Here is a 72,089-nt window from a genome sequence, read left to right on the forward strand (position 1 = left end):
GCTTTCGAACGGGAAGAAAGGCTCTTTAGACAAGGCTTCCAAGACAATTGAGAGATCCCAGACCGGGAATGAAGGTTTCCTGGGGGGCCTTGGTTTTAGGCAGGCTTTCTGAAACTGTATAACAAGGGGGTTATGAGCTTACTTGACTCCTGTCAAGGCGGAAATGGCTGACACTTGAACCTTTAAGGTGCTGGACCCAAGGCCTTTCTCTAGGCCTGACTGCAGAAACTCCAGAACTTGTGACACTGATGGAGAAGAAGAGTCCCAACCTTGCTGATGTGCGAAGGTGTCAAACTTTTCCCAGATCTTCCTGTAGGTGTTGTTGGTGGTAGGCCTTCTGGCCTGGAGTAATGTATCTACTACCCTCTGGGAACAGCCCTGGTCTAGGAATCCCCAGGTCGTTAGATGTAACTTCTCCAGATTCGGGTGAAGTAGCTGATCCTGAGAAAGTAAATCTGCTGATACTGGGAGAGGAAGTGGGTCTGCTGTGTTCAACTGTAGGAAGGTATTGAACCATGCCCTCCTCGGCCAAAAGAGAATCGCAGCCACTACCAGTGTTGCCGAATTCTTGAGCCTCAGAAGGAACCTCGCTATGAGGGGAGTCGGGGGGGGGGGGGGGGGGGAGATGTAGCCGAGGCGAAAGTTCCAGGGATGGTGGAGGCAATCCGTTCCCTCCGCTGAAGGAAAGGGAATCCTGCATAAGAATCTCTGGCACTTTGTGTTTGCTGGTGTTGCTGCAAGGTCTATGTCCGGTGGGCCCCAGGTCTAAAATATGAGGGTGAAAGCTTGGGGACTCAGAGACCACTCGTTGTTGGAAATAAAGCTTCTGCTGAGTGAATCTGCTAGGAGATTCTGAATGCCCAGAATGTAAGCTGCCCTCAGATCGAGCAGGTTCAGCTGTGCCCATTCCATCACCGGGCGGACCTCCTGCATCATGGAGATGCTCCTGGTGCCCTCCCGCCTGTTGATGTAGGCTACTGCCACTCAGTTGTCCATTCTCAGGAGAACTTGCTTCCCCCTCAATTAAGGGCTGAAAGCCAGGAGGGCCTGAAAAGCTGCCTTCATTTCCAGCACATTTGTCCTGAGCCCTGAAAGGCCAGTGGCCTTGAGCCGCGTAATGTTGATAGTGCGCTCCCCAACCCTCCAAGCTGGCGTCTGAAGTCACTATTTCTTGACGGGGCGTGACTATTTGTTTGCATCTCCTCAGGTTGCAAGGCCGCGTCCACCACTGTAGTGATAGCTTGACCTCTTCTGAAATGGATATCGGTAGGGACATGAACGAGCTGTCCCACTGGTGCAAAAAGGAGGTTTGAAGGGGTCTCGAGTTCCATTGCACCCACTGGACCATTGGGATGGTCGCTGACAGAGAGCCCAGGACACTGAGGCATTCTCTGGCTGGTAAAGATGCTGCTGAGATTGATTTTCTCACTTTCTGGATCAATGTAGGGATCTTCTTAGGTGGCAGCTCTACTGTATTCGCTCGGGTATCTAGTTCGGCCCCTAGAAAGACCATCTTTTGGGTGGGCTGGATGTTGCTTTTCTCCCACTTTATTAGCCATTCCAAGCTTTGTAGCGTGGAGACTAGAATTTCCTGGTGCTGTACAAGGGACTCCTGGCTGTTTGAGAGAAGGAGGATGTCATCCAGGTAGTGGTGGACTCTTAGACTCTTAGATTTCTCTCAAGGAGGCTATCACTGGCAATAGGACCTTCGTAAAAGTTCTTGGGGCAGTCGAGATTCCAAATGGGAGACTTTGAAATTGGAAGTGGCAATGGTTTACTGAGAAGCGAAGGAATCTCTGGAAAGCGGCATGAATCGGGATATGCAGGTAGGCATCCTGGAGGTCTATGGAAAGCATCCAGTCTCCCAGATTATTGGCTTGGAGGATCGACTGCAGGCTTTCCATCTTGAATGACTCTACCCAGATGGATCGATTGAGGTTTTTTAGGTCCAAAACCGGGCGCAGATCCCCTGATTTTTTTTTCTTGACCAGGAATAACGGGGAATAAAGCCCCTTGCCTCTCTGTGTTGGTGGAACCTCCACTATCGCCCGTTTTTGGAGAAAGACCTGGATGTATTTGACTAATAACATCTTTTTTTCCTGAGATGGAGGAAGATTGGTTAGGCAAAACTGATCCTTTGGGGGACGACTTTTGAACGACCACCTGTGCCCGAATCGGAAGGTGGCCACCGTCCAAGGGTCCCTTTATAATTTCTGCCCAGACCAGCCTGAGTTTTGAGAATCTGGCTCCCACCATTGCTGGCTGGACGGACGCACCTTCAAAAGGATTTTTGGTCAGTGGAAGCGGGAGTCTTGGGCCTCTGGATTTTCATGAAGGACGTCTGAGGATTTTTCCAGCTCCCTCTATATTCCTTCCCAGGTATGTAGGCTTTTGCATCTCTGTATCTCTCCGGGAGATTTCGTCTAAAGGGAGGAGGTCGCTGTTGCTTCGGTCTTTTATCCGAGGGGATGAGCCCTGCCTTACCGCTGGTGACTTTTGAGATGGCTGAGTCCAACTTTGCCCCGAAGAGGTTCTCCCCATAAAACGGGATTTCGGCACCAGTTGGACTTGGAGGCTGGATCCGCCGCCCTGGGCTTTAATATAGCGCCCTTCTGGCCATTACAGAGGCCAGCATGGTCTTAGATGCAGACCTAATTGCATCAACGGAGGCCTCGGCCACAAAGTCCCCCGCGATGCTCAGTTCTTGCAGAGCTTTTACTATCTTCTCCTGGTCTGCGCCCTCAGAGACAAGTTTTTCGGTGCTTGCGGACCAGCTGGAAATGGCTTTACCCACTGCTGCAAGCGCTACAGCCGGTCTGCAAGCGCCACCTGCCGATAGGTAGGCCCTTTTAAGGTCTGTGTCGATTTTTTCTATCGAGCACATCCCGAACGTTACCGTGTCCTCTATAGGAAGTGTAACATGTCTGGCTAGGCGCATCAAAGATGCGTTCACCACAGGGGGGGAAACCAGGGGAGTTACTTTAGGCTGTTTGAGCGGGTACAGCTTGGCAAGTCTGTTATTTAGACTGGATTTTTTCTCGGGTCTCTGCCATTCCTCCCTGATTAGATCGTCCAGCTCCTTAATGAATGGGAAAGTCTCTGGGTCCCTCTTGAGTTTCGGGAAATATTTCCTGTGTTTTTGCTGGACCTCCTGGGGTTCCTCCCAGTTTATTGCCTCTTTGACTGACTTAACAAAAGGCTCTATTAGAGAAAAGTCAGAGCCAGCCGATGCTTCCAATCCCTCGTTATCAGACTGGGAATCCTGCTCTCTTGATGTACTTGCGGGAGAAGGAGAGGCACTATGGGTTGAAAATCCCGTTTCTGGAATTAAGGCCTGTGGGGCTGAAACTCCAACGGATTCCCTGTAATCCGGGTCTTTTTCTTTGGTGGCTTCCTCGAGGCACCTGCGACAGGCCAGTTTGTCTGGGAGGGCAACAGTGCCGCATACGCAGCAGGCGTCTCCGGAGGGACGAGAGTGATGCGCTGGAGACCGATGTCTGTGCGCAGGGGATCTTCTATGGTAGGAGCGGTTATGTCTTGAATAAGATCTGGATCGACTCCTTCTGCAACTCCCCCTGTGGCCTGAGCGAATTCTCCTGCGATTTGAGCGGCTCTGTCTGTGGCCAGAGCGGCTTCTTCTGTGCAAGGTCTCTCTGTATCTTGAATTAGACGTTCCTGAGGACCTGATACAGCTGACCAATTTAGGCAGCGTTAGTGGTATCCTGCTCTCTTTTTCAGTCTTCACTACTTACTCAGATCCAGCAGGCATGTCCTCCCCCCTTACCTATTAGGCTGGCGGTGATCTGCTGGGGCAGTGGTCTCCATAGAGAAGGAATGGTGGAACCTATAGATACAAAAGGATGAGACATGCAAGAATAGTGGGAAGGTAGGAGAAAAACTAGTCAGAGGACAGCCACTTACCTCTGTAGGGAGTTTTTTTTTCTATAACATCTAGCATAGAATACAGCAGAGGCAGTAGAAACAGTCACTGGGGCTTTTTAAAATTGCCGCCATGATCGCCGCCCGTTCGCGCATGCGCAGTAATGCCGCGCGGCACCCGGCGCCATCTTGGAAATTGGCAACAGGCAGGGAATGCCCTGAGACTGCCTACTGCGCATGCGCGGAAGCACAGAGACGCTCAGCGCGCATTGGGGAACCTCCTGAGGGACAACAGAGCCCAGGAACACCAGGAAAAGAAAGTGGAGGTGAGGGAGACCGCTGCACACAACTAAGCCTGTTTAAGGCTTATATTTTTAAGGCCACTGCATTACTAAGCCTGTTTAAGGCTTATATTTTAGGGCTGCTGCAATATAACTAAGCTTGTTTAAGGCTTATATTAAGGCCGGTAAAAAAGAATGCCCCTGAGATCACCAGAGTGGGGCTCCTTCTATCTAGCTTGTTTAGAGGCTGTACATGAAAGGACTTCCACCCAGGAGAGGCTACAACCTGGCTGGGGCGAAGCGGTAAGGGGGTGCTGATCCATGCGGTCCTGACAGGTGAGGAAAAATAAGAGAATACTGGGGCGGGTGCCTTCTCGTCAATTTATAGCTATGTGGTCCTATCAGGTTGTGGGGGCGGAGTCACAACCCAAAGTGTATGCTGCCATGATACGACAGGAAATTAATGTTAATAACAATTATATTCAGTGTACAAAATAGGCATGAAACTTAGCTGCCCTAAATCAGAAGTTAGGCTAGCGAGAATACATGCTGGAAAATGACGCCTAACATGTCTCGGACTATGTCGTCCTTCCTCAGAGGCTTTGTGTCATTTAGTACAATCGTATTTTGTTTTATAAATGTAAATATAATGGGTATTAGTACAAAGCAGTAACAATATAGTTCAATATAGATTTTTCATTAGAATCATGCTTTCACAAAAATTAACATGCTAAAACATATATATGATGGCTGTATAGCAATGGATCTCAAAACTTACACGAACGAGCAGATCAATGCCGAACAAACAAGGAGATGGAAATTTGTCTATACTCTTCCCGGGTCAACCAGGCAGCCAGATCCAATAATGACAACCAGGGGAAAGATATTGACCGTCAGCGGTAAGGCACGTAAAACAGAGCAGTTAAATCCACCGCAAGAACACCCAGCTGATAAGGGTGGATGAATCAACCACCGCTAGCCGGCCACCAATTAGTATATAATACAGTTTGGTTGGTATATACGGTATCTCACAAAAGTGAGTACACCCCTCACATTTTTGTAAATATTTTATTCTATCTTTTCATGTGACAACACTGAAGAAATGACACTTTGCTATAATGCAAAGTAGTGAGTGTACAGCTTGTATAACTAGTGTAAATTTGCTGCCCCCCTCAAAATAACTCAAACACACAGCCATTAATGTCTAAACCACTGGCAACAAAAGTGAGTACACCCCTTAGCGAAAATGTCCAAATTGGGCACAAAGTGTCAATATTTTGTGTGGCCACCATTATTTTCCAGCACTGCCTTAACCCTCTTGGGCTTGGAGTTCACCAGAGCTTCACAGGTTGCCACTGGAGTCCTCTTCCACTCCTCCATGATGACATCACAGAGCTGGTGGTTGTTAGAGATCTTGTGCTTCTTCACCTTCCGTTTGAGTATGCCCCATAGATGCTCAATAGGGTTTACGTCTGGAGACAAGCTTGGCCAGTCCATCACCTTTACCCTCAGCTTCTTTAGCAAGGCAGTGGTCATCTTGGAGGAGTGTTTGGGGTGGTTATCATGTTTTTGAATACTGCCCTGTGGCCCAGTCTCCAAAAGGAGGGGGTCATGCTCTGCTTCAGTATGTTACAGTACATGTTGGCATTCATGGTTCCCTCAATGAACTGTAGCTCCCCAGTGCCGGCAGCACTCATGCAGCCCCGGACCATGACACTCCCACCACCATGATTGACTTTTGGCAAGACACACTTTTCTTTTTGTACTCCTTACCTGGTTGCTGCCACACACGCTTGACACTGGAGGAACCCTGATTGCGCATGCCTGTCTTATACTATTTGAGTTGTGTTTTTAAATCGGGTCTTTTTGGAGTCTCTTATCAATAGATTGACACTTATGATCCTGACACAGGGGTGAGTCTCTTCTAATACCGTTCATTTACATTTAGGTTTCCTTTATTGCACAATGAGAGCTGTTCTATGTAGTCAGAGAGTGGAAAGTTCTAAAATAGACTTTCAGAGATGCCAAAAATAGACTGCTACACTACAAGCTGTTTAGCTGGACCGTTTGCTACAATGGAGGCCAGTTCTGTGTTCCTGACTCTTACTAATATCTATGTGGCAATATTTGCCCTGTTCTGTTTTAAACTTTTAATCAAGGTGTCCTTGTGTGTGCTCACGCATTTTTACATTGTGCGAGGCAATCGGAAGGAGGCTGCCAGAATAGCAGAGGAGTTCTATGGAATAGTACAAGGTAACATGATTCTGTATAATAAGATTAAAATGATATAAACCATAATGCCTTCCATAGCAGTTTGCCATAAGCTGTCTAGTAAATATACATACATTGTTAACATCATTAACGGTGTGCTATGCTTCCTTGTGAGAGTTCATAACACATACATTAATATGGCTAATGGTGAGTCTAGGTAAAACATAAGCTGTTTTTTTTTTTTCTTCGGTATCCAATTTTTTTTTTTATGTGTGGAGGGGACTCATTGGTGTATTATATTATACAGACCAGACATTTTGTGTAAATTAGAGTTTTCTCTATTAGATTTATTTTCTATTTATCCACTGAAAGTATATGTGTTTATACTGCTGGTACCTAGCCTAGATGAAGCAGCAATGTAAGGATGTGGGCCTGCAGTCTAGCAAAAGCTTGTTTACCAAGATGTCACATCCTGTATGATCATGTTGCAAAGGCAAAGGACTATTGAACGTATCTTGTCACCCTTGGTAGGGCACAATTATTTGGTCTTCTGTATAAAAGTAGAAAAACGAGGAGTTATTTTCATCCCAGCTAATTGCACGCTGTCTTTACTGGCTCTTGCACACGGGCAACTCGTCTTATCAGTCCACAAAATATTCGCTTAAAAGTTTTAGGGATAATCAAGTTTTTTGTTTTTTTTTTTGGCAAATGTGAAATGTGAGCCTTTGTGTTCTTTTTGGTCAGCAGTGACTTTCGCCTTGGAACTCTCCCATGGATGCAATTTTTGCCCAGTCTTTGTTATTGTTGAATCATGATCACTGTTCTTAACTGTTGCAAGTGAGGCCTGCAGTTCTTTAGATGTTGTTCTGGTTTCTTTTATGACCTCCTGGATGAGTTGTCCTGTTCTTGGGAGTAATTTTGGTAGGCCGGCTACTCCTGGGAAGGTTCACCACTGTTCCAAGTTTTCTCCATTTGTGGATAATCGCTCTCATGGTGGTTTGTGGTATGGCTTTGTAACCCTTTCCAGATCGATACATTTCAATGACTTTGTTTCTCATCTATTCTTGAATTTCTTTAGATCACGGCATGATGTGCTACTTTTTGAAATCTTTTAGTGTTCTTTACTTTGTCAGATAGCTTCTATTTAAGTGATTTATTCATTCAGCAGGTCTGGCAGTAATAAGGCCTGGGTGTGGCAAGTGAAATTTAACTCCGCTTTCCAAAAAATTTAGTTAATCAGCGAATTCATGATTAAGCAAGGGGAGGGCAATTACCTTTTTACATAGGGCCAGGCAGGTTTGGACAGCTTTTTTTTCCCTCTAATAAATGAAATCATCTTTTTACAAATTGCATTTTGTAATTACTCAGTTTATATTTGTGTAATATTAAAGTTTGATGATCTGAATAATATAAGTGTGACAAATATGCAAAAAAATTAAAAAGTCAAGAAGGGGGCAAATACTATTTCATGGCACTGAATATCCCCTGTTATGAATTATTTAGAGTGACACTAAACACTAACCACTTGCTTCCCAGCCTATTCTGGCACTTCTCTCTGATATCTCACGTGTAGTGTGCAGTCCACCGTTTTACGTATGCATGTGGGACCAATGCGTGCGTTTATCTTTTTGCACAAGCATGGGGGTATTGGAGCCCTTAAAAGAAAAAATATAAATATATGAGGGGTTGGCAATCAGTGCAACAACATTTGGTCAGTCCAATCCATTAATTGTACAAGAAAAAAGACCTAATGCACAAGGCACGGTGTAACCCCTCAGGAGTAAAAAAAGTAAATCTTTATTATACATAGTAATGATGAATACAATAACATACAGGTATCAAAATAGATCAAGAATTATTAAAATACATATTAGACAAAAGACTTAGCTGCCCTGGAAACAAATAGTGGGCTAGCATAGGAGATGCCATATATGACGCCTGACATGTTTCGGACAGGAGTGTCCTTCTTCAGAGGCTTAGTGTCACATACATGGATATGTAGTTCTTCTATAATAGAGATAAATCAAACATTAGTATATGAAATAATGTAGGATACGGATTTGTTACTTGCTAATAAGATAACCTATGAGGCCATAGAATATTGATACTAGGCCATCATTTGTAAAGTCAGAGTAATATACCAAATGTACTTACAAAAGCGGCTCAACCAGCAATAGACACAGCAAAGAGATCAAAGGCGTGTATTGTAGCCAGCCTGGTGGGTTCAAAAAGGGGGCCAAAGTAAGGATGGAACAATAGTCACTGAATATGATGGACCGGCAAAGGCAGGAAGGCAAATAAGCTGCAGGAGCACCCAGTCAGTGCTGAAATTAGATCAGCAGTGGCCGATAGGCCATGTCAACTTGTAGTCCAGGATAATGCACTAAGCCAGTGCGCCCTCTTTTCTTTTTCTATTCTCACAGTACTGTCAGGGCAACCCCAGTCCTAGAGGGCAGCAAGGCATCTATGAGATTATCCACGATTTGACGAGGTACCTGTGACACTACACAGTCAAATGTCCCAGGTTCTCCATGAATCAGCCAACCAAAAATAATATGAGGGATCTGCTCTATGATGCCTTCTGCCAACTCTGGAGTCTCACTTATTCTATTACAAAATGGGTTCCCATTGTTCCTGTTCCTTTTTTCATGATATAAAATACTGTGAAATGTAGGGGAGGGGGACTCCGCTGTAGTGTAAATGTAATTTGTGCAAAACTGGTAAGTCTCTGAAGCTTCAGTCACACCTATAGCTATGCACTAGCGCACACGCATACCTGGCATGCATCAATGTATATCAATCGATGTCCATCGATTGACTTCAACAGGGTCGGTTGTATAAAAAAAAAAATGCATTTGTATTCAGCCACCCTTAGTCAATAGTTTGTAGAACCACCTTTTGTTGCAATTACAGCTGCAAGTCTTTTTGGGATGTCTCTACCAGCTTTGCTTAGAGAGTGACATTTTTGCCCATTCTTCTTTGCAAAATAACTCAAGCTCTGTCAGATTAGATGAAGAGCATCTGTGAACAGCAATTTTCAAGTCTTGCCACAGATTCAGGATTTTCTTTTACTTTCACTTTCAATGATAATGCTAAACAGGACAAATAGAGAGTGTAAATCTCCTTAATGGGGGCACAGACCACAGAAAAAATGAGGGGATCCAAACCCTCTCTCCATTCTATCCAAAACTAAAGAAAAGTGTTGCCTTTAGTTATACTTTAATAACATTTGTAGTGGGCCTGACTGTCGCATCAGATGTTTAATCGGCCATCTCAAGTAAAACTCTTATTTCTATAATGGGTACATGTGACCTGATCCTTCAACTTTTCTAGGGAGGCCTCATTCACACTGACTCTGCTGTGTTTAACTTCTCTAAACACATGGGAAGTGATCCGGGAAGTATAACAACTTTTATGTCTTCCAGATCACTTTTTCCTTTGCTTAGATGTTCCTGATTTTAGCCGCACTTAGATGCATTTACATGTGTTTACTGCATGTGGTTGGGCTTTTTAGGTTTGATCAGATCCTGGCTGCGCATAATTCAGTGTTCTCTAAGGCCCGGTTGGTTCACACCTATGCATTTTTTAGTGCATTTTCAGTTTTGCAGAAACACACTACAGCCCATTTAACATGGTTTCCTATGGATGTAGTTCACATCTGTGCATTTTATGGAAAGGGCCAGGGACTTTTTTCTGGTTTTTGGTTCCATAGACTAGAAGTCGACCGATATATCGGCCGATATATCGGCCGATATTTGTCATTTTTTAATTAATCGGCATCTGCCGATTGTGCTGATAACAAAGGCCGATTATAACTTCTGCGCGACTTCCAAATGACTTCTGTAACAGAAGTCAATGCAAGTTGCCCGAAGTCTTCCATGGGACGACTTGTTTCCCCTCTCTGGGCAGCCTGCCAAGTTTGAGAAAAGAAGCTAAACAGATACAATGGTTAAACTTATCAATGGACTGAACTCTGTGTGTAGGAGTTCTCAGTTTTACCATTTAACCACTTCAATACAGGGCACTTAGACACCTTCCTGCCCAGACCAAGCACTCGGGCTTTCACACTGAGACTGCAGGGCAGGCACTTTACAGGCGCTATTTTGAGCCCAAAAGCGCCTGAAAAATGCCCTAGTGTGAAAGGGGTCTAACTGTTAGATTTTATGAGATGAAGGGGAAAAAAAAAAAAAATCAGCTTAACATATCGGCCCAAAAAAATCTACATCATATATCGGCCATCGGCCGCCGCGATTTGCTAAATATTGGCATCGGCCAGAGAAAAACCTATATCGGTTGACCTCTACCGTAGACTTCAATCGATCAAAAGCGTGTATTGAAAAGCGAAAAATGCACCTGCAATATGCAAACTGCACTCTGCACAAGTGCAAATCGGGCCTAAATGCAGCTAAACCTACAACACCTAACCCAGGTAAAGACTCAATGTGAATGGCACCAGTAAAAATCATTATATGCATTTAGAAATGTCCTCTAAGGCCTGGTTTACACTGGTGGGTTGCAGTTTGCATATTTCAGGTGCAGTTTGCGTTTTTCTAAACACGTTTTGAGGTCTATGGAACCAAAAACAAGAAAAAAGTCCCTGGCTCTTTCCATAAAATGCACAGATGTGAACATGACCCATAGGAAACCATGTTAAATGGACTGTAGTGTGTTTCTTTAAAACGTAAAATGCACTAAAAAATACATAGGTGTGAACAAGGCCTAAAGTTAATATAAACACAGCTTTGACAGTGCCCATCTTTATGCAGATTTTTTATTTTACATTATTGAAATTGTAGCAAGATCTGTATACGGATGTGTATATATTCAATCATATGTAATGCATAAGAGTATGGCAACTAGTCGAATAAGTTTTTGCATAATAACATGAAATCCTACAGAGCTATTCCTAAACCTAAACCGTATTTGTAATGTTGATGCTTCTGGCTCTGGTCTGGAGATTTGATACCAGCACTGCTGTAGGGTGGCCACTGATCCCAGTCATGTGATGTTGTTTAGTCATCACACTGAGCCTGCGGCAGCACTAGCGATGTGATGTCTGCACACACACAAATGGTTCTTCATGCTGTTACAGAGGCCTCAGAAAGGCACGGACTAACTTCACTACCATGGGCATTGAGAAATGCACTTTATGGCGATCATATCTGTCACCCCTTCCAGGGAGGTATGTTCTCAAATTCTTTACTAGCCTTTTTTAGTAGAATTATGAATACAGAGCAGTTAAACAGCTGCTGATCATTGGACAAAATCCGTCAAATCCACACCATGAAATTGTATTTACTACACCCAGCAATATTGATTTGTATTTTAATGCCGCTGGTTATGCAGAGCACACTATATAATTAAATCGGGATATACCAGTCAAAATGAAGCATTAGCTAAACCTCCTCCCCATATTCTGGTCTAGGAAATAAAACATGAAGCATGTGGTCACAGTTAGTAAACTTTAACAGGTCTTTTAGCATGTAGTGTAAAAAGGATGGATAGCATTCACTTTGGATGCTTATAAATGGTATATGAACTATTGATATGATGGAAAAGGGGTGGAATGACCAGCACACCTTTAAAATGTAAAAGCAGAATTACCTGTAACAGCAATCAAAGTGTAAACAAAAAATAAAAATAAATAAATCCTGATCACCTCCTGAGTAGTGCAGTGTCACTATCATGACGGCAAACTACTCTGATGAAAGTATGTTAAAAAAAAAAAGTTAAAGAAAAAAATGTTTAAAAAGAAAAACATACTGTCACCAGTCAGTATCCCTGATCACTGCCAAATCAGTCATATGATGACACTGTACTGCACTGGTGACAGTATGTGAAAAAAAAATTGTAAACAAAGAAAAAATGTTAATTTCCCCAAAAATGTGGACAAAAAATTACAACTTCAATTAATTTTACCAGGCCATGTTTCCAAATGCCTCAGACTGTCTACTTTCAAAAAAGTGGTCATTTGGGGAGCTTTTTTGTACTGTCCTGGTATTTTAGGGCCTCAAGAAATTAGATCAAGTACATCAAGATTGATCAATTTTCAAATATACATATAGTTTTCATTAAATGTTTTATATATATATATAATTAGTTTGGTTTACATGCAAGTTACAACATCTACAATCAATATAAACTTATTAGGATTTTGTTTTACCAAAGACATGTAGCAGAATACATTTTGGCCTAAATTAATGAAGACATTCGATTTTATTGGATATGTTTTAGAGCAGAATATAGGAAATATATATATTTTTTCAAAAAATAAACAACACAGTTGTGATCAATTACAACCAAAAAAAAACTCCATTTGTGTGAAATAAATAATATAAATGTAATTTGTGCACAGTGGTTGCAAGACCACACAATTGCCAGTTAAACTAGCAGAATAACAACCTGGTCATGAAGGGGGTAAAACCTACCTGAGGTTAAGTGGTTAATGATATTTTAACTTTACACTGTTTTCTCTTTTGCTAGTCAGATTTAAAAACGTTTTTCCCCGAGGGCAGAATTGACCAACAAGCAGTTCTTTGTTCAGACTCCACAAATGCGGCCCATGGTGATTTAAATTATGATTGTATTGATGCCATGAACATGTCGTGCCAAGATATTTAAAGGCAATACATTTTATTTTTTGTATCATTCATGTTAAGTTTGTATCAATCAGGGTGTCAGGGATCACCAGAGATTTAATGGCCAAGGATTCGAATTTTGAACAAAACAATTACATTACAATGTCTTTATTTGTTTCTGTGGACTTGAAAATATCTTTCCAATTTTTACTGTAAGATATTAAAGAAAACTGACCAGTGTAAACTCACATGTCTTATATGGCTATAAAGATCTGATGTGATTTTTTTTCACTAAAAATATTTCCTTAGGTTCTTGGGCAGACCGATCTCCTCTACATGATGCTGCATTTCATGGAAGACTTCTTACTGTGAAAACGCTAATAGCTCAGGTATGTACAGACAAACAATGCAGTCTACAGATTGTGTTGATTATACAATAATGTGAACCTAACAGCTCCGTTACCCAATAACACGGAGAGAATAAACTTATGACCCAAAGTCCTGTTTTTGTGGCTGTATAATGGCACTAACAGTAATAACATTTTTAGGAACCAATAAGGATCATTCAGATTTGTTAATAATAGAGACGGGTTGTATGAATACCAGTAGATATGATAGAGAAAGTAAGATTATGAATGATGCAAAAGAGAAAAAAAGCCAAGCATACATGAACTTCCAGGCAGAGCCCACAAAGAAACATCTTTTTGCAAAGTAAGCTGTAGCAATCATTGGATGAAACATTGGAAATAAGAAGCATACACATAAATGAACTCATAACTAGTTTATTGGGCTTGCAAAGGTTAATTATTAGAAGGGATTACCCAATGTAATATTAATTAAACGGCAAACAACATAATAAGCTTAGCTCTAGCAGCTAAGGCCTACCTAAACCACCATATATCATAAATCTTATCCATTCAGCTCTAAGCTGAATAACCATCCCTTTCTTTTTTTTTTTTTTAATGTAAATTTTATTAAGACTCCTTTCACACTGAGTTTTAGTGCCTGAAAAGCGCCTGCCATTAGTTTCAGTGTGACTTTTCACACTGGGGTGGTGCACTTGCAGGATGTTAGAAAAAGTCCTGCAAGCAGCATCTTTGAGGTGGGTTGGGAGCCCATTGAAATGAATGGGCAGGACTTCCAAAGCACTTCAGAAGCACCGCAACATGGACACTTTCAACCCCTTTGGCCGCTAGCGGGGGTTAAAAGCGTCCCGATATCACCCGAAAAGCCCCACTAAAGGGGCACTTTACCGCTAACTTACGGCGGCCACTGTGTGAAAGGGGTCCTAAAGTGGCGTTACACCCAGAAATGGAACTTCCACTGATCGGATTCCCCCCCTCCGGTGTCACATTTGGCACCTTTCAGGGGGAAGGGGGAGCAGATACCTGTCAAATCCAGGTATTTGCTCCCACTTCCAGTGAACTACGCCATGTCCGGCCCCTCCTACTTCCCCCCCCCGCAGTTTTATGGAAGACGCACAGGTCCCAGAAGACACCAGGGACCATTCAGAACGTGCAACACGACTAACGCATGCACAGTAGGGAACCAGGAGTGAAGCCGAAAGTCTTCACTGCCTGGTTTCCCTACCAGGAATGGTGGCGGTAGCACCTGTGAGTCGATCCGAAGATCGGCTTCAAGTGCCGACATCGCGGGCTCCCTGGACAGGTAAGTGTCCATATATTAAAAGTCAGCAGCTGCACTATTTGTAGCTGCTGACTTTAAATTTTTTTTTCCCCAGGCGGAACTCCACTTTAAGGAAGATTTTCATACATCTAAGTAGAAAACATCACAGTACATTAGAGTAGTGAAGCCAAAATGATTAAACATACAGCTGACAGTGAGCAAAATTGTACACCAGAATAACGTTAACAAGGACAACAGAATGGGCCACAATGGGAGCCAGTCTGAGGAAGTACCACATCATATTGAGTGAATTATCAGCAGCTGTGTAACTGATGCGGAAAAGTGAGCAAGCAGACATTCATAAACAAAAAAAACACACAAAATAAAGTCAAACAAAAAGATAAATCAGTTTAGGAGCACTCAAGCAAGGTTGAGCCGCAGAGCTGTAGGTATAAATGGCAAGTCAAATAAGATCATAGACACTAAAAGTATCAATGCAAATGTGAAATATTTCACATATATCATGTATCATATATCAAACATAATAGATCATGTATCACATGTCATATATCGTATATCAGGGCCTCATAAAGAGAGAGAGAAATTATGAAAAGTGCTCAGACCCCCACCATTGGAAGTATTGCAGAAGCTGGTGAAGGGTTTTGTGGAGCCACTGAACCCCCTGAAGTATAGTGGATCCAAGTGGCCCAAACAGTGTAGAACTTGTTTTAATGACCTTTACATGTAGCCATCTATCCCTTCGCCTCCATTATGTTGTTCACCAGGCGTATCCACTCCACTCCGCACGGCAGGGAATCTGAGTCTTTTTCCAATAGTTTGGAATCGGATGCCGTGCTGCGTTTAGAAGGTGAGGCAAAACACATTTGCGATAATGGCTAAGAGGGTGAGTCAGGCTTGTCAATATCAAGGATCAATCTGATCCTACCAATAGGCCCTTCGCTTGGGGCATTCTCACCAAATATGCAACCATCCCTTTCTTAATAAAACCGCAACAGTAATTTAACATGAAAATTATTAAGACGGGACAGAGGGGAGCTGGATGATGCTCTTACTCAAATAGTCAGCAGTGATCCTTTGGCAGACTATTTAAAGGGGAATCCACGTGCTGTCTGCAGAGAAAGCTAAAAGTTTATTGATCAGAGATCCTGTCTCCTGAATGGATGACCACAATTCAATGGAGTGGCAGTTGCTGTACACGATTACCACCTTAGACACCTGCTGCTGCAAAGTACAGAACAAGTGGTCATTAGCCTCCCTTTCCCCGAATGAATTAAATCTATTTACTTATTTATTTATTTGTAACATCCTTCAATTCCAGCATGTCATCCTATGTAGTCACGTCACTACAATTCCTGTTCTGCTTCGCGTTATTGAACTGTTGTATAACACTAGTCAGACAGCATAACAATAATTCAGAAGTCAAGAAACGTGAGGCATCAGATCTGTATGTATTCTTTATCCTGAATAACTTTGTAAAACTACAAAATAAGCATAAACAAAACATGTGTCAGTATATTAAACATTATACAGCAGCCTCACTCTATCAGAGTACTCACAGACAATTCCAACATTAGTCCAGGAATATATCAAGAGCTCTTCTGCATGCAATCTGTTAGATCCAGGAGCAGTCATGAAATGAAGGAAATAAAGTTCCAGGTTAAAGGTTACTGCCTTTAACTCTGAGGAGAATACTACTTCCTGTTAAGCTCTGGTAAAATAATAACTAACTCTGACAACTAGATGGCAGCAACGTCAAACTAACATTACAGTATAACCCTTTCATGACTAAGCCTATTTTTGAAATTTGGAGGTTTACAAGTTAAAATCCATATTTTTTGCTAGAAAATTACTTAGAACCCCCAAACATTATATATATATATTTTTTAGTAGAGAATCTAGAGAATAAAATGGAGATTGTTGCAATATTTTATATCACACGGTATTTGTGCAGCGGTGTTTTAAACACAATTTTTTGGGAAAAGGGACACTTTCATGAATTTTAAAAAATCCAAACAGTAAAGTTACCCCAATTTTTTTGTATAATGTGAAAGATGATGTTACGCCGAGTAAATAGATACCAAACATGTCATGCTTTATAATTGCACGCACTCATGGAATGGCGACAAACTGTGGTACCTAAGAATTTCCATAGGCGACGCTTTAAATAATTTTTTACGGTTACCAGGTTAGAGTTAGAGGAGGTCTAGTGCTAGAATTATTGCTCTCGCTCTGATGATCGCGGCGATACCTCACATGTGTGATTTGAACACTGTTTACATATGCGGGCGCGACTTCCGTATGCGTTTTCTTTGCTGCGCGAGCTCGCAGGGACGGGGGGCACTATAAAAAATGTTTTTTCTTATTTATTTTATTTATTTTTATTTTTATAAATTGTGTTAAAAAAATAAATAAAAATTTGATGACTTTTATTGCTGTCACAAGGAATGTAAACATCCCTTGTGACAGTAATAGGTGGTGACAGGTACTCTTTATGGAGGGATCGGGGGTCTAAAAGACCCCAAATCCCTCCTTTGCACTTTAAAGTATTAAGATCGCCGAAAATGGCTATTCTGATTACTGTGTGTTTTTTTTTAAACTGGCGCTATTGGCAGCCGAGTAAACGGGAAGTGACGTCATGACGTCGCTTCCGCGTTTACAATTGGAAGGCTGGAACGAAGCCGCCCACGGCTTCCTTCCAGCCCGCCCCCAGCCGCCGGAGGCAGCCGATTGGTCACCGGGCCTTCTGATGGCACGGGAAGCCCGGTAAGAGCGGCGATTAGTCGCATCGGTTGTTATACTCGGATAGCCGATCGCCTGCTGTAAACAACGGTACCGGGATGATGCCTGCAGCTGCGGGCATCATCCTGGTATAACCCCGGAAAGCCGAGTACGCACATCTGCGTACGCTCGGCGGGAAGGGGATAATCTGTAACAGCACATTGCACACATTACTATGAACAATATGGGCAGAACAATTCCCATTCATTATTTGCCATCTCAACTGTTATTCTCAGAAATGACAGCCAGTGAAATCGAATAATCACAGTCACATGACTGAAAATAGAGATGGTTGTGGAAATGAAATTGTGATTTATAGCAAAGTGAAATATGAAGTAACTTGTCAGCAGAAAAGCCTCTTCTTAAATAACCACAATATAAGGAAGCTTCAACCCATGCAATGACAGAGGAAGAAAGAGAGCTAGTTCTCGGGTTTAGGCTTTGAGCTTCTCCTGAAGAAGTATTGCTCCTGTAGCTGGTGCTTGCTCTTCTAACCCTGGTACTACCGCAATGCCTAATAGCAGCTGTTCCCAAACATGGTTTTGTGGAACCCTAGAGGTGGCTGGAGGTTCCTTGATCAATGAACCATTTCTGTCTCTCAATCAACACTAACATCAATGATCTTGTAAGGGGGGGGGGGGGGGGGGGGGCAGTCTTCCTACTGATCAACATTGAAAGGTGGTCCTTCTCCCACTTACCACTAATGTAAGGGACCACCGCAATGAGCATCAATGTAAAGAAGCAATTTTGCACCCAACACCAATACAATTTTTAAATTGTACATCATTATTATTATTTGATTTAATTTCATAAGTATTACTCAGAATAATTGTGTCTTCTAGAAGAGAAGGGTGTTATAATATGATCTTCTGTACATGTCACGTTACACCAAATAAATTGCATTCTTTATTTTTATTAATCATGATATTTACAACTTACCAGTCATGCTAATCCATTGTAAAATGTAGATGTACTAATTTAACAGGGGATCCTTGAGACATGAAAATAATTTTAAGGGTTCCTCTATGTTAAATATGTGGGGGAAGGCTGCCTAATAGTCTAATGACGTGAATTAAAGCTGAAGTCTAGAATTTCAGATTAGTTTACAATTTTACACTTTTACTGAGCACTGGGAGAACATCTACTGTACATCTGGCACTTTGATACTGGACCTTTTGTGTCTCAGCTCCCATAGCTGCAGAGTCATGTGCAGCCGCTCTGTCCGCCCCTCCTGAACTCTTGCCCATTCACAAAACGCTTTGTTGGATATAAACCCATGCACAAAATACAAAGCCTTCTGTGAATGGACAGTGGAGGGGAGGGGTGGGCAGAACTGCTGTTGTATTGGAATGCATTATTTCCACTGTCAGAGCGCAAGGAGTATAGTGATCACTATACTCCCAGTGCTTTTAAACAGCCAGTTAAAAATAAAACAGAAAAGTCCACAAGGTGGCTTGCACCTCATTGGACTTAACCCATAGTAAGCCAGCACATTTTATAAAGTGACTGATTTCCTGGAGTTCGGCTTTAAAGACCATGGGATTGATTTACTAAACCTGGAGAGTGCAAAATTTGGTGCAGCTCTGCATAGAAACCAATCAGCTTCCAGGTTTCATGGCTAAAGCTTAATTGAACAAGCTGAAATTAAAAGCTGATTGGCCACTATGCACAGCTGCACCAGATTCAGAGTGCTCCAGTTTTAATAAATCTCCCCCCGTTTTTGCAATATCTTATGCAGTTATTGGTCTGTAAACTTTGATAGAATGTTGATAACAGTTTACATATTTTTACTGTAGGGTTTTAATGTGAACATTCTGACCACAGACAGAGTTTCTCCTGTTCATGAAGCATGCCTTGGTGGCCATGTCTCTTGTGCCAAAGTATTACTAGAGAATGGAGCTCGGGTAAGTCTCTGATCACTATGACATTTGTAGTTTCTTTCTTGTGCTTAAAGGGGCTGCATAAATAAAATATGGAACAATTTTAGGTAAACTTCTAAGGGTTATTGTATTGAGTTGTGTTAATATGATGATTTTAGAGCTTGCACCTTTAAAAACTAGCCAGACTGAGCAGTGGCTCCCACCACATGTCTATGATCCAAGCTTATGGCATGATTTGTTAAAGTGATTGCAAACAATCACATTATAAAACAGCCCATTCAGTTTAAAATAGAAATAAAAGGCAATACATTTGTGTATAGATATAAAAAAAAAAACATTATTAATACTTTTTTTCCCCCCTTTTTTAAAAGTGATCACATTCCCTCTGTTCTCTCTGTTCTCAGCTATGTAAGAGCGGAGGGAGGAGAAGTAACAGCACACTGATCACTGACAACAATGTGTTCTCCTGCTTAGCAAATGGTACAGCAGGCACATGTCAGGAATGTGAAATTTGGGTTTTCATACTTTTTTTTTTTTTTTTAATTTTAAGTGTGAAGGTTTAATACTAAAGTTCTTCACAGGATGGTAGCAAATATACTTCACATAAATGTACTGTACGACTGCACAGCTCCAGTCACCTCTGGTTATACTTGAAGGAATAATTTGAGTAGCTGCAGGTGGTGCAATGAACATAATTGCTTATTTTGGTGACATGGATGGATATAGGAAAATCCAGTCTCCTAGCTGCCTTTGTGACCTGAAGTAACTTCTGTTCCAGAAATTATTAAAATAGCATTACTGGCATTTATGTTTGTGGCTTTGCTACAGAATGTACACTATGTAATCTAAGCAAATTTCAGTTCCCACAGACAACAGATGCTTATTACACAGAAAATTACAGCAACCTAGTAAAGTAAAGGCAGAAAAAGAGTTGTCCATCAAGTCTGTTTTTTTTTTTTTTTTTTTTTTTTTATACACGTTTTGTATTTTATTTTTTTGTGTCAACTTTTTATGTCTGAATATAGATCTATGTTTATCCCAAGCATGTTTGAAGCCATTTACTGTTGACCGTCTCACTACCTCTGCTGGAAGTTTATTCCAAGCATCAACTACACTTTCAGTAAAATAATACTTTCTAATATTAGTTTTAAACTTTCCTCCAGTTAGTTTGAGGTCATGTTAGTGAACACTAACTAAAACACAGTGCCCACAGTGCCCACAGTACCTATCAGTGCCATCTGTCCCGTGTTCTTGATTTCGGTTTCATATTGAAAATACTGCCCTCCGGAACCTTTTTCACGCTCTTGATGTATTTAAAGGTTTCAGCCATGTCTCTCCTTTCCCTTCTTTCCTCCAGACTGTACATATCAAGTTCCTGAAGTTGCTCTCAATATGTTTTATCCTCCAGACCTTTCACCATTTTTGTTACCTATTTCTGGATTAGTTGAATCTTATTAACCACTTACGGAACGCTGCACGCCCCTATACGTCTTAACTTTGAAGAGGAATATTGTTGTTATGGCAGCATCTAGCTGCCATAACCCCGGTATCCTCTTCTTCGGCCGGCAGATCATCTTCTGATAATAGTGGTCTCTGCCGCAGATTCGCCGTAAGATCACTTTTATCGGCGGCGGGAGAGCGCTCCCGCCGTGCTCCGGTGCCCCCTGCCCCTTATTGGAGCCGTTGGCAGCGGCGGAGGCGATCGGATCTCCTCCCTTGCTGGGTATGGGGACGAGTGAGGGGAAGATGGCCCCCACCCGTCAAAACGTCACTTCCGCCCATAGCTCTTAAAGGACCATTTTTTAATTGTATTTTAGTGTAAATATGAGATCTGAGGTCTTTTGACCCCAGATCTCATATTTAACCACTTGCCTGCTGGACACTTAAACCCCCCTCCTGCCCAGACTAATTTTCAGCTTTCAGTGCTCTCACACGTTGAATGACAATTACTCAGTCATGTAATACTGTACCCAAATTAATTTGTTGTCCTTTTTTCATACAAATAGAGCTTTCTTTTGGTGGTATTTGATCACCTCCTGGGTTTTTTATTTTTTGCGCTATAAATGAAAAAAAGACCGAAAATTTTGAAAAAAACACACATTTTTCTTAGTTTCTGTGATAAAATTTTGCAAATCATAAATTTTGCCCACAATTTATACTGCTACATATCTTTGGTAAAACTAACCCAAATTAGTGGATATTATTTTGGTCTTTGTGAAAGTTAGAGAGTCTACAAGCTCTGGTGCAAATCATAAAAAATTGATCACATCTGATGTACTGGTGGTCTCATTTCTTGCGACCCGAACAAGCCAGGAAAGTACAAATACCCCCCAAATGACCCCTTTTTTTGAAAGTAGACATTCCAAGGTATTTAGTAAGATGCATGGTGAGGTTTGTGATGTTGTCATTTTTTCCCACAATTCTTTGCAAAATGAAGATTTTTTTTTTTTCCACAAAATTTTCATTGTATTAGGTTATTTCGCTCACATGGCATGTGTATACCACAAATGACGTCCCAAAATACATTCTGCTACTCCTCCTGAGTATTACGATACCACATGTGTGGGACTTTTTCACAGCCTAGCCACATAGAGAGGCCCAACATGCAGGGAGCGCCATCTAGGAGCATAAATTACACATCTAACTTGTTGACTACCTATTACACTTTTGAAGGCCCTGGAGCACCAGGACAATGACACGTGACACTGACGTGGCACTGATGACAGATGGCACTGATGACACATGACACTGATGTGGCACTAATGACAGATCGCACTAATATGTGGCACTGATGACAGATGGCACTAATACGTGGCACTGATGACAGAGGTTTGTGGGGAAAAAAGGACATCAATTTTGTGTGGGTACAGTGTCGCATGTCTACGCAATTGTCAGTTAAAGTGGCGCAGTGCCGTATCGCTAAAAATGGCCTGGTCATTAAGGGGAAAATTTTCCGGTCTCTAAGTGGTTAAATGTTGGAAGTGTTCATTCAATAGTCTGTTTTCCCCTTGTAGCAAAGAGATATATGCCAACACCACAAAAAATAAAACAATTTAAAAAAATACATGCTTGCACTATGATTATGTGTTTGATGCATGAAATTCTCAGATATGAGAACTGCCTGTTTTATCCATAGTAACACAGCATACTATTAAATGAAAGGGAGGGGTTAATTAGCTGCTATAGGCATAAAGGCAAAGGTGTGTATTAAATATCAATCACAGGTGTTTATGGTATGTACTATCATTTTCATGTCCCACCTTAGAAGGCAATAATAAGACAGACAAAGATGGGAATTAACTAAGCTTCCTGCACCATTATAATAGTCAGAAGTGATGTGCTCCACAATAACTAAGTATATAGATCTGTTTCAGGTCTATCAGAACCACCTGTGCCAGTTTCTATTTCAGAGTGAAATAGAAGCTAGTGCAGGCCCACCCCTTATTAATAGAGGGAATACGGCAGTTTTCAACATAGAAAACTGCCACGGATTCTTGCCAGTTATCCTGATAGGGAATGTGTTTTGTCGGCAGACAGCTGACATCCCTCTCTCTGCTTGTGCAGCGATTACACTACACAAGCAAAGCCTGCAAGGTTAATAACCTTCCTCTTCCCTTCTGCTCTAAGCTGAGCAGGGAGGCAGAATTGCAGAAATAGAATATCAGAGTATACAGCTCTAGCACTCATGTTCTTTGTGCTGCCTGTCACAGATATTGCAGAACAGAGAATTGATCGCTCCTAATGAACAAAGGGTCTTGCACCCTTTTTGTTAATTTTGGAAGAATGTCCACTCCATTTTTTTTATATGTAGAAGAGCGATGCGAGCATGGTGCTTGCATCACTCTTTGTAAATTCCTCCCATAGAGTTATACATAACCCTGACTGTTTATTATCTTCTGTCCAGGTCAATGTGGTGACAGTGGATGGAATCACTCCTCTGTATAACGCATGTATCAGTGGGAGCGTTGCTTGTGTCAGTATGCTATTGGATTATGGTGCTAACCCAGAGCTGGAAACTCAACTGGCTTCTCCTCTTCATGAAGCAGTCATAAGAGGTAACATGTTTAACTGTCACAAACAGTGGCTATAGAAAAGAATCGCCCCTCTTTAAAATAATCACATTTTGTTGCTTTGCAGCCTGAAATTAAGACTGACACAGTTTTGGTTTTATCTAGCTGTATGTACTTATAACAGCTAAGTGAAAAATATATGGCCAAGATGTCAGAAAAAAAAATAATAATTCAAAAACAGAATCACTGAGTTGGAAAAAGGATCGCCCCCTGGTGTCAGTATTTTGTTGAACCACCGTTTTGCTTTAAAGGATTAGTTCACTTTTTAAAAATAGCAAATGCACATTTTTTTGCAGGTAAAAAATGTGCATTTTTTTTTTTTTTTTTGCAGGAACCTGTAAAGCATTGCACCAGCGATCAGCAGATCGCTGATGCCATGCAGGCCTCCTGCAGATCTGTCAGTGTGTCTGCTTGCTCATACCTCGTATGAGCAAGCTGATGCATTCTGACAGGAAGAATCAGTGGACTACAATAGTGCTCACAGAGCCATGAAAATGTATTTAAAACTACAGGCCGTCATCTGCAAAGGATGTCGGGACTTGTAGTTCATTCATACACAGATCTCTGTGCATGAATGATGCGGCTGTGGGGCAGAGCCCCATACGGCCACACTGATTTCAAAAAGTGACAGTTAGTACTGGGAACTTCTCCCCGTACTGCTGCCACTGAGAGTATGAGCAGTGGACGGCGGCTGCAGCAGTGGGAACATCAGCAAGAAAATTTACCTTTTTCTCCTTCAACCACTATGTGGCCATTTTTGCTTGTGCTTTGGGTCATTGTTATGCTGGAATGTAAACCTTCTTCCCATTGACAACTTTCTGGCAGAGGGGAGTGATTTTCCACAAGAATGTGACGGTATTTTGCCATATCTATTTTTCATTCTATCTTGGCAAGTGCTCCAGTCACTGCTGCAGAGAAACACCCCCATAACAGGATATTGCCACATCCATGCTTTACTCCAGGAATGGTGTTATGGTTTGGTGTTGAGGCCAAATAATTACATTTTAGTCTCCTCTGACCATAACACCTTTTTCCATGTGGCCTCAGAATCTTTAAGGTGCACTTTGGCAAAGCTCAGTCATGACTGCATGTGGCCTTTCTTGAGGAGTAGCTTTTTACTTGAAACCCTCCCATACAAGCCACATTTGTGGAGAATTTGTGATATTGTTGTCACATGCACACAATGACTACTCCCTGTCATAAATTCCTGCAAATGCTTCAGAGTTGCTGTAGGCCTCTTGGTAGCTACTTTGAATAGTTGCCTCCTGGATCTTTCATCCAGTTTGGAGCGATATCCTGTTCCAGGGAGGGTCTGTGTTCTACCAAATACCTTTCACTGTAAATAGGTTAGTTGTTAGTGTAGGCAATTGGCTTGGCTGAAAGCCAGGCCTGGCTTATGAATCTGGGTCAGGGTTAAGTGACTCAAGGAATGGATGCTTCAGCAAGCAGCCTCTTTAGTGCCTCCCCCTGTTCTCTGGAACCTCCCCCTGTTCTCTGGAACATTGGAGAATGTTCTAGACATAATGGGTGGAGGTTAGGAGGAGCTGCTTGGCATATTTATGAGGGCCTCAGCCAATCCCCAGCAAATGGGCTGGCAGGAGGCAGTCTCACCTGAAAAATAGGCACGAGTCATGCCAGCAGGGGAGTCGGGTGGAAAATGGAGATGGCTTGCTGAGGAGGCTGTTGGTGGCCCTAGAGGGTGCCCCCTAGTCTGGGAGGGGGGTGACTTCGGGCCTGGGGCTCGGGTGCTGGAGGCACAAGAGCAAGGAGAGGACAGCAGAAGCAGGTCAGCACGTCTGGGAGATCTCCTGAGAGTCAGCCAGGTGGGTGTCAAGTCTCCAGTTGAATGCTTAAGACCAACAGTTGTGGCCCACATAAGCCTTATATTAGTGTTGTAGGACTACCAAGGGCAAAGTAAAACCATTCATACAAATCCTGCTGCTCACAGTACTTCACCCTTTTTTTTTTTTTACCATTGTTGTATTAGTTACCAGGTCCCTAAGCAGTAGTTATACAATAATGATGGAAAATCTTAGGCGTACAACCCTCAGGAAATGTTAGTATGTCCTAGTACTGTATATTCCTTGCTTTCAGGTACCACTGTAGACCTGGATTCCATGGAACCCTAGGGTTTCTACAGAGCAGCCTTTCTCAACCTTTTTTTAACATGGAGAAACCCTTGAAATAACTTTCAGGTCTCTGGGAACCCCTGCTAATTGGTATAGTTGCAGATGACCATACAGTAGCATGTACAGTAAATCTACCGTTTAGACATGTGCGGTTTGTCTCATTCCGAATGAATATTCGGACAAATTTTTAATTATTCAGAGTTTCGGATATATCTGTATACCCGAATAACAGTATAAATTAAGTTTTCCGAATGCTCCGAATAACAAAACGTAATTCGTCCAAATTTCTGAAGTTCTAATTGAAATTTGAATCGAATTCCATTCGAATTTGAACTGTAAACATATTTCTAAAATTAAATACTGTGTGTGTTCTTATTAGAGTACCATTTTGTAATAATGTTGTTGTTTTTGTTAAGCCAAAGGTGATTTAAAGAGACATTGTAATCATTTGATGAAGCCCTTTCTTTTGTTTATTCACTTTGCCGCATTCGAATTGAAGAAAAATATAACATTTTCGATTCGACTGATTTGAAATGTATCATTTTGGTAAATCGGTAAATTTGAAGAAAATTGGAAAAGAGACATTCCGAATACAAATTGAACAAATCAACCGAATTTAACAAAACTATATAACTAGAATAATGAATCTAAATGAAACTAAACTAATCACATTTTTTCATCATGCACATGTCTACTACTGTTGTCAGCATTTCTTTTATCGCCAAAATTTGTGTTTTGTTTAATAACATTATAAATGCTGAAAATTATTTAGCTGCATAGTGCAACCCTGGGTGTCAAATATACTAAGCACACCAAATTCTTTATTCTTTTATTTATTTTTATAATTAAACTTACTGTTTACACTAATATACCAGGGTGTCCTGATATCTGATATTTATTTCAAGGATTAGAGAGGCTGCTGTAGACCAAGTTGAAGGCTACCACAAAACAATATTCCTATGTTTTAGGGTGGTAGTGACCCAAATAGACATGGAATAGTTTGAAACTATACATGATCTAATAAATGCAACTAGTAGGACAAATTGTATTTCTTTGGATAAGCAAGCTGTGTAGGGGTTAAGGAATCGATAATTAATAATTCTGGGAGTTCTAAATACTTATTTTACATGCAAAGATTTTACAACTTTTACTATGCCATATATAGTATCTCACAAAAGTGAGTACACCCCTCACGTTTTTGTAAATATTTTATTATGTCTTTTCATGTGACAACACTGAAAAAATTACACTTTGCTATAATGTAAAGTAGTGTGTGCACAGCTTGTATAACAGTGTAAATTTGCTGTCTCCTCAAAATAACTCAACACCCAGCTATTAATGTCTAAACCCCTGGCAATAAAAGTGAGTACAAGTGGAAATGTCCAAATTGGGCCCAATTAGCCTTTTTCCCTCCCTGGTGTCATGTGACTCGTTAGTGTTACAAGGTCTCAGGTGTGAATGGGGAGCAGGCGTGTTAAATTTGGTGTTATCTCTCTCACTCTCTCATACTGGTCACTGGAAGTTCAACGTGGCACCTCATGGCAAAGAAGTCTCTGAGGATCTGAAAAAAAAAAATGTTGCTCTGCATAAAGATGGCCTAGACTATAAGAAGATTGCCAAGACCCTGAAACTGAGCTGCAGCGCGGTGGCCAAGACCATACAGTGGTTTAACAGGACAGGTTCCACTCAGAACAGGCCTCGCCATGGTCAACCATGGAAGTTGAGTGCACGTGCTCAGCGTCATATCCAGAGGTTGTCTTTGGGAAATAGACGTATTAGTGCTGCCAGCATTGCTGCAGAGGTTGAAGGGGTGGGGGGCCAGCCTGTCAGTGCTCAGACCATACACCGCACACTGCATCAAATTGGTCTGCATGGCTGTCGTCCCAGAAGGAAGCCTCTTCTATAGATGGTGCACAAGAAAGCCCACAAACAATTTGCTGAAGACAAGCAGACTAAGGACATGGATTACTGGAACCATGTCCTGTGGTCTGATGAGACCAAGATAAACTTACTTGGTTCAGATGGTGTCAAGCGTGTGTGGCGACAACCAGGTGAGGAGTACAAAGACAAGTGTGTCTTGCCTACAGTCAAGCATGGTGGTGGGAGTGTCATGGTCTGGGGCTGCATGAGTGCTGCTGGCACTGGGGGGCTACAGTTTATTGAGGGAACCATGAATGCCAACATGTACTGTGACATACTGAAGCAGAGCATGATCTCCTCCCTTCATAGACTGGGCCACATGGCAGTATTCCAACATAATATTTCTATTGAGCATCTGTGGGGCATCCTCAAATGGAAGGTGGAGGGGCACAAGGTTTCTAACATCCACCAGTTCCATGATGTCGCCATGGAGGAGTAAAAGAGGACTCCAGTGGCAACCTGTGAAGTTCTGGTGAACTCCATGCCATGGGTTAAGGCAGTGCTGGAAAATAATGGTGACCACACAAAATATTGACACTTTGGGCCCAATTTGGACATTTTCACTTAGGGGTGTACTCACTTTTGTTGCCAGTGGTTTAGACATTAATGGCTGTGTGTTGAGTTATTTTGAGGGGACAGCAAATTTACACTGTTATACAAGCTGTACACTCACTACTTTACATTGTAGCAAAGTGTCATTTCTTCAGTGTTGTCATAGGAAAATATATAATAAAGGTTTTTACAAACATGTGAGGGCTTTACTCACTTTTGCGAGATACTGTATATTTTACTGCATCTATTATTTAGCTTATAGTGGGTCTAATAAAGATGGGTAGATTTGTCACCATTGATTCAGTGTGTGGAACTGGCCATATACAGTATGGACAGACTTCTTCCAAGACTAATGGGAATAGCATTGCTTTGATCCAGCTAGGTGGTATTTTGACCCTTAAGCCGACCATAGACGGTTTGCATTCAAACCATGTAAGGGCAGGCAGAATGTACCCAAGTTTATCGATCAATCAACTTGGGTACAACCAGCCCTGCCATATTTTACATGTGATTATTGCAAGCGACTGTTATAGCCGCTAGCGATAATCACTGTCTTCTCCCGGCGGGGGAGCCGCCTCCGCCGGGAGAACACAATGGCTTGGTGGGAGGGATTCCCTCTCACCATGTCTGTGTTGATAGTGTAATCGAGCAAATTTCTTTCCTGCAAACCGTGGTTGCAGGAAAGAAATTCGCTCTCCATGGCTGGTCTTACCTGTATAGAAGAGGGTGGAGCGAGCCCTGTTTGCTTATAGATTTTACAGTACGTTTAACAATCTTTGTGTAATAATGAGCTCCTGTGATAAGCTGGAGCCCCTAATGGCCCATACACACGATCCGAAAATTGGATTGCAGATCGTATTTTTTTTTTTTTTTGCATGCTAGTCACAAATCGAAAAGGAGACGTTACCAAAGTTACGAAAATTTTTGTACAACAGAATAAAGAATCGAAAGTGATGTCTCGTGTTGTAGTGTATTTGTATTGTATTTTCGGACGACAACTGTACTGATTAAACAAAAATTGTACGATCTGGTATCATACAAGAAAAATGTTCGTGTTTGTCCTATCGGATGAACTGTTGAGATCGGCTCTCAAAAGTTGTGTACTAACAATCCGATTATTGTACGATCGATTCAAAAGCGCTATTTTTCATCCAATTTTCGGATTGTGCGTACTGGCCATAAGCCCGAGGGAGATCCTAGGTATTCTAATCATCACAAGTGATGCTTAAATTAGAACTACTGCATATAATAGGATGTCTACCTATGGCTAACCTAAGCTCTTCAATTTTCAATTTTCTTTAGATTTACCTTCAACCATGTAGTGTTTGGGTCTGACCTTATTTTATATGGTTTTGGTAAATCTAAAAGAAAATTTTATAATGTATGGCCAGGATCCAACCCCCTCCTACTGGAGATATTGTTAGAAGATGTTCAGTATACAGTACAGTATATAGGAAATTCTACTCTAGATGCATTTAGTGATTGGTAGGTGCTTGTGGAAGGAGATGATCATGGTTGATAAAGTCTTGTTCATAACATACTAGTTAATGTTGGTATCTTTAATTTTGGGTATGAATATTATTTTGTTAGGCAACATATTTCATACTTTCTGCCTAATATTATTTTCTTCATCACCAGGTCACCGGGAATGTGCAGAAATGTTAATCTCATATGGAGCAGACATTGATAAAGAACTACAGAACATTGGTACTCCACTGTATTTAGCCTGTGCCTACCAGAAAGCTGACTGTGCTAGAAAGCTTCTTGAATTGGGTAATGCTGTGATTATTTATGAAGATAATTGTGAGCAAGTGCAATCACTGCTCTGTAGCTATATGATGTCTTTACAGTTCTACAGAAGTCACAGTGATGATCATTGCACACAGTCCAGGGCTAACAAAAATCCAGCACATTGAATTTTATTTTCCCCTTTGTCTTGCTTCCTTCAGTTTACAGTGCAATGCCACACGTTAATATATATGTGTGCCAGTGGTGGCCCATAATACAGGGCGCAGGGGTGCCCCCCCCCCCCATCCATTCATCCACCCCCTTAATCTACATGTGGGGTACCAGACAATTCCAATGGTTTTTTTTTTTATTTTTGAGGCATGTGATTAGAACCAGAGGCTCTAATAGGCTTCAAAAAAGGGTGGTCTCGGGGCACAGAGCACTGAGCCTCGAGCCCACGCAGTTTTGTGACAATAGCGAATGGGGGGTCAAACAATGCACTCAGACATCCCACCCCCCCGGTTAATCGAGTAAAAAAAAAACAAAAAAAAAAAAAACACCATCTGCCACTGATGTGTGCACACAGTGGGGAGGTTGTTTGTCCCTGCAGTTAATGTGTTAAATGCAGAAAAATGGCCATCGCAGTTTGTTGTGTATGGGGAGCATAGCTGCAGACCGGTCAGCCATGCTGACCCGTGTCCACAATCAAAAGCACCTACAATGAGCACATGAGCATTAGAACTGGACCACCAAGCAATGGAAGAAGGTGACCTTTTCTGACAAATCATGTTTTCTTTTACATCATGTGGATGGCCATGTGTATGTGCGGCACTTACCTGAGGAAGAGATGACACCAGAATACACTATGGAAAGAAACTAGCTGGCAGAGGCAGTGTGATGCCTTGGGCAAAGTTTTGCTGGGATTCCTTTGTCCTGTCATTCATGTGGATGTTACTTGACACATACCACCTACCTAAACATTCTTGCTGACCAAGTATACCCCTTCATGGAAACTGTATTCCTTGATGCCAGTGGCCTCTTTCAGCAGGATAATGTGCCCTGTCACACTGCAAAAGTAGTTCAAAAAAGGTTTGAGGAACACAACAACAAGTTTGAGGTTTTGACTTGGCCTCCAAATTCTCCAGATTATATTCCAATCAGGCATCTGTGGGGTGTGCTGGAAAAACAAGTCAGATCCATGGATGCCCCACCTCACAACTTACAGGATTTAAAGAATCTGCTACTGACAGCTTGGTACCAGATACCACAGCATACCTTCCGAGGTTTAGTGGCGTCCACGCAGCATCAGGCTAGAGTTGTTTTGGTGGAAAAAAGGGGGACCCACTTATTAGATAGGTCATCATAATATTATGGCTGATCATTGTGTATATATTCAGTAATCCAAATGAGTTCAGCTGCTCCAGGTGGGTTAGACAAACTAAAAAGGAGTGAAAAGCTCATAGATAGGGGTGCACGCCAGAAAATGAAGGATGGTAGCACTCCCATACATGATGCAATTAAGATTTGTTCCAAAGGATAAAAACAACAGCATCCAATGGTATACAGGCAGGGGGAAGCAGGAAACGCGTTTCACATGAGTAGCATGCTTTGTCAGAACCATGCATAAACAATCACTGTACACCTTTTATATGTCGTAACACGACATGTAGTTAATTATTTAATTAGGTGATTAAACTCCCTGGAATTTGCAACAATGTGGTGTCACCTCCATGGACCCCATTAAAGTGTTTGGCCATTTTAGTATTGTGTTTCTTCTCTGTGTCATAGACGTGATCGTGCAACCGGTCCTGAAGCCTCCTGGTTGCGCGTCCTACATATTGGATCGCACAAATTTTAGATTTAGATTAGAGTTGGGTGTATGATTAACCTCCCTGGCGGTATTCCCGAGTCTGGCTCGGGGTGGATTTTTCATACCAAAAGCGGTATCCCCGAGCCAGACTCGGGATCGCATCGCAGGATCCAGGAAGAGTTTACTTACCTTGTCCCCTGGATCCTGCGATGTCTCTCCGCTGTGATCGGCGAGCCGCTGTGTCTCGCTCGATTCACAGTGCCGAGCTCCGTTCCCTGCGAGTGTTGCGACGCACGGGGACGGAGTTTGGCGGTAAATTCAAAAGTGAAACACACAGTACAGATACAGTATACTGTAATCTTACAGATTACAGTACTGTATCAAATAATGACACATCCCCTTTGTCCCTAGTGGTCTGTCCAGTGTCCTGCATGCAGTTTTATATATATAAAATTGTTCTTTCTGCCAGGAAACTGGAGATTGTCCATAGCAACCAAAACTGTCCCTTTACATCAAAAGTGGTTTTAGACCAGCTATAAAAAAGCGATAATAAATTATAATCACTTGCAGAATTGAGCGATAGTGATTTGTGAGGAGATCTGTCATCAAACACTAAAAGTAACAAAAGCTACAATTCTGCAACTGAGCAAATTTCAGTGTTTTTGATTTGATTACATTATTATATAATTTTTATTATTATTATATTATTATTTGTTATAATTATTTATAGTTATTTATTATATTATAATTTTTTATTTCGTTTTTCAAACTTTATCATACCCGGGATGTCTACTAGACTCTTGTTTGGACAGATTTAAGTGAACTATTCCTAAGAATTACAGGCCTACAATATAAAACACCAAATTTCTGTGCAAAATAATGGTACCGCTTTCAGCACCTAAAATCTGAAATAATCATACCGCCAGGGAGGTTAACCAATTGTACAAATCAGGTGCTCATGATCATCAGTATCATATGTAGGTTGAGACACAGTCATTAAATTAAACAGCAACAGATGTGTAGCTTAAAACTGGACAATGAACAGCCAGACGGTGCTACTAAGGTGAGGTTGTGGAAGACTGTTTCATGTCACAGGTCATACACCTTGGCAAGACTGAGCACAGCAACAAAACACAAGGTAGTTATACTGCATCAGCAATGCCTCTCCCAGGTAAAGATTTCAAAGCTGACTGGGGTTTTAAGTGTAGCATCGTAGTGTTTAGGCAGGGTTGCTAAGAAATTTAGTTTGCCAGGTGGTTATTTTCCTGGCTAATTGTTAGAAGATCAATTGATTCGCCTCTAATTCTGGAATTGCTGCACATTTTCTCTTCTGTCACTGTGTGGCACTATGTTGGTGACGTTAGAATGACAGGGGCCTTAGCAAGGTTAGAGTATGAATGGATGGGGTGTCTCAGCCAATTGGCAGGGGTTTCTTTAGTCCCTTGGTCTGCTGGGAGAGCCTATTTAATTGGGTGGAGTCAGGTGGTCAGTGTTCTGTGCCACCTGGACGGCTGTCTTATGTCGCTTCGGGTTGCTAGGCCAAGCCAGAGGCCTATCCCTGGGACACCTGGCTGCTAGGCTGCCTGAGGCCTATCAAGGAGCAAGAGAAGCAGTGTCGGGTTGGGACAACAGGATTGGAGTCCAGCCGAGTTGTGAAGGTTCAGCCGGATGGGGAACCAGTTGTGGTCGGAGGTGTAGTGGGGAAGCTGTCGCCACTAAGGGACCATTCACCTTGTTACCGGAGACTACAGTGAGTAAGCTGGAGCCAGTACCCGTGCAGTCTTCTCACCAGCCAGGCACGGTGAAGAAGGGGGAAAGCCAGGGACCCAGTAGGGCAGCAGGGGTGACGCTTGAGGAGCATCAAGTGCCAAGCCAGGGACCCAGCAGGACAGCAGGGGTGACGCTTGGGGATCACCGAGTGCCAAGCTAGGGACCTAGCAGGATAGCAGGGGTGACGCTTGAGGAGTATACAGCGTGCTAGCTGTGGAGGAGCTCAGGAGATTCAGTGGCGATTGGATCTGGAAGTCTAGTGAAAGACTGGGAGCTCAGTGAGTAAAAGTCTACAGTGAGAGACTGTAGCGTAAGAGAAGAACTATTCTGTGTTGCCAATAGTTAAATACAACTACCGTTAGTGACTGTTACAATATTTGTTGCCATAGGAGACAGCAGTCCTACCTATACAGAAGTAGTATCCGGCTGGAGGCCTTTAGTCTGCCAATAGAAGTCTTGGAGTCTGCCAATTATCATTGCATCTACTCAAGGGTGTCCTGGCCCTAACCCTCTTTCCCACCATTTTGTTAACCTCCCTTGCGGTGTGATTATTTCAGATTTTTGCGTCTCAAAGCGGTATAATTATTTTGCATTGAAATTTGGCGTTTTATATTGTAGGCCTGTAATTCTTAGCAATAACACACTTAAATCTGTCCACCAAGAGTCTAGTAGATATCCCGGGTATGATGAAGTTTGAAACACAAAATCATAAATTATATTAAATAAATATAAATAATTAAAAAAAAAAAATAATATAATAATAATAAAATACATTTCCCCACAATTCACTATTGCTCAATTCTGCAAGTGTTCTAATTTACTATCACTGTTTTCTAGCTGGTCTAAAACCACTTTTGACATAAAGGGACACTTTCTGGTTGCCATGGACAATCTCCAGTTTCCAGGCAGAAAAAACAGTATATATAATATAAAACTGCACGCAGGGCACTGGACAAAGCACTGGGGACAAAAGGGATATGAAATTATTTCATACAGTACTGTAATCTGTAAGATTACAGTGAACTGTATGTGTTATGAATTTTCACTTTTTTGAATTTGCCGCCAGGCTCCCCCCCCCACCCCCCGTACGTTGCGATGTTCGCAGGGAAAGGAGCACGGCACATGGGACATCGGGCGGAGCCCACAGACACAGCAGGGGGACATCGCAGGATCTAATGGACAAGGTAAGTATAGCGCACCAGGATCCTGAGTGTGGCTCGGGGTTACCGCTAATGGTGCTGAAATTTAACACTCAGGAAAACCGCCAGGGAGGTTAAGAGACAATAAATCTCTTTTGCATTCAAAAAGTGTCTGGCACCCATCACTCCATCTCATGTCACACCCACCATGCCTTGTAACCCACTCTACAAAGACGGATGCCAGCTATCCCTGACTCTGGAGGTCACCATTAGGCCTTTGAAGGCTACACAAGATATGCTGTTTTAAGCTCTTTTTAAGAAGCACAAAAAAAGGGCAATGCTGAGGTCTGCAGATGCAGTGGTCGGCCAAGCATATTTAATGCAGCAGATGACAGATACATTATACTTACTTCTCTTTGACATTGAAAGATGTCCAGCAGTACCATCAGCACAGAAATGGCAGAAACCAGTAGGACCCAGGTATACCCATCTATCTAAAGTCTGACTAGAAGTGATCTTCATAGAAGAATTGTGGCAAAAAATCCATTCCTCCGATGTAGAAACAAGGCTAAGTGACTCGAATATGCACAGGAACTGGGAACTGCAGAAAAATGTCATCAGGTGCTCTGCACTGATAAATAAAAAAAATTTGAAATATTTGGCTGTAGCAGGAGGAGATTTGATTGCCTGTTTGGCTGGAGAGTGGTACAATTATGAGTGTCTGCAGGTAATGAAGCATGGTGGAGGTTTCTTACGAGTTTGGGGCTGCATTTCTGCAAATGGGATTTGAAATTTGGTCAGGATTTATTGTGTCCACAATGCTGAGATACTTATCCATCATGCCATACCATCAAAGAGGCATGTGATTGGCCCCAAATTTATTCTGTAGCAGTACATTGACTCCAAACATACAGCCAATGTAATTAAGAGCTATCTTCAGTGTAAAGAAGAACAAGTCTTGGAAGTTATGGTTTAACCCCAGACTCAACATCATTGAGTCTGTCTGCAACTACATGAAGAGACAGAAGGATCTGAGGCAGCCTACATCCACAGAGGATCCGTAGTTGGTTCTCCAAGATGTTTGGAGCAACCTACCTTTCCTTTCGAAGAAAAAGTTACTTAGAGCAAGTGTACTTAGAGGAATCAATGCTGTTTTAAAGGCAAAGGATGGTCACACCAAATATTGATTTGATTTGGATCTCTCGTCTGTTCAATTACTTTCCATTTTATTAATTTATAAAAAATAAACTATTAACACTTCTATTTCAGAAAGCATTCTTATTTTCTATTTTTTCACACCCGCTGAAAACTTTTGAACAGTAGTGTGTATATATGCACATTTTTGCTTGCTTGTGATTGGGTAACTGAAGCAAACATAGTTTGACTTTATCTACTAATCTAATTGAACATTCACTTTGCAAACTGAACTTTCATATGTGAATGGTCTCAATTTCCTTAGTGAATCAACCCTATTTGATGAAGGTACTAAATGTCATTGGTAAGATTTGGCCATATGAGCAGCTCACTCCTACACATGATGTTGGCCTGGTAGCTCCATTATCAAGTATAGCCAGGCAAACACAGATGTATTCATGAAACCTATTTTATTGTCTGTCTAGGTGCAGATGTGAACCACGGGAAACTCTTAGACACACCTCTCCATGCTGCTGCTCGCAAATCAAGTGAAGAGATTGTCAAGTTGCTTATTGACTATGGGGCCAATGTGAAGAGTAAAAACATGGAAGGAAAATACCCCATAGAACTGGCAGCACCCAGGAGTGCAGTAGAAAGAACATTGCTCATCGCAGAAGGTATTCATAATAAAATGGTACCAAACTTTTAGATTTGGATTAAGTGCAGAAGGGGCACCCAGATCCTGCCCCCCCATGTGAATGAGTACGCAGTACCCCTACTCATTCACCAAAAAAGTGATAAAAGTGAATAAAAACACAAGGGTTTTGACAAGTCCTTTATTAAAAATAAAAAATTGTCCCCTGGTGTAGATCCAATGTCATTCATGATGACAGCTCTGCCGCCGCCACGATTTTTATTCACTTTTACCACTTTTTTGGTGAATGAGTAGGAATATTATGTACCCCTACTCATTCGCATGAGGGGGGCGGGATCTGGGGCCCCCCTCAATAGTGAATTGACATTTTTTAGGATCATGTGATATTTGGGAAAACACCTAAATACCGCATGCGATCAGCTTTTGTGAATAAAGCCCAATATTTCTAATGGGAACCTAGCAATAGAAATTGTTGATTCATTGCTGTGGAGATTTCACCTCACTTCTTGTTTTAGTGTCACCCCATGTTTTGGAGTGTGATGTTGTCAATGAAATATGAAGGGGGCATTACCAACATTGAAGCAGACATCAATAAAGACAATCAACATGGGGACAAGGTGCTTTGTGGGGGGGGGGGGGGAGCACTCCCCCATATGTTAAGGCTGTGCCCTGGTATGGTTCAGGAGGGAGGGGTTGCTCGCTCGTCCCCCCCCCCTTTCCTGGCCTGCCGGGCTGAATGCTCTGGTATAGAGCCAGTATGGATTTTGGGGGGAACACCATGCCATCTTTTTTTTCTTACATTTTGGCATAGGGGTCCTCTCAGAATCCATACCAGACCTGAAAGGACGACCCTACAATGTTTTTCAGTGATTTTTTTAATGCTGTCAATTCTTTTCTTTACATTAAGCTGTCAGTAGCTAACAGCACCTCCCCAACCATGTTGTTTACTGGTTGTTAAGGATGCCGGCGGCTGCCGGTTCCTTAACTATCACATGCTGGGACCACTACTTATTTACTGCATAGATTTTTTTTTTTTTTTTTTAATTTCCTTTTGTAAATTGACTTTAACTCCTTTTTTATGCGATATTTACTGACCATATTGCTTTATGCGGTAAATGCCGCATAAAGCAATAGTGAATTGACATTTTTTAGGATCACCTAGAAACACCTTAATACCGCATGCGGTCAGCTTTTGTGAATGGAGCCCAATATTTCTAATGGTAACCCAGCAATAGAAATTGTTGATTCATTGCTGTGGAGATTTCCATGTTTTGGAGTGTGATGTTGTCCATGAAATGGGAAGGGGGCATTACCAACATTAAAGCAGACATCAATAAAGACGCATTTTTTATAGTGTGAGGTAGGATACATGATAAGGAAAACTATTCCCTACCTTCTAAAATGATATTATTGTCAATGTTTTTTTTTTTTTTCTAGGTCCAGCTTCCTTGGCTCAGCTGTGTCGGCTCAGCATTCGAAAATTGTTGGGTTCTTCCTGTCTGCAAGTGGTGCCCAGGCTTCAGTTACCTAACAGACTAATGCAATTTCTACTATATCGATAGAACTTCAAACTGGCATTACCCCATTTTTCTAATCCCATTGATGCAGTAGCCACAGCTGATAATGATTTTATTCATTTTGAAAATTAGTTCTCTAATTTAGAGACTTAATATTGTGATCACATCAACTAAAACACTATTGTAAATGATATTTCATTTTAACTGAAAGCATAACTGCACTTTATCTTTCATTTACTGTTTTCAACAGCATGGCCTATGTTCCGTAAGATTAGGCGACCCGTCAAAACTTGTAATGGAAGTGACGTTCCGTCACGGCCATCTTGGTACACCCCGCACTCAGCCGCAGTAAGCCTACAGTCTGAAGTCACTAAGCGGACATCTTTTTGCACCCACCAAAGTCTTGCATTTTACACCTATTTTTACCACTAAACTGAGCTTATATCGTGAAATACAGTATTTAGAAGTCCGTGACACTGTTTTGATGTTGAATTTTAAAAGCAGCAGTCTTCTGTCAGATTAGTAAACATGAGAGATCAGCAGGCTTGCTGCTACTTTTAAGATTCAACATTAAAACAGTGTCACAGAGTTCTAAATACTGTATTTGACGATATAAGCTCAGTTTAGTGATAAAAATAAGTGTGAAATGCAAGATTTTGGTGGGTGTAAAAAGATGTCCGCTTGGCAACTTCAGACTGTAGGCTTAGTGTGGGTGAGTGCGGGGTGTACCAAGATGGTCGTGACGGAACCTCACTTCCGTTAGGAAATCTGACAGGTCGCCTAATCTGACAGAACACTGCAGCCTCCTAGAGCTGTGTTTCAATCAATTTCAGGAGGCTCATTCAAATCTGTGTCTGTCCACAGTGCCCTCTGGTGGTATACATAAACATTGTTCAAAACAAAGCGCAATAGAAACAAAGCACAATATAAACAAAGCCCCGGGAGGCTGCAGGCTATTTTACATGAAAAATACCTATTCAAATGTACCCCATCATTTTATCTTTTTTCAGAGGCTGCAGTGACCAATACAAATTACACATCACAGTAAAATTGTACTTCTCTAGGACAGTTGTAGTGAAAAATATGGAGCTATTATTGCTGAACTACTAATGAAAATACTAGTGTTGGTGTCTCTGGCTCCAGTACAGTAGTAGTAAATCACTAAAGTAAAAGGGGGTAAGTGCAGCGCAATTAATAAAATGGACGAATCCCCAATAGTCAATCAAGGCAGGTCCACATAAAACTTCCAACGACCAGAGAAACAATCTTGCATGCAGTATCCAATTGTGCTTACCAGAGAAAGTGGACCTCTGAACAGCTGGGGTCAAACTCACGTGTATCCCCAGGGGGATGACGATCTCCTTGGTGATGTCACTGAAGAGGAACACTGCAGTCTGAGGATGTATCCAAAGGGATGAGCCAGCCTTCCGACAGAGAGACCCCAGGGATATGAGCTTCCAGATCCAAGTATACACAAAGACTGCTCCAAGATGTCAAATATAAAAAATATATAAGGAAAACTATCTAAGAGTAATCCGTTTATTGAAAAAAATCCAGTCACTTGTTATAAAAAACAGGCGCTCACAAGTGCTGATGATAAAAGATTAAAACGTCGGACTGCAGTACAATGCAGTGCCGACACACACAGTCTGGCAGCGGGTGACATCCGTATCGTAGCTCCTCCCCCTGTACGCGGCCTTACATCGTATTGACTTCCTCAGTGAGGGTTGGAGCCTGACAGTCACCCGGCAGCCTTTGTAAAGAACGGACGGCTTCCTTAGCAACCGGACCCTATCAATAACCCGTCCTATATAAAAACAGACAAACCCTGTATAAAAACTAGGTGGCGGAACCGGAAGTCAAATAATAGACCTCCTAGTATGTAGACACGGGAACACCACCACAAAAGAACAATGTTCAGCCATACTATAGAAATATTAAAAATTATATTATATGTACCCCAAATAGGGTAAATATATTGACTAGATATACATACTAAAAATAAAAATAACCATAAAGGAAGTAGTCTCCCGCTGCCATCTCTGTGTGTAATACAACCATACATGCAAAAAAACCATACAATAACAAAAATTAACAAAAGAATAATTAAAGTACATGTTGGAATGCGACTGCGGACTCCAATACATAGGTAGGACTTCAAGACCTATGGGAGTCTGCATCGCTGAACATGTGAACAACATTAAGAGAGGACTTATTACACACAATTTTTCTAAACACCTTAGGATGTTTCATGATCGTAATCCCAGATGTTTAAAATTTTGGGGCATAGAATAGGTGAATCCACATTGGAGGGGGGGGCAATTACATCAGGCAACTGAGCCAGCGTGAATCCATGTGGAGTTATGAGACTCAGGTTATGATCCCTAAGGGGTTAAATGTGGAATTCGATCTGAATTGCTTCATATCGAATAAATAGTTGCATATGGGTCATATCCAGATGGGTATTTAATTATTCTTTTGTTAATTTTTGTTATTGTATGTTTTTTTTGCATGTATGGTTGTATTACACACAGAGATGGCAGCGGGAGACTACTTTCGTTATGGTTATTTTTATTTTTATTTTTAGTATGTATATCTAGTCAATATATTTACCCTATTTGGGGTATATATAATATAATTTTTAATATTTCTATAGTATGGCTGAACATTGTTCTTTTGTGGTGGTGTTCCTGTGTCTACATACTAGGAGGTCTATTATTTGACTTCCGGTTCCGCCACCTAGTTTTTATACAGGGTTTGTCTGTTTTTATATAGGACGGGTTGTTGTTAGGGTCCGGTTGCTAAGGAAGCCTCTGACTTCCGTGCGTGCCGTAGCCCAATTAAACACCGTCCGTTCTCTACAAAGGCTGCCGGGTGACTGTCAGGCTCCACCCCTCGCTGACGAAGTCCAATAGGACGTAACGCCGCGTACGGGGGGAGGAGCTACGATACGGATGTCACCCGCTGCCAGACTGTGTGTGTCGGCACTGCATTGTACTGCAGTCCGGCTTTTTAATCTTTTATCATCAGCACTTGTGAGCGCCTGTTTTTTATAACAAGTGACTGGATTTTTTTCAATAAACGGATTACTCTTAGATAGTTTTCCTTATATATTTTTTATATTTGACATCTTGGAGCAGTCTTTGTGTATACTTGGATCTGGAAGCTCATATCCCTGGGGTCTCTCTGTCGGAAGGCTGGCTCATCCCTTTGGATACATCCTCAGACTGCAGTGTTCCTCTTCAGTGACATCACCAAGGAATTCGTCATCCCCCTGGGGATACACGTGAGTTTGACCCCTGCTGTGCAGAGGTCCACTTTCTCTGGTAAGCGCAATTGGATACTGCATGCAAGATTGTTTCTCTGGTCGTTGGAAGTTTAATGTGGACCTGCCTTGATTGACTATTGGGGAATTTGTCCATTTTATTAATTGCGCTGCACTTACCCCCTTTTACTTTGGTTATCTTTCAGGCATTTGTGACTACCTGTAGTGTTCAGCTTGCAATTGAGTGATTGTTTACAGTTGTTTGCGCTGATTGTTACCTTTTACATTTCTCAGTAGTAAATCACTGGCCTGGTACAAGCATGCAGCAAGTAATTCATACTCCTGGTCTGCAACTACAGGTCTGCATATGGGCAAAGTTTTAACAGAGCCAGAATTTCTACATAACTGGTTTCCCATATCATATATTTTTAGTGTAGCCTTATGCCCCGTACACACAATCGAACTTTCCGACGGGAAATGTTGGATGTGAGCTTGTTGACGGAAAGTCCGACCGTATGTATGCTCCATCGGACAATTGTTGTTGGACTTCCTGCCAACAAATGTTGGCTAGCAGGTTCTCAAATTTTCCGCCAACAATTGTTTGTTGTCGGATTTTCCGATCTGTGTACACAAGTCCGTCGGACAAAAGTCCAAAGTATAAACACGCATGCTCTGAAGCAGAAGCGGGCGGTCTTGTAAACTAGCATTCGTAATGGAGAATTAACATTCGTGACGTGGCAAATTATGAAATCTCCAAATGCAGCTCACAATTCTCTTCTTCTTTAATGGGATAATAATGAAGCTGCTTTGCTGGTGATACTGATGGAGTTATTGCAAACGATTTTTCAAGTAATATTATTATGTTTTGTTTTTTTGTTTTTTTTTTTATTTTAAGTTACCACAACACCATTATCCCCTAGTTTTTAAGAACAAAGATACAACTATGTTGGTGTCCCTTGTCAATTTTACATTGTATTTTTTTAAATGTTACTGCCTACTCCCAAACTGTCATTTAAAGTAAAACACATAGCCAAGTATTATTCTCCACATTTTTTTTATTGTGCATTAAAAAAAATAAAACAAATAAAATGTGACATGCTATCTGCCTATAGAACTTAACCAAACAGTGCATTCTATGCATCCAAAAATATAGAAAATATACCAAATCAAATCATTATTCAACCAAAAAAATAATGTCAAAGCAATAACTCCAAGGCCAATAATAAATAACACGTTATCTCCTCCGATTCCGCAACATGGCTGGTTAACGAACTGCCGTTCAGAAACGAACTGAAAAGCGCGAACAGAAAAGCGCTAAATGAAAAATGCAAAAACAAAAGCGCGAATCAGCACTCACCAAACTTCTACTAACACGAAATTAGCAGAAGGAGCCCAAAGGATGGCGCTAAAGAGCTGAAAATCCACATAGTACGTCTAGAATGTCTCTACGTTCGTAATTGTTGGCCAACATTTGTGTTACTGTGTGTATACAAGATGAGTTTGAGCCAACACACTTCGGACAAAAGTCCACGGTTTTGTTGGCCAACAATCCGATTGTGTGTACGGGGCAATAGTCTACATCAGGGGTCTCAAACTGGCGGCCCTCCAGCTATTGCGAAACTACAAGTCCCATCATGCCTCTGCCTGTGATAGTCATGCTTGTAACTGTCAGCCTTGCAATGGCTTATGGGACTTGTAGTTTCGCAACAGCAGGGGGGCCGCCAGTTTGAGACCCCTGGTCTACATAGACACGGTTGTTTTGGCCCATCGGCATCCCATCCTAGCATTTTTGGGAAGTTCAGGGCATACATCCTGGAACATATACAGCCCTAAATGAAAGTATACGTTTAGGTTTTGTTTCCTTTATTTTCACCTGGTGATCCTGCCAGTAAGTGTTATTTTTCAGCTTCCTTTAAAGTGGTTGTAAACCCCATTCATGAAGTTTGACCTGAACATCTGTAGTGTTTACTTATCTCTCTCCAAAGCTCTAAGTGCAATGTCTTTCTGCTGCTCCGTTCTTCTGTTATCAGCAGAGTCACTTCTGACAAGTTCTCCAACACATGAGATGACAGTAGCTAAAAATTTGTGTTGGGGAGGGAACTTAGAGGTAGATAAGCAGAGAGCTTGTTTATACACAACACAGCTTTGCAAGTTTCTTCATTCCTCTGCCTGTGGGGGAGGTGCCTTTCCTCCAATCAGCTCTTGCACAGTGTAAGCCGAGACTCCCCCTCCCACTGCTCGAGGAGGAAGAAAGATTTGTAACAGGATGCGCACTTTCTAAAAAGTGAAAGGGAAAGACAGCAGATATACAAGTAAAACTTATGTAGGGAGATTTGTTTAATCTCTATGTATCATCTTTGGCTGTTTACTTCACTGGGTATAGGAGAGGGTTTATATCCACTTTGACAGACCAAACTGTCCAGAAAAAAATGGCAGTTAAGACTTGTTCTCCCATGTGGCATCCCTTGCTGCCCCTCAAAAAAGTGACTCACAGTAGATTGCTTTTCAGACAGAGGTTGATAGGCGGCTGGGAGGTGTTTTTTTTTATATCCTCACTGCCTGTTATTTAGAAAATGGGCTTTTATATATTTGATATACAGTATAATAAAATCTTAAGACTTTTATTCTTGTACTTTAAAACAATCTTAGGCCTAGTTTAGGCTTGCAGTTGGGGGACAGTAAAAATGTATTGCTGAGCTTTGTTCTTCTCATCCCTCAACTGCTCCCCCTTAGTGTAACTTTACTTTTATTGAGAAAAATGCATTCCCCTCTGAGTGGTCTATGCACATTACAGGGATTTTAACAAACTTTGTTGCAAAATCCTACCTCTTGTTATTGTGAAGATATAGCTGTTTGTGTCCATGTGCAGAGTGCATCTGTATGGGAGTGATTTTATAATTCTCAATCTGCTGCTGCACCTGCAGGGCTCTGAGGAAGGGGGCGGGGTCTGCATCCCTTTAGACATGATTTCCCTTTGGGAGTATCTCATCAAAAATGTTTTTGCTGTGGGGAATGCCCAAAATCTGACATGAATCCTAGTGCAAACCTCTGGTAAAATCAGTAAAACAATTACACAAGCAGGAAGTTATGTTTCAGGGTGTACAGAATGCCTCTAGGTGCTGTAGATTGAAAAGGCAATGTAATTTTTAATAACATTCAATTACAATATGACTTGTGTAGCAATTGCATACACTATATTATTTAAATTTGCTATTTTTTTCCCAGAAAGTGGAGTTACCCCTTAACCACTTCAGCCCCAGAAGGATTTACCCCCTTCCTGACCAGAGCACTTTTTGCGATTCGGCACTGCGTCGCTTAAACTGACATTTGCGCGGTCGTGCGACGTTGCACTCAAACAAAATTGATTTCCTCTTTTCCCACAAATAGGGCTTTCTTTTGGTAGTATTTGATCACGTCTGCAGTTTTTATCTCTTGCACTATAAACAAAAAGAGAGCGACAATTTTGAAATATTATATATATATACATATATTTTATATATATATATAATATATATATATATATACATATATTTTACTTTTTGTTATAGTAAATATATTTTACTTTTTGTTATAGTAAATATCCCCAAAAAATATATAAAAAAACAAATTTTCTTTCTCAGTTTAGGCCGATATATATTCTTCTTCTACATATTTTTGGTAAAAAAAAAATCTCTAAGCGTATATTGATCGGTTTGTGTAAAAGTTATAGCGTCTACAAAATAGGGGATAGATTTATAGCGTTTTTATTATTAATTTATTTTTATTAGTAATGGCGGCGATCTGTGATTTTTATCATGACTGCGACACTATGGTGGACATATCGGACACTTTTGACACTATTTTGTGACCATTGTCATGTATACAGCGATCAGTCCTATGAAAATGCACTGATTACTGTGTAAATGACACTGGCAGGGAAAGGGTTAAACACTAGGGGCGATCAAGAGGTTAAGTGTGTCCTAGGATGTGTTTCTAACTGTGGGGGGGGGTTGTCTCACTAGAACATGACAGAGATCACTGCTCCCGATGACAGGGAGCAGTAGATCTCTGTCATGTTGCTAGGCAGAACAGGGAAATGCCTTGTTTACATAGGCATCTCCCCGTTCTGCCACTCCGTGAAACAATCGCGGGCCCCCGGCAGACAGAGTCCATGGGACCGTGGGCACGATCACTGAGTATGCCGTGGGCGCACGCACCCACTATGCTGTGATATAAAGGGGACGTACCTGTATGACCATTTGCCCAACCGTGCCATTGTGCCGACGTATATCGTCGTGCGCTGGTCGGCAAGGGGCTAGGTTGCAAAGGCAGTGGACGGGGTTGTACACGTCATGCCCACGATGCTTTGCATAGCTGCATGGCCTTCTCACTGCTTATCGAACACCCTCTGAAAATCGATCCGCTATGGATAGCTCTTCAGAGGATGAAGCACGTGCATGCGATTCAGTGCCATTGTAAAAATATCCTCATTGCATTATTTAAAATGATCAGTGAACACATTATCTTCTTATCGTCTCTATTGCTCAGTTTATATACACTAGATTACCAAAAGTATTGGGCCACCTGCCTGCACACGCACATCCCATTCTTAGTCCATAGGGTTCAATATTGAGTTAGCCCAACCTTTGCAGTAATAACAGCTTCAACTCTTCTGGGAAGGCTGTCCACAAGGTTTAGGAGTGTGTCTATGGCAGGGATCCTCAAGCTACGGCCCTCCAGCTGTTGCAGAACTACACATCCCATGAGGCATTGTAAAACTCTGACATTCACAGACATGACTAGGCATGATGGGAATTGTAGTTCCCGAACACCTGGAGGGCCGCAGTTTGAAGACCCCTGGTCTATGGGAATGTTTGACCATTCTTCCAGAAGCGCATTTGTGAGGTCAGGCACTGATGTTGGAGGAAAGGCCTGGCTCGCAGTCTCAGCTCTAATTCATCGGGAAGGTGGAGATTTTCACTGCAGCCTTTTTACACACCCAAATGTGTGATGTAAATATCATGTGACCTGGCTATCTCTGAGAACAAGAAACTGTTCTCTCCGGCATAAAAGACACAACTGAGCATGTGCAGGTTGGCTACTCTGCCTGTGTTAGCTGGCCTCCCCTAGATAGACAGTGCAGGGAGGGGGGGGGGGGATCCGTACATACAGGATAAAACAGCCTTTTTACACAATGCAGAGGATTAACCCCTTAAGTTTCACAGTGAGTATAACGAGCATGCTATGCTGCATATACAGACTGATATTACTGTTGTGGGTTTAGTAACACTTTAAGGCTTCAGCATACTAATGCCCCGTACACACGGTCGGACTTTGTTCGGACATTCCGACAACAAAATCCTAGGATTTTTTCCGACGGATGTTGGCTCAAACTTGTTTTGCCTACACACGGTCGCACAAAGTTGTCGGAATTTCCGATCGACAACCACGCGGTCACGTACACCACGTACGATGAGACTAGAAAAGGCCGGTTCAGAACCAAGCGCGGCACCCTTTGGGCTCCTTTTGCTAATCTCGTGTTAGTAAAAGTTTGGTGAGAGACGATTCGCGCTTTTTCAGACTCGTGGCTTTCAGATCGTTTTCTGACGTTCAGTTTGTGCTTGTGGGTTTGTATTTGCTCTTCAGTGCGTGCAGTCAGTTCGTATCGGAGTTTTCTGTGCGATCTTGTCCGCTCGTTGCTGTTTTTCAGGTCGCTCTTCACAGGCCTTGCTGTTCTTCAGTGCCGACCGTTTTCTAGCCATGTTTCGTATGCGTACTCCTCGTACAGTTCGTGCTGTGCGGGGGCTTGGTGTTGGGGTCCTGACCTTGACACAAGTCCAGTCCATGAACAGGGTGGGGAGGAGTTCATGGACCAAGAATTGGTTGCTTCAGCGTGACCAGTTCTGTCATATGCCTTTGCTCCGTGAGATCCGTGAGAATAATCCTGATGATTTCAGGAACTTTCTCAGGATGACGGACCCCGTATTTCACCGTTTGTTGGCTTCGCTGACCCCCTATATCAGCAGGCAGGATACCTGCATGAGGAAAGCCATCACTCCGGAGCAGAGGTTGGTCGCTACCTTGCGGTATTTGGCCACAGGGAGAAGCCTGCAGGACCTCAAGTTCTCGACAGGCATCTCCCCCCAGGCTCTTCTTTGTGGACATTTACTGCTTGTGTTTGTTTGAGCTGACCCTGACAGAAATGTGTGGAGTGCAGAAAATGTCGTGATTGTGTAACCTTATACAAAGCACTGTTGGCTGTTATTTACTAAATGCAAAGACACTTTTCACTACAAGTACACTTGCAACTGCACTGAAACTGCACTTGTAGTGCAAAGTGGATTTCCCCTTAGGAAATTACCCCCATTTTCTCATAAAACAACAATTACATCACCCCAAAAGTGTTGTAGCATTGAGACAATAATCCACACATTCTTGATGAACAATCTTTTTAATACCTGCACAATCACATGTGCATTTACCAAAGGTTTTTCTGACAAACCAACATGTTTGTTGTCTAACAATTTTTGTGGTGTCATTATCCAAAATCAAAATGTGCATTTTATAGAAAACAGGCCTGTGTAAAACCCACAAGAAAGACACAAATCTTGATCTTACAAAGTTCACATTTGGTAGAACTTGAAGGCAATATCAGACATGAGTATTTAGGAACTGTGTTTGATATTGCGTTCAGATGGGGGGAAATCACCCCTGGAAAAGCCAAATTTGGAAGATGCACACAAATTTCCCAATGTCAACATGTGCTACCTGCCATCACGGGGGATCGAGGGACGTGTTTTGGGGGAGAAAGCCCTTCCTCACCGCTACTTTATAATTGAGGAAGGGGTTGCACCCCCAAAACGCGTCCATTGATCTCCCGTGATGGCAGATAGCACATGTTGACACATTGTGTGCATCCTCCAAATTTGGCTTTGTGCAAAATCACAAAAACATTTAGCACATTGTAGCAGACAAAAGAAGAAAGTGATTTGGAGGGGCTTTAAACTCGCCCCAAAACATCAATGATGTTTTTATATTTGGGAATAACATCATTGATGTTTTGCTTGATGTTTTCCAATTGTAAATTACACCCCATGATCTCCCCGATCAGGATCTGGGCACTTTCGGATGTGAAAGGATCTGGATCCACAACCTCACGATCACCTAAAAAGAGAGGAAACACAAAATAAATTAGGTCTAAAAAAAATGCCGCCATCCATCTCTTATCTGAGCCTGTGGTCGCAGACACTCACCTGTTGTGGTGACTAGTTCCACCACGTCTTCTTCCTCCTGCTCATCTTGTGTTGGTGGGATTTCCCCTTCTTCCAGAGGGGGGGGGGCTCTGTTCTCCTCGGATGAGGGGTGTCCTCCGAGTCTTTTCTCCCCTATGTAAAACAAAAATGGTATAATTAGCACACAGATATTTGATGGCAGAACTATAAAGATGAAACATTGCTTGGAAGTGGGGTACAATTGTCTATTTTAGCAGAGTTCCAAGATGTAGCTTTTTTAGTGTCCTTTGTCAAGCTGCAATACTTTACCTGTTTGGTACAAGCTTCACAGATGTAGCCCCCCCTATAGTATACACTGGAGCACCTGTGTGGCCCCCTAATAAAAATGGTGTTCTTGTGTCCCACACTAGTGCTCCAGTGTCCAGATGTGAAAACAGCTGCTCAGTGTCCTCTCCTTACACACAATCTAGTTTGCATTTCATTCTAGTAACAAAGCCATCTACACAACCCAATTCTTTGAAGACAAGTATAGGGCCTCAAAATGGTGGCCAAATGCATATGGGCTAAACAATGGTATTTTATAGTCCGAAAAAAAAATGTGTGATCCGAACGAATAATGTGCCCATGAACATGAAAGTTGCCATTTTAAACTGTACAACAGTTCCTAAAAGCACATGGAGCAGCACGAACGTAATAAACATAAAGAATAGGAACACAGCACAACTACTTACTTTTTTGCAGCACTCTCCGGATCTTTATGTACTGCTCATGTTCTCGTAATTTCAGGTCCGACCACAGCTTCCTGAGCTGATCTTTCGATCGTCGTACCCCGAATTTCCGGTGCAGACTCCTGACCACTTTCGCCATGATCTTGGCCTTTCTGACATTGGGGTTGGGGTAAGGCCCATACTTTCCATCATAGTCTGCCTTCTTCAGGATGTCCACCATCTCCAACATCTCCCCAAAGGACATATTTGAGTCCTTTAATCTCCTTCTGGATCGGGACGTTTCAGGCTCCGGCCTTTCCTCCCCCTCCTCCTCGTTGCTGTACTTAGCACGATCCTGCTGTCTATCCGCCATGTGCTCTTCCTCCACTGCGCCGAACGAAAAGGGGCGGGGAATAGAATAGAACGTCAGGGGCGGGCGGAGTTATACGCATGCGCAGTGTGTATAAATCGTAACACGCGCGTCTTACGTACGATCTGTGAGCGGAGGAAGGAGCATCGGAGACGCCGATCGTGCTAACGAAGGTAGGATCTAAACTTGGGCCTATACTGCTTCGAAATGGAAGCCTATATTGTAACAAGATTAGGGGAGTTTGGCCTGACATTAGGGTTTGTCTTGTGTTGTGTCTTGCAGAGAAAATGGATGGGTTCAACGACCACAATTTCCTGCCCCTGTTTATTGACAAGTACAGAGAGCTGCCCTGTCTGTGGCAGGTGAGACACCCCCACTATAACCACAAACAGAAGAGGCAGGCAGCGCTGGAGAAACTGCTGGAGTTGGTGAAGCCGGTGGTCCCCACAGCAACCATCCCCTATTTGAAAGCTAAAATTGGTGGCCTGAGGAGCACTTATCTTAGGGAGCGCAAGAAGGTCACGGATTCCCAGAGATCCGGAGCTGCAGCAGATGACGTTTATGTCCCCAGGCTGTGGTACTACGAGAGACTGCGATTTCTGTCAGACCACACTGAAGTCAGGGAATCCCTCTCCACTCTTCCTTCCACTCTTCCTTCCATACCAGCTGAGGCTTCTGATGTCCAACCTGGGCCTTCCAGCCAGGAAGAAGTGGAGGAGCCCAGCTTGAGTCAGGTATAGCATTCTTCTACAGATTTCTGGTCAATAAATAAATGATGTTTACTAGATGTTATTATTGAACACTAATTGCTGCTTGAAAAAAGTGTTTTACATATCAATAGACAGTAGTGGGCACCCAAAATTGGGACAAGAATGCAAAATGCTGGGCTCAGAAGGATAGTCTGTTATATTTGTTAACATTGAATTTGCAGCAGTCAGGAGGTGAAAATTGTGTGTGATTGATGAAAACAATACTAAAACTATGTCCCTTTTTCATACACAGGAAGACCTCAGCCAGGAGGAGGCTGTGGAATGTGGCAGTCAGGAGGAGGCGGGGATTATTAGTGTCAGCCAGGAGGAGGCGGGGATTAGTGGCAGCCAGGAGGAGGCGGGGCTAAGTGTCAGCCAAGAGAAGCCAGGGACCAGTCGCAGCCTGACTGAGTCTCAGGTCCCTCCCCTCCGCCTGCCATATAAAAGGGCCAGGAAGGCCACTCCCAGTCCTGTGCAGGATTCAGCGTACAGGCTGATCCAGGAGGCTTCGGCGTCCCTCAGAGCCTTCCCCAGTCCTGAAGAGGCCTTTGCCTGCATGGCTGCCACCAAATTGCAGGGCATGCAGGAGGGCCAATGCAAGATTTCTGAGGACCTGATTTATAAAGTCCTACGTAAGGGGGAGAGTGGGGAACTGACACACAAGACGGATGTCATGGAGAGGGACGATCCTCCTCCTCCTCCTCCTCCTGCTGCCACAACTCCACCACCACAGCCAAAGCCTGTAAGGAAGCGTGGAAGGAAGACCAAAGAGTGATGGCCCTGGGTTCAGTCTGGTCTGACAAAAGCTGCAGTCTCTTGTATGACCACAGCCTGGGGACACAGATGTCATCTGCTGCTTTCCGGATCTCTGGGACTTCTGGACCAGACTGCCCTCCCTTAGATAAGGACTCCTCAGGCCACCAATTTTGCTTTTAAATAATTGATGTCTGCCCCGGGGGTCCAAGGCTTCGCCCACTTCTGCAGTTTCTCCAGCGTTGCCTCCCTCTTTGTTTATAGTTGTGACCCCTTAATAAAATATTTTTCGGTAAATTCTACTCTCCTGTGTGTGTTTTCATCCAAAAAGGACAGTTTGTTGGTGACGATTCAGGTACATTTCTAAAGTACAATGTGAAATTAACAAGGGACAACAACACCAAACAATCTCCTACAGATTAAATAGAACAACATATCAATGGTGTTGTGGGAACTTGTCACAAAAAACACACAAACATTTTCGGGAGTACAAATCAAAATCACCAAAAAAAATAAAAATAAAAAGAGAAACACAAAAAAAGATTCTACATTAAAGTAAAAAAACAAAAAAAAAAAATATGTTGTCAGATGTGAGAAATCAAAATATATTGAGGGAATCCCGATAAATAGTAACGAAAAAACTTTGTGAGAAGTGTGTGTGAATATGAGCATCAAAACGACTTAATTCTTGTCACATTATAAAGAAGAAGAGAGTGCGCTGTATTAAACCATTTTGAACATTGCAGCGTGACGAAAGTGCTTTATCCATTACGAACGCTAAGTTTACCAGAACGAGCTGTCCCATGTCGGAATTTCTTCTGAGCATGCGTGGCACTTTGTGCGTCGGAACAGGCCACACACGGTCGGAATTGACGCGATCGGATTTTGTTGTCGGAAAATTTTATCTCCTGCTGTCCAACTTTGTGTGTCGGAAAATCCGATGGAAAATGTCCGATGGCACCCACACACGGTCGGAATTTCCGACAACACGCTCCGATCGGACATTGTCCATCGGAAAATCCGACCGTGTGTACGGGGCATAAGACATTTTGGACAATTTCATGCTTCCAACTTTGTGATAACAGTTTGGGGATGGCCCCTTCCTGTTCCAACATGACTGCGCACCAGTGCACAAAGCAAGGTCTATAAAGACATGGATGAGCGAGTTTGGGGTGGAGGAACTTGACGGACCTGCACAGAGTCCTGACGTCAACCCAATAGAACACCTTTGGGATGAATTAGAGCAGAGACTGCGAACCAGGCCTTCTTGTCCATAGCAGTGCCTGACCTCACAAATGTGCTTCTGGAAGACTGTTCAAACATTTCCATAGACATGCTGTTATAGCTGCAAAGGGTGGGCTAACGCAATATTGAACATTACGGACTAAGACTGGGATGCCATTAAAGTTCATATGTGTGTAAAGGGAGGCGTCCCAATACTTTTGGTAATATAGTGTACATTAGATCTACTTATTGATTTCAGGATTCAGTTATCTTCATGTTTTCAAGCTGATATTTGAAGAGGAATGAGACCGCCTCTTAACAAGTTTCCTAGTTTTAAAATTTGCTTCCTCAGGACATAAATAATGTGTAGTAAATAATTCTGTTATGCACTCGGGCACTTAATCCAACCCTGTCTAATATGTAACACTCCAAGGGCCAATATTTATAACCCAAAATTTAAAAAAATCTGTAGATATCCACTATAGATTATTTATAGCAAAGTGATAGATTGCCAAAGTAGGTTGATAATTCAAAATTTACTAGGGGCCATGGGTAGAATTGTGTGGATGTAACAATCCTGTTTATTATATTTTCATGTATCTGCCAAAAGAAGTGCTGTGCCATCTCCACTCCCAAGATAAAGGAGGCATACAGTCCTTTTCAATGCTCCCCCCCCCCTTATCCATAGTTTAGATCTAGTGATAAAGACCAAAACCCTTATCAGACCCTTACTGCCATCTTTATCACCATTGGAGAAATTCCTGTGCACCTCCTGTATCAGCCACACCATGTGTCAAGGTGCCTCTAACACAGAAAGCGAGAAGAAATCTCTGCAACCATGCCAAAGACTGCAATAAAAACCCAATGAGGTCTCAGCTCTTTACCACGTTGTTCAAAACAAGCAAAAGAAAAGTTTTGGACGGAGTCAGGTTTTCACAGCAGAGAGAGATGCAGCCTTGAAGTTGGTTTCTGTGTTTCATTATCCACAGGTGGTTAGTAGAACTATGAAAGGGAATGATCATCTCGCCCTGCCAACCATTTAACAAGTACAATTTCAGAAAGTTTTAGGACAGCTGCAAGAACCCCTTTGCTATTGTCCTTTAAAAAGCCCATGAAAAGAAATGAGTAGCTGGTATGAATGTCATCATTTTTCTGATATTGCCACTTTTGAAGATGATTACTCTCACAGACATCAAACATTATTAAATATCATATCTTTGTGTGTATAGGCCCCATTGACATCCTACTTGTTATTTCTAGTGTTTTTCAGTTTGTGGTTCTTCAAGGATTCTCTGTGGTAGCAAATATGGATGTGTTAATGACAGCAGCCAATCAAAACTACCTTACCTAGACAGTGCTTGTAAAATGAAAGCTGAAATCTGACTGGATGTTAAGAGCAACATGTTTTTTTAAAGACACAATTTATATGTGGCACATTATTAACTGGAATCGCTATTTTTTAACCGTAAAGTGAAAGTGGCAAGCTATATAAGTGCCATACAAAATATCAAATAACTAGAAACTTTCATAAGGATGTCTTTCTGTAATCTCTCTCTGCTACCTTCTTTCACAAAGTTCTTCCAGAACGTTCTCTCACTGATCTTCTTCCCAGACTGTACTGTAGAACATTCCTTCATCTGATGTCACACACCCTCGAGGCTGGCACATGTGTCTTTCTTTTCTGTAGCTATGTCTGAGAGTTGAATTGTGGTGGCCATTTTGGGATAGTCTGAAATGGATCAACCTCTAGAGGCAGAGAAATAATATGTAAGAAATGATAATGAGTAGATCAAAACAAGCCAAATCATGGGAGTTTAAAAGATAGGAGGCTAACCTGTTCACAGATCATGTTGGAAAATGCAAACAGGATTGTTTTTTGTTGTGGCATTGAATCACATTTAGTACTACTCTGAGAATGTTTTAATGTACAAATATAAAAGGTTTTAGAATTTTGATATTTTTTTTGTGAATATGTTTCACTTTAAAGTCCCATTCCTTTTTTTTTTTTTTTTTTTTTATTTCATTTGTTTTAAAGAAGAATATAAGGACAATATGACCAAAAGCAAACACAGTTGGGTTAATTTACTAAAACTGGAGAGTGCAAAATTTGGTGCAGCTCTGCATAGAAACCAATCAGCATCCAGGTTTCACTGTCAAAGCTTAATTGAACAAGCTGAAGTTAGAAGCTGATTGGCTACCATGCATAGCTGCACCAGATTATGCACTCTCCAGTTTTAGTAAATCTCCCCCAATATGCTTGGAAATACAAAGGTAGAACAAGAATTAAGTCAGAAAGGCATTACTGCTGTCAGTACAATATAAGGTACCCTGGTACATATGAAGCATGGAGTGAGAACAAGATGGTTGGTACAATGGCGGGGTCGAAAAGTTCCCACTCTCTTTCCAAAAAATAGTTTTCATTGAAAAAGTCAAACGCACTATTATATACTATAAGAACACATGGGGTATCCTAATCACAAAATCATCTTTGAACTAAAACTTGTAAATGCATATTTGTTTTCTGCAGACCATCTGTAAATGAAAATATTTAATAATAAAAAATATTATTTTTAATACTGACTCTTTATTGTGAACTGAGAAGAGACAGAAGGCATTGGTAGCCTGAAATGTTTTGTATTTGTCATGGAAATAGTGTCAGTCAGATTAGTTAGATTGATGTTTTGGTGGACACAATTGCAGTTCCTTTTTAATCCGGCCTCTAGTGTCTAATCTAAAAATTTAGAAATGTTAATTTGCCTAAGCTGCAGTACCTTTTTGTCTTGAATTCCACCTGAAAAACAGCATATCTATGTCTACACTTTCATAGTTATTTATGTGCAGTGTAAGCTCTAAAGCACTGCTTCCTCTGACTGCTAGTCTTAGGAGATCTGGAGTGAGATTGTGTGATACACTATTGTGCTGCTCACTGTTCTCCTTGCTGGAGACTTTTCATTGCAGAAACAAAGTCCTACCTCTATCAAGATGGTCACCTCCACAGAGACACACAGTGCAGAAGAAAGCATGGTAAGACAGTAATTGGGTAAAGATCACCTGGAAGACCACAGACAATAATGGTGAATAGTCCTTTGTAGTGTTGGGCGAATGGTTCTGGACGAGCAAATGTTCAGCCCAAACATCGCCCATTCGGTGAACACTCGAATGTTCAGGGCGTTCGGGATGTTCACCTGCTGAGCGCCTAATATTGCGCTGCACAGTACATTTCAGGGCCCTAATTGGAAGGAGCCTTGCACCTGATCGCTGGTCAGGTGAAAGCCTTTGCCAATTAGGGCACAGAGAATTGTCAGGGCCCTGATTGGACAAAGTGATGATGACTTTGTCCAATCACAGCTCAGTGCTCATAGTCCTACCCCACACTATGAAAGGGTCCTTCCCATAGGAACCTTTTGCAGTGTTGAAGTGGAGATGGATAGAGCAGCGAGTTAGTGTGTTCACTTATTGTGACTCTGAGTGTGAGTATAGTGTGACAGTATAGTGTAGTGTGTTAGCGTAGTGCAGTGTTTAACACAGCATTACATAACATTTAGTGCTGTATACCTTTTTTTTTTTTTTTTGTCCCCTGCCTGTCCCTCTTTTTTTAAAATTGACCGCTGCATTTTTTTTTTTTGCTTATAGATTTTACATTTCTGGCAGCGTCAGTCCTAAATTTAAAGCACACCAAACACCACTTTTCATTCAATAACGTGCATCCAATCACACATTTCCCAGTTTCCATTAAATTTGTGTAATAAGCACCCCCATCATATCTGGGAGGCCAACAAGGAAAGGCAGATGTTCCAATGCCACTATGAGGGGGCCAGCAGCGTTTGTGTCCACAGGCAAAGGTGGACGTGGTGGTCAGTCCTCAGGCAGGGCATCATTTCCTCTGTTTAGTGATGTTGCCTGTGATATCCAGCCACAGCATGCAGAAGAGGTGGTGGAATGGCTTACTAAACTATCCTCATCCTCTATGACCCAAGCTAAGACTAATGCGCAGTCCACTGCAGATGCCAGAGTGGTTTATTCTGCCTCCTTGTCTACAGCTACTCCTGCCATAATCCCAGCATCATGCATGGAGGAGTCAGTTGAATTATTTGAACACAGCGTCATCCACTTGTTTCTTGACGATGCACAGACATTACTTGATTCTGATGTTGGTTCTGAGGTTGAGGAAGGGAGTAACATGAGCCTACAGATTGAGGAGAACACTGATAAACAACAAATTGGCAGTCACGTTCCCCCAGCCACAGTGTATTGTTGGAGATGGCTTCATTGATGATGAGGATGGAAGGGATGATGAGGTAACAAAAATTGTTAATCTTGGTCTGACTGTACTATAATTTGGCTTCTTCACATAAGGCTTGCTCACTGTGGTGCAAAATGTGTTATTTCCATCCAAAGTCTGCCTAAGAGACACCAGAATTTATCCAAAAAATCTGTAATCTTTTTCTGAGTGCACTAAATTGTGGCCTCATCATACAGACTGGCTCCCCAAGCTGTTGTTTACAAAATAAAGAAAGATTGCAGGGGAAATCAATTTAAATGTCATATTTTTTTCATATATATATATATATATATATATATATATATATATATATATAAGTATATATATAGATATATTTATATATACGGAGTTTAGCCTGCTGTCGGCAGAAAACGGGTCACAGCAGAGCAGAACGAACTGCACTCCTGTGATACATAGAAGAAGTAGGGCTAAAACAGCTTTGGCCATACTTCTCCTATAAGCATGAAGGGTAAGGTTTCATTCATACTGCAATCCCTGTGCTGCTGTAAAGAGTGGTTCTTCCTGCACTACTTTAGTCTGACTTCAATGCAACAGAGTGTAAGTCCGGTTTCACACTATGTGCAGAGCGGCTCACACCAAGGGGTCCAGTGCGTCCCTGTTCTCCATTTCAGGGGCGAATCAGGTCTGAATTTTTGCCTGAATTCAGACCTGCAACGGAGCCAAAGATGCACAGGACCCCTCTGCAATTCACTCAGAGATGTGTGAACAGGCTCCTTTGACAGCCGGTCATACTTGCCTGTCATGTGAATTGGATGTGGCGAAACCTGCATCCAATTCGCACATATGTGAGCCCAGCCTAAAAAGCCACATCAAAGTCATGTCAAAGTCAGACTCCGAGGTTGCACTGAATGTCGCGCGACTTTGGAGTCAGACTAGTGTGAACCGAAGATATACTTATTTTCCAAAAATCACCCATACACATCACCTACCTAATAATCCGTGTTTCATCAAATACATTTTTACTCTGTTCTTTTTAGTCTCCTGGAAATGTCCTCTGTGAGCTCCCATACCTCTACGTTTTCCCCTGACTTCCTTTTGTTTAGAACAAGTAGTACATGCTGGTTACGGTCATGTACACTGCTCTATGCACACTATAATCCCCTAGTCCAGTGATGGCGAACCTATGGCACGCGTGCCACAGCTGGCATGCCGAGCCCTCTCTGTGGGCACGTAGCACGCCGCCAGGATAGGGGAGGGAATCCCCCAGTAATACAGTCACTTTTGCTGGCGTGTAGCCGGCTCCCTTCCTATCATTAGTGCGATCGGGCAGTGGAGCTGCAGATGTGAGTAAAGCCCCCCCCCCGTCATGCACTGAGGGCAGCCCAGTGGAAATACACAGTCACAGAGTGTCTGCTATAAGCAGCGCGCAATGCCTCTGAATACCGAGGAAGAGAAGAATGATCCTCCCTTCCTGGACTTGGAGAGCCAATAGGAGAGCGGCTTCCTGTACAGGGACTCGGGCGCTGAAGCATGGCAATGTGGAGGACTTTGGCTGTACATCACAGGTAGGACAGTGCTATGGGGGAGGAGGCGCAGAGGACACTGCTGTGTTTGTGGGGGGGATGTGAAGGGGACAGAGGACACGGCTTGGGAAGGGCCCTGTATTCTGAGCACAATGCATCCATGTTATCCCTGTATTCTGAGCACAATGCATCCATGTTATCCCTGTATTCTGAGCACAATGCATCCATGTTATCCCTGTATTCTGAGCACAATGCATCCATGTTATCCCTGTATTCTGAGCACGATCCCTGTATTCTGGGTACAATGCATCCATGTTATCCCTGTATTCTGAGCACAATGCATCCATGTTATCCCTGTATTCTGAGCACAATGCATCCATCTGATCCTAGTATTCTGAGCACAATGCATCCATGTTATCCCTGTATTCTGAGCACAATGCATCCATCTGATCCCAGTATTCTGAGCACAATGCATCCATGTTATCCCTGTATTCTGAGCACTATCCCATTATTCTGAGCACAATGCATCCATGTTATCCCAGTATTCTGAGCACAATGCATCCATGTTATCCCAGTATTCTGAGCACAATGCATCCATGTTATCCCTGTATTCTGAGCACAATGCATCCACCTGATCCCAGTATTCTGAACACAATGCATCCATGTTATCCCTGTAATCTGAGCACTATCCCTGTATTCTGAGCACAATGCATCCATGTTATCCCTGTATTCTGAGCACTATCCCTGTATTCTGAGCACAATGCATCCATCTGATCCCTGTATTCTGAGCACAATGCATCCACCTGATCCCTGTATTCTGAGCACAATGCATCCATCTGATCCCTGTATTCTGAGCACTCCTTTGAAAAAGCACAAAAGATTTTTTCTGGGCAGAATTGTAAGTTTTTTGGTCCCTTAGGGCTCATTCAGAGGGATGATCAGTCCCATCCTCTGTACAGAGCCGCTGGTAGGTTTAATTCCATGTTGGCACTTTGAAATAAATAAGTTGGTTTTGTGTTGCTGTTTGGGCACTCGGGCTCAAAAAGGTTCGCCATCACTGCCCTAGTCCATCTCGAGAGCAAGTAAGAGAGGGCCTGTGGAGAATAAATGTAGCCATGCTTTAATAGGAGGTCAGATTACAGCAGCAAAAAAAAAAAGAATTTGGAGGAGGCTGAGAGCAACACATGGAACATTTTTTGTGTTCAGAATACATAGTTTAGTGTCACTTTAGGCAAGTCTGGGCTTTTTTTTGTGTTCTTTCACCTTTTATGAAGTGATCACTTTATGAAGTGATGGGATGACCTCCAAGGTATACCGTCCCTCTAATATTTATTCCTATATATCAGTGGTCTCTAAACTGCAGCCCATTATTATACATGATTTATATATTATTATTATTATACATGATTTATATATTATTATTATTATACTTGATTTATATAGCGCCAACAGTTTACGCAGCGCTTTACAATGTAGAGGGGGGGGACAGCCCAATTACAATACAGAAGGGACAGGAGGGCCCTGCTCGTAGAGCTTACAGCCCAGGGGCCAGATGCGGTCCTTTGCTTACCTTTAACTGGTCCTTAGGGAACTATTAATTCCAATGATACAAGGCACTTTTCTTCTCATTGACACCAACAATGTGGCACTGTTTCTTCTACTAACACCAATGATGGCGCATAATTCCTCCAAATGGCACCAACGATGGGACATTATTCCTCTCATTGAAACCAACAATGGGGCACTATTTCTCCTACTGACCAGTGGGTTCTATGTCTTTTTCACGCTCCCACTGACCACCAACCCTTTGGCAATATGCACTCCCAGTGATGCCAGGGCATTTTCTAATGCCACGGGCCACAGTTCAGCCCCTCTAAAGTATAGTAAACTGGACCATACTGTTCAGAAGGTATGAAGGTCCCTGCTATATATGTATAGGCAGTGTCATTAGAACAAGGGCACACAGTTTCCTTCCCAGGTACCACCAACAGGCCTCTTGCCCTAATTGCCCCATGAGGGAGCCAAATAGCATACATTACCATGCCCAACACTTCACCCTGCATTCTTCCCAGCTGAGTCAGGTACCAATTCAAAGAAAGGCTATTGCTAGCAAGAAGAGGAAAGTCCAATAGGTTTTCAAAGCTTTAGGGCATACAACTTCAGGGCAGACAGGTTTGACCAATTATATGTGGTAGATGTCACTTTCCCATGTAGGACCATTTATGTCTTGTCCCAAACTTCCCTCTATCCAGGGCATCAGGACCTCCCTAGGTATTCCCCAGCCAGGGAGGCCAATTGCTAGAAGCAATACAGTTCAGCAGAAAGGGCCCCACCTAGTCAAATGGGGGCAAGCTCTGGCGTCTCAGTCCTGGCCTCTCAACTCCCCTCTAATGTAACCATTTATTTATCTATGGGAGTGCACCACCTAGTGACCAAAGTAAAGAATGGTACCAACACCCCCTTATGTCTGCAATCAAGGTTGCTCTTTTAGATTAGTTTTAGGGCCTAAACTTTGGATGGATGCCTTGGCAGATCTGTGCAGCTGTACCTACACTATTGTGCAAAAGTTTTAGGCAGGTGTGAAAAAATGCTGTAAATCAAGAATGCTTTCAGAAATAGAAGTGTTAATAGGTTTTTATTATCATCAATTAAAATGGAAAGTAAACGATCAGATGAGAAATCCAAATCAAATCAATATTTGGCGTGACCACCCTTTGCCTTCAAAACAGCATCAATTCTTATAGGTACACTTGCACACAGTTTGTGAAGGATCTTGGCAGGTAGGATGTTCTTGGAGAACGAACCACAGATCTTGTGTTTAGGCTGCCTCAGATCCTTCTTTCCTTTCATGTAATCCCAGACAGACTCGATGATGTTGAGATCAGAGCTCTGTGGGAGTCAAACCATCACTTCCATAACTCCTTGTTCTTCTTTGCGCTGAAGAATATTCCTAATGACATTGGCAAAATGTTTGGGGTCATTGTTCTGCTACAGAATAAATTTGGAGCCAGTTACACACCTCCCTGATGTTATAACATGATGGATAAGGGATATAACAAAAACAATAATTACAGTGCTGATTCAATTATATAAATTATTCTTTAAGAAAATTCATGCACAATAAATCATTCAATAAATATCGTTATCAAATAAAGTCTCCCAAATAATACATGAAAATATTTTTAACCAAAAATAATTTCCAATGAAGTAAGTTCAAATAAAATAATCCAATAGTGTAATGACTAAAACCTTTCCAAAGTGACCACCAACCCTAATACAGGAAAACACATGTACCGGAAGTGCGTGCCTATCTCACTACAAGATTAGGCAAACACAGCTTGCATTAATGCCAAAGATCTTCCAAATGGGTGCAGTCCACTTTAAGGCTTGACCTCCACTGCTGCCCCATTCATTGGTTAGATTTCATAGCCAGCATAAAAAAGTTGCATGGTAAAGATTATGTTTACAATATTTATACAGTTATTGGTCCGTAAACTTTTATACAACGTTGATAACAGTCTACATATTTTGACTTTAGAGTGTTAATGTGAACATTCTGACCGTAGAGAGCGTTTCTCCTGCCCATGAAGCACGCCTTGATGGCCATGTCTCTTGTGCCAAATGTTACTAGAGAATGAAGCTTGCGTAAGTCTCTGATAACTATGTCATTTGTCTTTTCTACAATGTTTGCTTTGGTTGCATGAACAAAATATGGAACAATTTTAGGTAGACTTCTAAGAGTTATTGTATTAAGTTCTAGTCTTGGATCTTGCAGCTTTAAAAACTAGCCAGACTGAGCAGTGGCTCCTACCACATATCTATGATCCAAGGTTCTAGCGTGATTTGTTAAGCGTGAAGTTGTAATACTAAAGTTCTTCACAGGATGGCAGCAAATATACTGCACATGAATGTACTGTACGACTGCACAACTCCAGTCACCTCTGGTTAGACTTAAAGGATTAATTTGAGTATTTGCAGGTGGTGCAATGAAAATGATTGCTTATTTTGGTGACATGGATGGATATAGGAAAATCCAGTCTGCCAGACATCTTTGTGACCTGAAGTAACTTCTGTTCCAGAAATTATTAGAATAGCATTACTGGCATTTATGTTTGTGACTTTGCTACAGAATGTACACTATGTAATCTAAGCAATTTTCAGTTTCCCACAGACAATAGATGTTTGTTATACAATAAATTATATTTTGCATCCTAGAAGTAGTATTGTGTTGTGTTTGGGCTGTATACAAAGAAAGAGCTGTTTTAGGCCCCTTTCACATGGGGCGGATCTGTTGGACGGACTCTGCTAGCTCAGCGGGGGATCGCTCCGTTGATCCCCGCTGAGCAGGCGGATGACAGGTCCGTCTCTGCTCACTGTGCAGGGATGGATCTGTCAGAGCCCCACTCTTCTTTATGGGGAGATCGAATGAAAATGGACCGCTAGTCCGTTTTTATCCGATCCGCTGGATGGATGGCGAACGTTTCACCATCCGTCTGTTTTCAGCGGATCTTGTCGGATTGGATGGCAGGCGGGTGTCAGCGGACACACATCTGCTGACATCCGCCTGCCCATAGAAGTCAATGGGTGGCCCGCTCAGATCCACCTGAAAAACGGACAGGGGGATCCGATCATGCCGATCTCGTGAAAGGGGCCTTAGACCATATTATCAAAAAAGTATACAAATTATTTTGGCTTGGGTAGCAAACATGTTGTGCTTACAAAAGGACAGAAGTTGCAGCTGGTCCTGAGCCCTTGAGGTCAGGGGGTCAATCTATGACTACTGCTATGGGCCCATGAGGTCAAGGGATCCAGCTATTATTGATACAAGGGCCCATAAGGTCAGGGGGCCCAAAGATTTCTGCTTTCCTTTGATTGCAAGCCCCATGTTGCTATTAAACAGCATGTCTCTTTCGCATAACTTCTTTTTGCCTAAATGTAAGTGTAAGTTCAACTTTAGTAACCTTTTACAAAAATCCACCTACTCAGTTCCAGATCCCCCAAATAGAACATATCAACAGTCCTCATTTTAAAATGCTGCTCCTTCTTTCCTTTACATATGTAGTACCCCATTAGACTATACTAGTGCTTGAAATGTAGTTTTTGGCCTCCCTGGGAAAGCAAAAATTGTTTAGTTAGGTTTGTTTTGGGCTCTGCCGGTAAGGACTCAGCTACTTCGCCCAGGGACCTGGGACACAGTGGGTGGAAGAGTGCAGACTCCAGCCAATCCCTGGTCAATATGGTGAATGACCAGCAGGGGGCTGAGAGGGCTATAAATAGGAACCCAGAGCAGAGGTTTCTTGTTTCTCACGGAGTAAGACCCAGCCTGAGGGCTGTGGCATCCCTGGGAAATTCACCTGCAGCTGCAATAATCTTTTCTGGGATCCCAGCTACTGTTTGGCTGGTGGACCTCTTTTCTATTCTCCTGAAGCACTTACAGAAGGCTTCCTAAGGATCCAGGACACAGGCAGTCGGAGTACAGAGGCTGACTGATAATGCATGTGGCTACACAGTATTCAGAACACAGTGTCTTACTTTGGCCTCATTTGGGAGATTTGCTTTATTACTTGTACACTAAGGACTGTATTCCTGATGAGGAGTTAAAAGGGGGTGCCTTCCTGAAGTACTAGTTCAGCTTTAGTGTCCTCTATTACCAGTTTGAAGTTTATTGGAGTATCCCTAGGCTCACCCTCACCCTTTCCAAGTTCATACCCAAAAAGGAAAAAAAAAAAAAAAAAAGGACATGCACAGCCTGTTCTCTGACTCCAGTGTGTGGGAAATACAGTGGGCCTGGCTGCTATGTGCCTATAAGGAAATGGAACCTGGGATTAAACAGCCAGATCAGTCCCGGGTTTGCGCTACATCGGGGGCTCTGTGCTGGATTCCTGCCTGCGACACACAGTCACGGCTAACAGAAATGGACAAACGTTTGTGTACAATGAATACAGTTAATGACATATGCAATATGGCAAATGCAGTCAGTGACATGCACTACTGTGAATGCAGTCAGCGACTTTTGCTACAGAAAATGCAGCCTTTGACATGTGCACTACAGTGAATGCAGCCAGTGATATGAGCAACTTTAGAGGGAGTGAGCCAGTGGAGGACATCTGCCTTTATGCAGGAGTTGATCGCAGTGGATTCTTTTTTTTTTCTGGAACTGTTCAACTTTAGTTTCTGAAGTTTATTGGAGTATCCCTACGCTCTCCCTCACCCTATCCATATTCATACCCACAAATAAAAAAAAGATGCACAGCCTGTTTTCTGACTTGAGTGTGTGGGAAATACCATGTGCCTGGCTGCTATGTGCTGATAAAGGAATGGAACCTAAACAGCCAGATCAGTGTCGGATCTGCGCTACACCCATGACCATCTGTCTTGCCATTTGCAAGATGAACTGGGCACAAGCATGTGCTCTCTAGCGGCCACTACAGGCCATTCAAACTGTGCACATGTGCAGTGCGCTCTCTCCCTCTTTAATTGTAGCAGCTGAGCTCAGTCTGGTCCAACTGTGCACACAGCTTGGCCACTGCAGTTGGATAAGGATAATGAGAGAGCACCTAAATGAGGAGGGCGCAGATCTGCTAGGAGTGAAGATGGGCAAAAGTTACAGGGGTTTTTAAACTAGGTGACGGAGGGGAGGGTCCCGAGGTAGAGATAGTCAGCAATGAACATATTCCAGAAGGTAGTATTGGGGGCATTAGTGGTAGGTTGACTAAAGCACATAAACCCAAGGCAAGTATAGTAACAAGTCCTATTTGCAATCTCAGAACACCTAATAAGGGGACAGTATGCGACCGGTCTAAACTACGTGACATATTCACCAATGCCAGGAGCCTGGCGGACAAGATGGGTGAACTAGAGATACTGTTGAACGAGGAGGATTTAGATTTTGTGGGAATTTCAGAGACCTGGTTCAACAGCTCTCATGATTGGCTGGCAATTATTCAAGGGTATACCCTTTATCGCTGGGATAGAGAGGGTAAAAAAGGGGGTGAGATATGCCTATATATGAGGAATAATGTACAAGTGAATGTGAGAGATGACATTAATAAGGGAGCTAGGGAGGAGGTGGAATCCTTATGGGTAGAGCTCCAAAAGGATGAAGCTAAGAAGAAAATAATACTGGGTGTATGCTATAGGCCCCCTAACCCGAGGGAGGAAGGGGAGACAGATCTCCTATCACAATTTGGATTAGCAGCAAGGATGGGAAGTATTATCGTAATGGGGTATTTTAATTATCCGGACATAGACTGGGTGAAGGGAACCACGCATTCGTCTAAAGCTCACCAGTTCCTAAATGTCTTGCAGGAGAATTTCATGGGTCAGATGGTAGACACACCAACTAGAAACAAGGCATTACTAGATCTACTGATTACCAGCAATACAGACCTGATCACGGATGTGGAAATATGGGGCAATTAAGGAAGAAGCGATCACAGGTCAATTGGCTTCAGTATAAATCACACAAATAGGAAACAAAAGGGGAACACAAAGTCACTGAATTTCAAAAGAGCCAACTTCCCTAAACTACGAACCCTGCTAGAAGATATAAATTGGGATAAAATCTTAGAAACAAAAAACACAGAGGAGAGATGGGTTTGCGTTAAGAGCATATTAAATAAGGGCATTAGCCAGTGCATCCCATTCGGAAATAAACTTAAAAGAGCAAACAAAAGTCCTGGATGGCCTAACTCTAATGTAAAAATGCAAAAAAAGCAAAGGAGAAGACATTTAAGAAATACAAGGCTGAGGGATCATCATCAACATTCAGACTTTACAAAGAATGCAACAGGATATGTAAGTGTGCAATTAGGGCAGCTAAGATGGAACACGAAAGACACAAAGCGGAGGAGAGCAAAAAAAATTCCAAGAAATTCTTTAAGTATATAAACAGTAAAAAAGGGAGAACAGACCATATTGGCCCCATAAAGAATGAGGAAGGAAATCTGGTTACAAAGGATGGGGAGATGGCAAAGGTATTGAATTTATTCTTCTCCTCAGTCTTCACAAGGAAATCGGGGGGGCTTCATTAACCAAAACAGCAGTGTTTGTCCTCATGACACATCGCAGGATGCACCCTCATGGCTAGTAGAGGACAGATATAGAAATAGACTTGGGAAACGTAACATTAATAAATCACCAGATGGCTTGCACCTGAGGGTACTTGGGGAACTCAGTCAAGTAATTGCCAGACCATTGTTCCTAATTTTTACTGACAGTCTACTGACTGGAATGGTACCAGCTGATTGGAGAAAAGCCAATAAAGCACCAATATTTAAAAAAGGGCCAAAATACATCCCTGGGAATTACAGACCAGTTAGTCTAAAATCAACAGTATGCAAGCTCTTGGAGGGGATGATAAGGAACTATATACAAGATTTTAGTAATGAAAACTGTATCATTAGCCATAATTAGCATGGATTCATGAATAATCTTTCTTGCCAAACCAATCTATTAACCTATGAGGACGTGAGCTGCCACCTAGATAAAGGAGGGCCCGTAGACGTGGTGTATCTGGATTTTGCAAAAGCATTTGACACAGTTCTCCATAAATATTGTGCTAAATGGGGAATACTCGGAATGGTCAGGGTTGGGAAGTGGGGCCCCTCAGGGTTCTGTGCTGGGACCAATCCTGTTTATTGGAGACCTGGAGGATGGGGTAAACAGCTCAAACTCTGTATTTGACGACACTAAGCTAAGCAGGGCAATAACTTCTCCGCGGGTTGTGGAAACCTTGCAAGAAGATCTGAACAAATTAATGGGGTGGGCAACTACATGGCAAATGAGGTTTAATGTAGAAAAATGTAAAATAATGCATTAGGGTGGCAAAAATATGAATGCAATCTACTCACTAGGGAGTGAACCTCTGGGGGAATCTAGGATGGAAAAGGACCTGGGGGTCCTAGTAGATGATAGGCTCAGCAATGGCATGCAATGCCAAGCTGCTGCTAACAAAGCAAACAGAACAATGGCATGAGTTAAAAAGGGGATTAACTCCAGGGATGAAGTAATAATTCTCCCACTCTACAAGACTTTGGTCCGGCCTCACCTGGAGTATGCTGTCCAGTTCTGGGCACGAGTCCTCAGGAAGGATGTACTGGAAATGGAGCGAGTATAAAGAGGGCAACAAAGCTAATAAAGGGTCTGGAGGATATTAGTTATGAAGAAAGGTTGCGAGCACTGAACTTATTCTCTCTGGAGAAGAGTAGGGATGGGCTTTATGTTCGGGTCGAACATGAGTTTGACTCGAACACAAGAACAAGAATGGAAATATCCGAATTAACAAAAATCTGTTTAACGAATTTTTCCGAATATTCGTAAATTCGAATATTCAAAAATATGCAAATTCGTACATTCGTAAATTTGTACATTTGCACATTCGTAAATTTGTACATTCGTAAATTTGTAAATTTGTAAATTCGGAAATCTGAAATAATAATTAACTAATAATAACTTAACTATTACTAACTATTAAATTATAGGTATTGTAATTTCTTTTCAAATTTGGCTGTTAGTGAACGTAACGAATACAAATTTATCCGAAGTTACGAATTATCCGAAAAAACAAATGCCGTATCCAAACGAATGGAAGGTAATAAATTAATAATGATAAATAACAATAATAATAATAAAAAAGTTTTATTATTATTATTTATTATTAATTTGTTCCGTTCCATTTGTTTAGATGCAGCATTCGTTATTTTGGATAATTCGTAACTTCGGATAAATTAGTATTCATTACATTCACTAACAGCCAAATTTGAAAGGAAATTACAATACCTATAATTTAGTAGTTAGTTACTATTTCAGATTTTCGGGTTTTCGGATTTTCGAATGTCCGAATTTTTTAATCTATGAATGTACGAATTTATGAATATACGAATTTTCTAATTTACGAATGTATGAACGTGCGAATGTATGAATTTACGAATGTACGAATTGCGATCATAACGAATGACCCGAAAAATGAAAAAAAAAAAAAAAAACGAATGAAATGAAAACGAGCAAATTTTTTGGCAGTGCACATGTCTAATGATTTCCATTTACAAATGCCATACTGGTGACCCCACAATAGGGAAAAACATTTTCACGGAAGGAAGTTTAATAAGACACGTGACCACTCACTAAAATTAGAAGAAAAGAGGTTTAACCCTAAATTGCGTATAGGGTTCTTTACTGTAAGTGTGGCAAGGATGTGGAATCCCCTTCCACAGGCGGTGGTCTCAGCGGGGAGCATCGATAGTTTCAAAAAACTATTAGATAAGCACCTGAACAACCACAACAAACAGGAATATACAATGTAATACTGACATATAATCACATACATAGGTTGGACTTGATGGTCTTTTTCAACCTCACCTACTATGTAACTATGTAACTGCGCACACAATGTAGTTCAAATAAGCCAGAGAAGCCACTAGTTGGTGCAGCCCTTGGACAGGTATTAGGGGCTAGCAGTTTCTGTGGAGAGAACCTCCATGGCTGCAAATGTAAAGGAAAGTAGGAGCAGCAAAGGTATGTACTATATATGGGATCTGGAAATTGTTTTTTTACAAAAAGTTACAACACTTACGCTTTAAATTTAGCCTCAAGGCCCTTTAAAGCTGATCTGTAGGTTTTCTTCCATGAAATCTGTAACTGTCCTAAGAAATTTGATAAAATGTGTTCACACAAATTGACTCGTGGGGTATGAGTAATGCCCCACTTAACTGAGCTGTATTTACAATGTGCCTTCTTTGGTCCCCTCTTAAAGTTCCTGTCTGTTCCTTTCCCCACCATACCCACTCTGTAGACTATGTGTTCTGGCTACTTGAATTGTACCCTTTTCAGCAACTTCAGACCAGGTGTGCAAAAGATTTCAAAACTTTACTTAAAAAAGTAAAAAAGGCATATACAAAGTGCAACATTCAAAAACATAATTCTTCACTACTTCCCTAATTCTAACTACAGGCTTGTGCTGCCCCGGCATGCCTGCAAAGATAGAGTACATGTACATGCAATGTCCTTCAGAGGCATACTCCAGTGCTGCTGTCTTCAGGGTGATCCCCCAGTTCTGTTGACTTTATATTCAGATAGTAGTGGGTGACATTCTTCTGCTCTTCTCAGGAGTTGTTCTCCATCTCTCTCTCTCTTATGGACACATTCTCAGCTTTCTGTCAGGCCTAGGTCTGTGGCTCCTCTTTGGATCTTCCCAGCTCTCTGGTCCCAGGCTCTGTCGGTGCGGACCCCTATACCTTTTTATATTACACAGGACCAGTGGATTGGACCTAGAAAAACCCATTAAAAAAAAAGCAAGGGGCCAGGAAGGCATAAACTCTCAACCTCCTGTCCGGGACAGCACCTAACTCGTTATTACCACACATGCTTACATGTATGCTGCATCATCTCTGTCCATGCTGCAAAGAAATTTAATAAAGTTTATACCTGTTAAAAAATACATTGTTTGGACAAAGATAGCCCAAACAAACGATAACTTCACTAACAGTTGCAGTGGCTGGGAGTTCTGTGTAAACAGTATGTAGTCTCAACTACTGTACATACAGTAAACGCTGTGTTCTGGTAGCGGGACAAGACCTTCCTGTCCCGTTTCTGAAACAAAATCAATTTGGTCTGAATACAAGACTTCCCCTAATTGGTTGAGGCAGGGAGGGGGTCAGGACATCAGCCTTGTCCTGCTGCTGGAACACAAAGGTTTGAAGGAACTATTTAAAGTTAAATGAAACCTGGAGACCAGCTTTGACATTTTGTTACACCTCTGATGCTACTTATGGGGTATGCACAAGCTTAAAAGTGTCTCCTGGGGAGCCACATTGTGAAAGAAGGTATATAAGTTTAGTTTGGAAGCATTTATTCGATAGTCTGTTGTTTCCCTTGTCAGCAAAGAGATATATGCCGACACTGCAAGAAAAAGTAGGCTTGCGGCATGTTTATGTGTTTGATGCTTGAAATTTTCAGAAATGAGAACTGCCTGTGTTTTCCATAGTGACACATCACGCTCCTCTGCTTTAAAGGCATACTATTAAATGATAGCAGTTAATTAGTTGCTATAGTGCCCCTGTCCCTTATTCCTCCTCATTTACCCCTCATTTTGGTCTGATCTGTATAGTTGCATATAAAATGCACTGTTTATCTTTCAAAAAGTGTTTCACAGTGCTAAACCTTTCAATCAGTTTCTAAATTTCTGCATTGGTAAATTTCAAAAGCCAGTATACAGGAATAGTAGTGGTTAAAAAAAAAAAATCACTGGCTTTAACTAATCATTTTATTTTGTATAATTCTCTTTTAAGGGGGCATGGCAGGAGGTGTGTCCTATGCCTACATACTTTTGTTAATAGGTGTCCCTCGTTCCTATTGCAAAAAAATTGGGAGTTATGGCAAAAGCGCGTATTAAATATCAACTACAGGTGCTTATGTTATGTGCTATCGTTGCTATGTCCCACCTTAGAAGGCAAAAATAAGGCAGACATAGAGTTTATTTACATAACCCTGACTTTATATTATCTTGTGCACAGGTCAATGCGGTGACAGTGGATGGAATCACTTTTCTGTATAACACATGTAGTAGTGGGAACGTTGCTTGTGCCAGTATGTAATTGGATTATGGTGCTAAGCTAAAGCCGGAGACTCTTCCTCTGCATTAAGCAGTCGTAAGAGGTAACATATGTAATAATCACATATGGTAAAGAGCTAAACAATATCTGCTTTACTTTACAAGTGGAAAACTATGTGCTGCTATTTAAAAAAAAAAATGATTTCAAATAAGATACATAAGCCAAGGTTGACCTGTAGATCTCCAATCTCCAGTTGAATGCTAAAGACCAACAGTTGTGGTCCACATAGTCTTGCCATTAGCACTGTAGGACTACCAAGTAAAAGCACTCATACAAATCCTGCTACCCACGGGATTTATAGAATGGTGTTTACCTATACATGACCTAATTAACACAAGTAGTAAGACATATTTGATCTCTGGGACAAGGAGGACATGTAGGAGTTAAGACATCCATAATAAATGATTCAGAGAGTTCTAAATGCTTGTACAGAGATTTTATGACCTATGCTATATCCATTTACGTTTTGCATCCCTTATTTAGCTGCTTGGGGACAAAAATACAGTGGGTCTAAAATGATGGGTAGATTTGTTACCACTTATTGTTTTCAGTGATTGTTCTGCCCATAGACGGATATACTTCTCCCAAGACTGATAGCAATTGGGATATTTGCTTTATATCTGTCTTAGGGAAAAAAAATAAAATCACTTACACACAGAGCATTGCTTTTATCCAACTAGGTGGTAATTTTACCCATACCGGTATAAGAGGATGGATTAAGCCCTGCTTGCTTATAGATTTTACAGTTTGCTAGAAAGTCCTCTGTGGGATAATCACCTGTGATAAGCAGTGGTGTATTTACGTTTTGTGCTGCCCTAGGCCTGACTAAACTCATGCACCCCCAAATTTAAATATGACCCGCCCCTTCCTGTCGATGCCACACCCCTTCATGTTTAAGGCCTGCCCTGTCATCTGTAAACCACACCCCTTCCTATTTAGGCTCCACCTCTTCCTCTCTGTACATTAGGCCTACATTCACATTAGGGAGGGTTTGAAATCTGAACTCGCACGATTTCAAACCGGCAATGAAGTCCGAATTCGGGGACGATTTGACAGACATCTGTGTGGGTTCATGCACAGATGTCTATTAAAATGGCCCCCAAAGTCACCAAAAGTAATACAGAAACTTATTTTGGGAATCGGTTCGGCTCCACAAAGGCAGCGTCGCACCGATTTGAACTGTGTAATTGTCAGCAATAGCTGTAAATTTGGCATGCGATTTGACATGCCAAATCGGCCCAATGTGATTGTGGGCTTAAAGTGGGTACCAAGTGCAGCCTCATCAGTGCCGATCAGTGCAGCCTCACCAGTGCCCACACAAGTGGCGAGGAGGCCGCATATTGCCTCTGAAAAGAAATCTGTGTGTATTGCTTTTCAGAGGCGTGACAGTCTTTTTTAATCAGAGCAGGAGAGGGGGACATTAGTGTAATTGTCTAGGAGGAGGTGATGTTTAAACTTACTAACCAATTTTCCAGCCTCTAGTATGCGTGTACTCTGATTTGCCACCTGTCCTGCACACCTTAACATACACACAGAAAGTGTGTCTGTGTGTGCATCAGGGGGTGGAGTCTGGACATAGCTGATGGGGCAGGCACAACAGAGATTGGATAGATCATAAGGAGGCGGGGCAAAATCATTGGCCTTTTCAGCAAACTGCGTTCACTCCAAATAGAGACAAAAGAAAAAAGAAAGAAAAATAAATATACGTCAGTCTTAAATGTAGTTAGTAGAATGGACAATAAAATCCAGACTGAT

The 72,089-nt window shown here is 42.0% G+C and overlaps 1 protein-coding gene across 1 annotated transcript; it reads left to right on the forward strand.

The window, feature by feature from the left end:
* The first annotated feature begins 6,094 nt into the window (after positions 1 to 6,094).
* Positions 6,095 to 37,992, forward strand: ASB11 (ankyrin repeat and SOCS box containing 11). The gene is made up of 8 exons (XM_073616945.1): positions 6,095 to 6,413; positions 11,464 to 11,553; positions 13,259 to 13,338; positions 19,171 to 19,278; positions 23,159 to 23,309; positions 29,564 to 29,698; positions 35,992 to 36,183; positions 37,599 to 37,992. The coding sequence occupies exons 1-8, from the start codon at positions 6,182 to 6,184 to the stop codon at positions 37,721 to 37,723; spliced, it is 1,113 nt and encodes a 370-aa protein (XP_073473046.1). The 5' UTR covers positions 6,095 to 6,181; the 3' UTR covers positions 37,724 to 37,992.
* Positions 37,993 to 72,089: the final 34,097 nt, after the last annotated feature.

This window comes from Aquarana catesbeiana, linkage group LG02 (assembly GCF_042186555.1).
Source record: "Aquarana catesbeiana isolate 2022-GZ linkage group LG02, ASM4218655v1, whole genome shotgun sequence".
In the NCBI taxonomy this organism is placed as follows: Eukaryota; Metazoa; Chordata; class Amphibia; order Anura; family Ranidae; genus Aquarana; species Aquarana catesbeiana.

Bases quoted from the DNA above. Each gene is read 5' to 3' on its own strand.
- ASB11 (XM_073616945.1), top strand. From the start codon at position 6,182: ATGCCAAAAATAGACTGCTACACTACAAGCTGTTTAGCTGGACCGTTT. The intron at 13,339-19,170 runs GTATGTACAGAC...TTTTTACTGTAG, and splicing joins TGAAAACGCTAATAGCTCAG to GGTTTTAATGTGAACATTCT. The intron at 36,184-37,598 runs GTATTCATAATA...TTTTTTTTCTAG, and splicing joins AACATTGCTCATCGCAGAAG to GTCCAGCTTCCTTGGCTCAG.